This window comes from Haliotis rubra, unplaced genomic scaffold (assembly GCF_003918875.1).
Source record: "Haliotis rubra isolate DU_JTF1 unplaced genomic scaffold, ASM391887v1 Scf4, whole genome shotgun sequence".
In the NCBI taxonomy this organism is placed as follows: domain Eukaryota; kingdom Metazoa; phylum Mollusca; class Gastropoda; order Lepetellida; family Haliotidae; genus Haliotis; species Haliotis rubra.
In genome coordinates this window covers 6,806,255-6,878,343 of record NW_025767079.1, presented here as the reverse complement: position 1 = coordinate 6,878,343, position 72,089 = coordinate 6,806,255, and the positions used below count along the sequence as shown (strand labels likewise).

At 39.7% G+C, this 72,089-nt stretch overlaps 5 protein-coding genes across 5 annotated transcripts; 1 reads left to right on the top strand and 4 right to left on the bottom strand.

Moving 5' to 3' along the window:
• Positions 1-5,984: 5,984 nt before the first annotated feature.
• On the top strand, positions 5,985-13,256 carry LOC124287157 (neuronal acetylcholine receptor subunit alpha-5-like). Its single transcript, XM_046723640.1, has 3 exons — positions 5,985-6,734; positions 8,568-8,590; positions 12,125-13,256. The coding sequence occupies exons 1-3, from the start codon at positions 5,985-5,987 to the stop codon at positions 13,254-13,256; spliced, it is 1,905 nt and encodes a 634-aa protein (XP_046579596.1).
• A 7,022-nt stretch (positions 13,257-20,278) lies between these two features.
• LOC124287156 (solute carrier family 22 member 4-like) lies at positions 20,279-26,557 on the bottom strand. The gene is made up of 5 exons (XM_046723639.1): positions 26,397-26,557; positions 23,889-23,991; positions 22,801-22,883; positions 21,138-21,210; positions 20,279-20,563 (listed from the first exon to the last, which is right to left on the bottom strand). The coding sequence occupies exons 1-5, from the start codon at positions 26,555-26,557 to the stop codon at positions 20,279-20,281; spliced, it is 705 nt and encodes a 234-aa protein (XP_046579595.1).
• Positions 26,558-40,685: 14,128 nt separating this feature from the next.
• LOC124287155 (organic cation transporter protein-like) lies at positions 40,686-46,309 on the bottom strand. The gene is made up of 5 exons (XM_046723638.1): positions 46,139-46,309; positions 45,118-45,308; positions 44,226-44,459; positions 43,617-43,746; positions 40,686-40,886 (listed from the first exon to the last, which is right to left on the bottom strand). Exons 1-5 carry the CDS (start codon positions 46,307-46,309, stop codon positions 40,686-40,688), a joined length of 927 nt encoding a protein of 308 aa, XP_046579594.1.
• Positions 46,310-57,131: 10,822 nt separating this feature from the next.
• Positions 57,132-60,588, bottom strand: LOC124287055 (solute carrier family 22 member 5-like). The gene is made up of 3 exons (XM_046723524.1): positions 60,482-60,588; positions 58,366-58,438; positions 57,132-57,659 (listed from the first exon to the last, which is right to left on the bottom strand). The coding sequence occupies exons 1-3, from the start codon at positions 60,541-60,543 to the stop codon at positions 57,411-57,413; spliced, it is 384 nt and encodes a 127-aa protein (XP_046579480.1). The 5' UTR covers positions 60,544-60,588; the 3' UTR covers positions 57,132-57,410.
• A 1,502-nt stretch (positions 60,589-62,090) lies between these two features.
• Positions 62,091-65,525, bottom strand: LOC124287154 (organic cation transporter protein-like). The gene is made up of 4 exons (XM_046723637.1): positions 65,253-65,525; positions 63,099-63,520; positions 62,687-62,920; positions 62,091-62,229 (listed from the first exon to the last, which is right to left on the bottom strand). The coding sequence occupies exons 1-4, from the start codon at positions 65,523-65,525 to the stop codon at positions 62,091-62,093; spliced, it is 1,068 nt and encodes a 355-aa protein (XP_046579593.1).
• Positions 65,526-72,089: the final 6,564 nt, after the last annotated feature.

Genomic DNA, 72,089 nt, shown 5'->3' with positions numbered 1-72,089 from the left:
TGGCCTCATGTGCAGCCGTTCATTCAAGGACAGAGACGTAACTTCACGCTTCAGCAAGATAATGTCCGTCCACATGTCGCTCGTGTTGTGACAGATTTCCTGAGACAGCACAACATTCCGGTACTCCCAGCTGTTTATCCGGGCTTTTACCCTATTGAGCACGCTTGGGATGAAATGGAGCGACGTTTACGTCAATCCCAGAATCAACCATTGTCGTTAGCTGAATTGGGACAAACGTTGGTTCAGACATGGAACAACATTCCCAAAGCTGTCTTCAATCAGTCACTGTTGTCTATGCGTCGCCATTGTCAAGCCTGCATCAACGCCAATGGTGAACACACAAGGTACTGAAGATGTGAACTGATTTTTGACACCACATGTCTTCCAGGGCGTGTCACGAAGCCTAGTGTCAAAGCATACAGATTTCGATATTATCCTGTCAACAGTTAAACAGTGATTAAGGAAAACACCACAAATCATGTTTTTGTCCCATTGCATTAAAATGACCTGGCATCAAATAATGTACAGTTACTTATTCCGGTAGTATATGTTCCTTCGTGTTATCAGTATATTATGTTTGTATATGTATCCTCTTGGACTGACTGACTGAGTTTGGTTTTACGCCGCTTTTAGCAATATTCCAGCAACATCACGGCGGGGGACACCAGAAATAGGCTTCACACATTGTACCCATGTGGGGATTCGAACCCGGTTCTTCGGCGTGACGAGCCAACGCTTGGACCACTAGGCTACCCCACCACCCCGTATCCTCTTTGAAGTGATATAGGGTATATTATTTGATGGACTTGATCCAAGTAAGTGATAAAAACAGGTGGATAGTTGTCACTGCTAATTTCAGATTTCGAGAAATACTGGTTTTAACATTATTCCTGTGAATTTTAGTATTCCTCGATCCTGTTCATTTGCGCAAGATGGGGAGATAAGTACATGCCCTCAATTGAAGGAAAAGGAAGTTGAAACAATCAAAAGTGACGTCATTGTCGGGATTGTTTTATTACTTTGAATGGTTCTTTTCCACATGGAGGACATTGTAAATTACTGGAGGCTAAACTGCACTTTAATATGTTTCCACAGACACCACTAACTTCAAATAATACTGACTTTATATATTTCATTTGTGTAACTGTACACTATGTTCAGCACAATCTTATACAATATATACTAACCAGTCATTGTCAACTTATTTCCAGGGGAGGTAAGCAAGTTTTTCTTTTTTACCGATCCAGTTTTCTTTTGAAATAAACATATGTTTAAACCAAATACTGGAATCCCTAAATGTCTTACAAGGGCATCATCTCTTCAGATATACTGAAGTCCATTAGAAACACACCACCCTATTATCGTTGATCACGGAATATACATAACGAATTTTGAACCCACATTGTGGTTGAAGTAGTCTGACTATGACAGATAAACGTGATGTACACCGAAAAGCACGTGCATCCCTGTGTGGTCACGTCACCACCCAATTGCTGAAGATTCCTTTTTCACCTGCAGATCGCGTCAACAGAACCAGCATGATTTTCCTGCCAATTATATTACATATTGATTACATGTATATATCTACAAACCGAATAAAGAGCTGTTTGAAAAGATCAAATGGTTAGGCATTGCATACTTGGCAGGCATTGCTTAAAAGTTCACCGCCACATAAGTTCTGATTGCCTCCAGTGCTTGTACATATTCGCATGCCAGTCACGATGGAATCTAAACGATTGTCCTCCATGCAAATAACTAAATAATCTGAACATATGCACATACTTCAACATCTACCTTCACTGACTTCACACACTGGGTAACATCATTTTCAACATAAAACATTTTTTATTAAACATTGGCACAGTAAAGGAATTTACTTTGTACAGGACATATGTAGTCAAAGTGGTTTAATGACTTTTGCTGAACTGAAGAAAATGTATGATATTGGCGGCACTCTTTTAGGTTATCATAAATTACTATGTTGCATCCCTTCTAGTTAAACTGTATTAATGACCAATCATGTATCAATAATTCAAGTTTTGTGATCAGTAATAAGTTACTTGACATTCTCAAACCTGGTAAGGGTTCTAGATATGTCTATGATAAGATTATTGCTTGTGACGAGGTTCCACATGTGTGTAACAAATGGGTTGAAAACTTCATGGTGGTATTTCCTCCATGGAAAGATATATTTCTTCATTATAAATCTTGCACCAAGGATGTAAAACCTTTAGAGTTCCAATTTATATATTTACATCGCTTAACCTACACCAAGAAAGAACTAAAAAATATGAAACTAATGATTGAGGATATTTGCTCCTGTAGTAAAAATGATAGTGAAAGCTTATCACATATTTTTCTAGGATGTGAGCATGTTAAAGAATTCTGGTAGAGTGTGGAATTATACTTGAATTCTTTTTTCAAGGAAGAAATAATAGTTGACACTTGTGCTATTCTATTTGGTTTCCAAGCCAAATTTAAGTTAATTAACCACTTACTCTTGTTTTGTAAAAGACATGTATTCTTAAGTAGTCATAAAAGGACAACCCTTTCAGTTGATACAGTGATAAAAACCTTCAAACAGATATATTCTATTAAAACATTTATTGCCCGCAAGAAAAATAAAGGGGCGGCATTTGAAACAAATGGCTTCCTGTGTTACATATTTATGAAATCACTTGACTTCATGTTTTTCAAAAACACTATATCTCGCTTTGACTATTTGTACTTAAAGCTTTGCATCCATATGCTCTGGCGGTATAGCTGTTATTAATTTATTATGATTTGCATTACTTGTTTTCTGTGTCATTCGCTTTGTACTTTTTTGCCAGAACCATGTAATACTATACACATACTTCTACACAATTTGTAACGCCTACTGTGTCAAAACTATTGTATGAGAATACTGTCATTGACTGTTTCTCTGTATCTAAGACATATTGCTGATACTGTACTCATTTGTGCCTACTGTCTTTAAATACAACCATGCTTGTAACCTGATTAGCTGGAATAAAAAAATAAAAATAATCTGAACATATGCACATACTTCAACATCTGCCCTCACATACTTCACACACCGACCTATTCGTGCACACTGAAACACTCAACCATGATGAGCATTCGCACACACCGACAACATACGCAAAACAATTTGCTCATTCAGAATCATGTGTATACACTCAGCTTCCTGAACTCTATGTCTTCACACACACACATCAGCTGGAGGTACCAAACAGTCTCTTGCTGGCAAATGCAAACCATAACTGTACACATACATACATGGCTGCATTACCACATCGAACGACCTGCAAATAAGGAACTATCTTCACACACAGTCATCAGCACAAACATCAGACACCGACGATACACACAAAACAATCGCTGATCTATCTAGTACACACTAACCTTCACACACTTACCTCTCGGCACACACGTTTCTATGCTCTCTCACACACACACACACACACATCAATCAGCACACCCTGAGTACACACAATTCAATCAGCACACACTGAATGCACACACGTCAATCAGCACACACTGACTGCACACACGTCAATCAGCACACACTAACTGCAGACACGTCAATCAGCACACACTAACTGCAGACACGTCAATCAGCACACACTGACTGCAGACACGTCAATCAGCACACACTGACTGTAGACAGAGCTATCGGCTATTGGACTGCAATCACACAGACATTGGTGATCTTAATTGAACTCATGATTTGTGGTGTGTGCATCATCATGAGCATAGATATGTGTCATAGTGCTCTCATCCTGGTAACAATACAGGCAATGAAATATGAATTGTGGTATCATCTTATTTGAAATATATTGCATGATGATCCATGATAATAAAACCGTAGGAACAGAAGTACTAATTTGAAGTGTGACATTCTCGGGCGGTTATGACAGCAACACAACGCCTTTATATGTACAGGAGAATCTGTCAGAACATTGTAACCAGTCGGCATTCATCAACGACTGCCTCTCCACGATCTGGGTCTGGGGTCTATTTACCTCATCTATCAAGATCTTCCCAAATGTGTTTGATCAGAGTCATGTCTGGGGAACGGGAAGGCCAATCCCTGGCATCAACAACGATGATGATTAAGACGTCAGCAGTTCAGTATGTGGTGCAGCCATGTCATGTTGCCACACCAGGACCATGTAGCTGCACAACTGGCAGAAGAACTGGATCAGAAATTCAATTAAGTTTGACCGTTGGAACAATACCTCCCAAACCATTAAGCTTCACCCTCCAAAGCGTTCTTCCTTACCAACACAACACTCTGCGTGACGTCCCTCCTTCCTGCGCTAAACTCGTACCCTGCCATCGTCAAAGCGCAGTGTAAAACATGGATGTAGACAATCCCGTTTTACTGCCTTAGGCTAAATCTTGCTATAGTCCAGGACTGGAACTGCTGCGACGAATTGTCCATCTTTAAATTGACCAATCAATTTGCACAATCCCAGGGAATGGGCAGGGATTAAAAGATAATCCAAATGAAAGACATCATGATTAATGTTTAACACATCCAAACATTTAGGTAGTTAAAAGTTCAAATATAAATTATTTTTAAAGCTGAAATCAATGGTTAATCTTCTATTATTTTGTCATAGTCTTCTTTGAAAATAATTGAGAAGGTGTTTGTGTTCACCAAACTGTCAAATATTGTTTTTGCTCCATGGTCTGCCGTTATTGTAAAACAAATGACAAAAGTTAGAAAAATACACAGCACAACAGTACAATCAATCAGCTTGTGTATGTTATCATCCAATCCCAAGGAATGAGCAGTCGTTAACACTGCCCACTCCCTGGTATCAGCTGGACAATCAGCGAGATTAAGCATGCCATCGGCTATTCACGCTGATAGGGCAACATTCTTGGCCAAACCCAAGGAATGGTCAATTCCAGGAATTCGGCACGACATACATACGATTCTGAATGAGCAAATTGCTTTGTGTACCTGGCCGGTGTGTGCGAATGCTCATTATGTGCAGATGGTTGAGTGTTTCAGTGTGCACGAATGGGTCGGTGTGTGAAGTATGTGAAGGCAGATGTTGAAAGACAGCGTGTACATATGTTCAGCTTATTTAGTTATTTGTATGCAGGCAATCGTTTAGATTTCATCGTGACTGACATGCGAATCTGTACAAGCACTGAAGGCAATCAGAACTTATACGACGCTAAGTGGACGTTAAGCAATGTCTGCCAAGAATGTCTAATGATTTGATCTTTTCAAACAGCTCATTATTCAGTTTGTACATATTTAATCAGAATGTAATGCAGTTGACAGGCGAAGGAAAATCATGCTGGTTCTGTTGACAAGAAATCATTTCAGTGTTTGATTTTGGAACTCTTATGTGTATAATCCAAGTTCGATTTCTTCCAGCTTTCAGCAGAATGCATCTTTTCTTCAGGATGCTATTACCAAGCATTACTATTTTGCTAATGAGACTTACATTTACTTATTCAACCTATTGAATCCGTTACCGCAGTGTTTATTCTTTGTATTAGTGTTCTTTCTTTCTTCTAAAGCGTGTATTCATTATTGTTTACAATCATTATCCTATGTACTTGTAAATTGATTTGCTTAGTTGTTATGCAACGGCCAATTACGAGGTATATCATGTCAGGCCGTCACTATGTTGTGGACCAGCGAGGGCAATTCGGCAGTTATACGTAGAAGTTAAAAGAAGAAGCAACTCATTTACTCATAGCACGGGATGATGATGAGAGTGTCATGGTTGTTAGGTTTTCTTGCCATTTCGTCTTTTCTGTTGTTTTGTGCTGACTGTAAAACGGGGTCAAACGAGACACTTCTACGCGAAGCCCTTCTTAATGGATATGACGTCAACATCAGACCAGTTCGTGACAGACTGTCGAAAACAATTGTTCACATTTTAGTTGGTCTTTCGCACATTGGGCGACTTGATGAGAAGGCCCAAACACTGATTGTTATCGGTTATGTCAACATGGTTTGGAAGGATGATTTCGTTCAGTGGAATGACACAATAGGACCACCATCAATGAGGATTCCAGCTGGGATGATATGGACACCCGAAGTTGTTATCATCAACTCCTTGGATGACATGGAACCTCTTGGATCCAGTGACTCGAGGCTCCTGGTGACATATAATGGCTATGTGTACTGGGCAGTTGGCATATCGACATCAGTAACGTGTAACGTTGACGTCACTTCATTTCCTTTTGACTCTCAAACTTGTCACTTGGCATTTCTCAACTGGGGATTGATGGAGAGTGGTGCAGAGCTAACAAATAGAATAAGTGAAATTGATTTTAGTTTTTTCAAAAAGAAAGGAAGTAGTGAATGGAAGATCTTAGGTAGTTCGGTAGTCGCAACCATGCATCCGACTGCTTCTAACAGGACTGAGCCGATGGTGTTTGCCTACATTCGTCTAGAAAGACGGTACATGTTTCATGTTGTCACGAGCATCCTGCCTGTGGTTTGTCTTTCTATCCTGAACCTTGTGGTGTTCCGGACGCCACCAGAATGTGGTGAGAAGATGTCAATGTCACTTTCCATCTTGCTTTCCTATGGGATTTATGCTACCATTGCCTCCACGACACTCCCGTCCAACTCGGAATCCCCTTGTCTCTTCAGCATCTATTTAGCCATCCTCATCAGCATCAGTTCTGTCAGCGTCATCGCAACTCACGTTGTAGTCGTCCTGCATCACAAAGTCGGGTCATGTGAGTGGAAGGTATTCAGGCAATGGTCGTCTTGCTCTACAAAATCAAACAACACCGTCGGGCCTTACTGTGATGAGAGCGAACAACCAAAACGTGAGACGTCCCTACTTTGGAAGGACGTTGCAATAATTCTAGACCGAATTTTCTTCTCAGTGTTTCTTCTCGTGACACTCTTGGTGACAATGGCCGTGTTCATCATGATGGCAAAATATCGTAAATGAGATTGTAAGATTTCTAAAAACGTTTGCTGTGTGTGACTATCCTTTACTTGGATGTTTTTTTCTTGAATATTAGAAAGTGCCCATCCTTGTATGATTTTAGTGTTTTAAATTTACAGCATACATTGCCATTGCTCCGTCGCCGTTTTTGTTCTGTACTGTACAGCATGTAGAAGAACTATAACATGTATATATTCTGACGGAAATTTAAAACGTATATTTAAAACGTAAACCATTTTATTGAAAAATAAACCTAAATAAACATGTAGCAAAGCACTGCGCATGAAATGTGATGTCATGTAACGATTCCAGACTAAATGTTTGACTGCTCGGACAATTCCTTGCTCATGTTCAATCAGTTCCAGGACTGTACGGAACCGTCTGAGGGAGCGCAACACCCGGCCCCGACGACCTGCAAAACGCCCAATTGTGTTCCAACGTCACCGACGGGCACGTCTTGCATTATGGATACAGCATCTAAGGTATAAGTGACAAGAATGGGATAGTCTTGTGTTCACTGACGAGTACAGATTTTCTGGACAACCGCAGATGACATGACAAGGGTGTACAAACGGTGAGGTGAACGGTATAGTGACGAGCGCGTTGTTCAATGTCGATAGTTTGGTGGCGGAAGTGTTATGGTATGACCAGGCATCACATCTCATGGTCAGACACATCTTGTCATTGTCCATGGGACTCTGACATGTCAGCGATACAGGGATGAGATTATTGTCCCTCATATACAGTCGTGCATTTAAGGGCAGAGACGTATCTTCACGCTTCAGCAAGATAATGTCCGTCCACATGTCGCTCGTGTTGTGACAGATTTCCTAAGACAGTAGAACATTCAAGTACTCCCAGCTGTTTCTCCGGACCTGTCCCCTTTGAGCACGTTTGAAATGCAATGGAGCGATCTTTACGTCAAGACGACAATCAACCTTTGACGTTAGCTGAATTGGGTCAAGCCTTGGTTCAGACATGGGACACCATTCCCCAAAGTTTTCCTCTCGTCTATGCGTCGTCGTTGCCAAACCTGCATCAACGCCAATCGTGGACACACAAGATACTGAATTTGTGTGATTTTTGACAGCACATCTCTTCAAGGGTGTGTCACGATGCCTCGTGTCATATCATGAAGATTTCGATATTATCCTGTAAACAGTGATTAAAGAATTCACCACAAAACAGGTTATTATATTTAAAATATATATAAAATGACATAACATCAAATAATGCACAGTTACTTTATTCCAGCAGTATATGTTCCATCTTGTCTCAATATACCATGAAAATGGGTGTTCATGTCTGTATATGTATCCTCTTGGAAGTGTGATATATGATATATTATTTGGTGGCCTTGATCCGACTAAGTGATCAAAATAGGTGGATTGGTTTTAACATTATTCCTATGAATTGTAGTATTCCTCGATCCTGCTCATTTGCGCAAGATGGGGAGATAAGTACATCCCTTGAATTGAAGGAAAAGGAAGTTGAAACAATCAAAGGTCACGTCATTGACGGGGTTGTGTTATTACTTTGAATTGTCGTGTTCCACATGGAGGACATACTAACTTACTGGAGGCTAACTGCACTTTAATATGTCTTACAAGGACATTGTTTTCTCAGAAACCAGTTGGTTTGGAGAAGAGGTATGTTGGTAGAATATGTATGAGCGACTGAGTGAGTATTGTTTTACGCTGCTTTTAGCAACATTCCAGCAATATCAAGGCGGGAGACACCAGAAATGGGCTTCACACATTGTACCCATGTGGGAAATAGAACCCGGGCCTTCGGCTTGACGAGCGAACGCTTTAACCACTAGGCTACCCCACCGCCCTGGTAGGAGATGAAGCATGTCACCGTTGTTCCAAATCAGCTAAGGGATTTCAAAGAAACCACTTATTTGTGAAGTGAGAGTATAACATGGAATGCTTACTCATTGTCTCTTGTCATCTGTCAACATATCTTTCCACAGAAACCATGGGACTTTGATTAAAAATCCCAGCAGTACAAGCAGTTTTGGATTTTTGACAGATAGATGTTATGATGACCGAGATGGATTTGGCCCCCATTGCTGTATTTTGTAACGTATATTTAATCATGTCACGTGATAATGTGATGCCAATTGACTTATGATATGAAGCAAATTCGATTTATTTGAAGACAATTTGTCATTGCTTTAGCTTAAAAATCCTCGAAGGTAATCTTGTATATGCACTTTGTAACTTCACTAAAGCTCAAAACTCCCTCAAAACAGCAACTGCCCTTGAGTTTTTCAGGCAACGAAATGGCATACAATACAACGGTTACTACTCCCTTGTCATCCATGCTTGGTGGTTTAAACCATCACCTGTTTATTTGTCATTCACTCAGTAATGAGTTTATAACCGGTTTAATCAGTGGTAATATTACATGGCAATCTATTTGGCATTTCTGGGGTAATTTCTCAACCTTATAAATTCAGGTCTAATGAGGAAATGGATGACATGCTATGTAATATGCGCATCATTACAGGAACTGTCAGCTGAGTTCCAGAACAACATCGATCAAAGGATTAACAGATAATACGTGATTGATTAAGTATATCTTTTTTTCAGTACTTAATAAGGCCACATGCCTGCAGTACAATACAAAATATACAATCAGACATAGTATAAAAATATAGGTAAAATTGTAAAAGCTCACCCAGCTAAATTGCAGACTCTATATTAATCTGTACATGGAGGCATGCTAAATGGCCATAGATAAATCTTGCAGAACGTTACCATTTGCATTTCGTAACAATAAATAAAATTTAGTTACATTTGGGTATGTAAAGTAATAGGGTTTCAGATATCTTTCTCTAAGTTGTAAGTAAACAGGGCATATAAACAGAAATGATAGTCATCTTCAACTGAACTTAAGTTACAAACATTGCAAATTCTTTGGTCCCGACTAATGTTTAAATAACGTCTTGTATCAATTAACAGATCGTGAGAGGAACATGTAAAACGTGAAAGAGCTGTTCGGAACTTTTTAACAGTAATCTTATAAAGGTAATCTTCCTGAATTATTTGTGATTTAAATAGTTTGTAATAAAAACACTTCTTTGATAAAGCCAGTGAAGCAGTCCATGTCTGTATATACATATCTTTTAGCCTTTGTGTTAATGACAATACAAAATTTGATTTTGAATACACATTCTGATTTTGCCAAACCTTTCCATAACCACAACTGAAAAGTAACTTTCTAGCTCCAGTAACCCAGTGTCTCTTTCCATTTTTATCATAAAGTAGCATCATATTATAACATTGTTTGGTAGTCTGTATGAAGGCACATCAAGAAGTCTTAACCAGTATTTAATGACCTTAATATTTGAGTGTAGATAAAAAGGAAACCGACCACAGTCACCATATACCACCAGGCTAGATGTACTTATCTTCACACCTAAGAACCTTGTACAGGCATATAACTGAATTTTGTCTGTCACATAAAACTGCTGTGAACCCCACACTTCTGATCCATAATAATGAAATTGGGAGTATTTTAACATAAAATATTTTGAAAAATGATTGGTTTGAAACATTTCCCAACAAACGCAAGCGTTTGAAAATACTTACAAAAGCCTTTTTTGCTTGGATTGCTGCCTGATTTGATTGTTTCCTCCATAACAGATTCCTACTGAAGTACATGTTATGTAATATATGCAGCAGGACAGCAACTGTCAGCTGAGTTCCAGAAAAAAACATCGATATCGATCAAAGGATTAACCGATAATACGTGATTGATTAATCACTGTTATCTTACATACTGGAGGTGTGAAAGTGTAGTGTTTGTGTATGTAGATTTGATAACGAAGGTATAATAAAAACAATGAATACGGCCATATTCTGTCGTAAAGTGTCCATGCAAAAACAACATACTTTGTTCAAAGGATTAATCGACAATACGTAGATTGATTAGATCAATTCAGGATCATTGAGGATCAACACGTTAAGATCGGGCCAGAAGTGGTTTTCAGGAACCGATGTTGACGTAAGAGACGACTAGAAGGACTGGTTGGTTAGACTTGCTGACTTGGTTGACACATGTCATCGTATCCCTAGTACCTAGATCGATGTTCATGCTGTTGATCACAGGATTGTCTGGTCCAGACTAGATTATTTACAGGAATCCGCCATCTAGTTCGAATATTGCAGAGTGCGGCGTTAAACAACAAACCAACAACAGCAATCATTCCGGGTCGACAAATGCGTTTCAGGAAGACTGAAGTATTTATACGTTTCAAATCCCGTTTCGTTTAACGATTCCACGATACCATGTTCAGATACGTTCACGGGCCACTCCTCCAAGTTCATATGCACTTTACTCGAAATAACGTTATTATGCTGCACGTCTGTGGTTCCTCATTGTTCATTGTTTTCATGTGTGCATGTTGTATCAATAAATTGTAGGCATGGTTGTTGATAATGGAGTAATTAGCCAATAATAAATATCGTTGGTCCGGCTTGGCCCAGCCCGGCCTTGGTTTTAGGCAACTCAGATCAGGGGATTGATGGTTACGAGATGTTATGTTAGGAATATATCAATCGTGACACACTTTGAGAACGATAATAAATTATTCCTGTTACAGTCAGTCTGTGTCTCTGACTCAATGATGACCACACGTACACTCAGAAAGGTTTTATCCGCTGTATTCAGTGACTGCAATAACTGAAGTCAGGAACGTTTGAAAGCCAGTGTTTGACTTTGGAACCCATGCGCGTATATTGCTCTCGTTTGTACAGTTACTTCCTGTTTTCAAGCAAGACAGTGAGACTTTCAGGCTGTGGTTGTCAAACATACCAGTTGCTTATCAGACCAGCTGAGCAGTTGTACTGAGTCACTCTTTTAAACGCATTATCGCAGTGTTTGTTCTTTGTTAAGATTACATACAACCCACACGTTGAGAGCTGTCGAAGTATGTGCTTTGTTATTTGATTCGCATAAATGTCCCGCAGTGTTTTCCAATCCATTGGAGATATCAGTCCATCTCCGTTGTGTGTGTGTGCAATCGTTGCCATGGTAATACGGCAAAACACGTAACTCATGTGTGGAAGTTATTAGGATAAGCAACTCATTTATTCAGAGCACGGGATGATGAGAGTTTCATGGTTGTTAGGTTTCCTGGCCATTTCGTTTTATGTGTTTTGTGTTGACTGTAGAACGGGGTCAAACGAGACCCTTCTACGTGAAGCCCTTCTAAATGGATATGACGTCAACATCAGACCAGTTCGAAACAGCCTGTCGAAAACAACTGTTCACATTTTCGTTGGTCTTGCGCACATTGGGCAACTTGATGAGAAGGCCCAAACACTGACTGTTATCGGATATGTCAACATGATTTGGAAGGATGATTTTGTTCAGTGGAATGACACAATAGGACCACCATCAATGAGGATTCCAGCTGGGATGATATGGACACCCGAAGTTGTTATCATCAACTCCTTGGATGGCATGGAACCTCTTGGATCCAGTGACTCGAGGCTCATGGTGACATATAATGGCTATGTGTCCTGGACAGTTGGCATATCGAAGTCAGTAAGGTGTAACGTTGACGTCACTTCATTTCCTTTTGACTCTCAAACTTGTCACTTGGCATTTCTCAACTGGGGGTTCGTCGAGAGTGGTGCAGAACTAATAAATACAACAAATGAAATTGATTTTAAATTTTTCAAAAAGAAAGGAAGTAGTGAATGGAAGATCTTAGGTAGTTCGGTAGTCGCAACCATGCACCCAACTGCTGTAAATAGGACGGAGCCGATGGTGTTTGCCTACATTCGTCTAGAAAGACGGTACATGTTTCATGTTGTCACGAGCATCCTGCCTGTGGTTTGTCTTTCTATCCTGAACCTTGTGGTGTTCCGGACGCCACCAGAATGTGGTGAGAAGATGTCAATGTCAGTTTCCATCTTGCTTTCCTATGGGATTTATGCTACCATTGCCTCCACGACACTCCCGTCCAACTCGGAATTCCCTTGTCTCTTCAGCATCTATTTAGCCATCCTCATCAGCATCAGCTCTACCAGCGTCATCGCAACTCACATTGTAGTCGTCATGCATCACAAAGTCGGATCATGTGAGTGGAAGGTATTCAGGCAATGGTCGTCTTGCTCTACGAAGTCAACCAACACCATTGAGGCTTACTGTGATGAGAGCGAACAACCAAAACGTGAGACGTCCCTACTGTGGAAGGACGTGGCAATAATTCTAGACCGAATTTTCTTCTCAGTGTTTCTTCTGGTTACACTCCTGGTGACAATGGCCGTATTCATCATGATGGCAAAATATCGTTAATGATATTGTAAGATCTCTTATAAACGTTTACTGTGTGTGACTATCCTTTACTTATGGGATTTATACTACCATTGCCTCCATGACACTCCCGTCCAACTCGGAATTCCCTTGTCTCTTCAGCATCTATTTAGCCATCCTCATCAGCATCAGCTCTACCAGCGTCATCGCAACTCACGTTGTAGTAGTCCTGCATCACAAAGTCGGGTCATGTGAGTGGAAGGTATTCAGCCAATATTCGTCTTGCTCTACAAAACTAAGCAACACCGTGGAGAGGGAACACCCAGAAAGTGAGAATTTCCTTCTGTGGAAGGACGTTGCAATAATTCTCGACCAAATCTTTTTGTCAGCTTTTCTCCTGGTGACGCTCCTTGTGACAATGGCCGTGTTCATCATGATGAGAGAATATCGTTAATGCGATTGTATTATGTTTGACAAAACATTTCTGTGTCTAGCCATCCCTTATATGATTTGTTCAGTGGAACACCATCCAGTATCTTTGTCATACTCATGGTTCAAATATCCGGCAGATGTTGTGGTTAATACCCCAGTGGTAAGTGCTGATTTCACTCTTCACTCCACATCCCTGTGGATGTACATGAATATATACCATGTTCGTTGTTCTTATAGAAATACAAAGATGCTTCTTGTGTTATAAGAATGTATGAAACCCGCGTCTGAAGAAGGAAAAATAGGTAGAAATACTTTAGGAACTACGTCATGGTCAGATTCCGTGTTGTTTGACTGTTTCCTGTCTACCACCGCACTCAGCACCTTTCCATCTTTTTCACGGTGATCTGTAATTATCGAGTCTAGACCAGATAATCAAGTGCTTGACATAATGAACATCGCTATTCATCTCACGATTTGCTAATAGAATGGGGAGGGTATTTTGGCTTAATAGAAGAACAAAGGATATGTAAAATGTGTAATCTGAATGTAATTGAAGACGAGTACCATTTTCTTTGTATATGTCCAGCACATTATATGTTGAGAAATAAGTATATTGACAGCTACTACTTTATACATCCTGACATTTACAAATTCATATCTCTTTTAACAAATTCTAGTTAAGTGCATTTAGAAAGATTATCTATGTGTATCTATTACGCTACCACATACACAAGAAATACTTTACAAAAAATTCTATTAACTGATCATGTGTTCACGGTATTGGTACTATAGGCCCGAGGCCTCCTGAGAACGGAAATAAATTTGATTTTGATATTGATATTGATTTGTGACGAATTGCACCGATGCAGTGTGATGACTTTCTTGTGAACACATTATATCATCTTTAATTGACAGTGATTCATAAACACATGCATATGATATCGACAGAAACGTCCGATGGAATTTCTCTTAATCAGAGGTTTGGCATGTGGAAACTCTGCCGCGTGAACAAGGGCTTTCAAGAGCAAATTCCACTTGTATCACGACCTGGAAATAACAAGGAAAAACCATTCCACCCTTATACGAAATGCCTGTTAAAGGATCGTGTCCTATCCGACTATACCGTACGTGTATGGATCACTATCAAATCCCACACCCTCCTTGTTTACAGTTTGACGAGAGCAGAAATAATGACTTGTGTACATAATGAATATGATCAGCAGAGTTGGTTCAAATCACGTCCAGCGCTCAGTTCTTGCTCATTACTTGCGTCCTTATATTACAGTAAAATCGACATGATATTTCTTTAGCGTAATAAGCAAATAACAGCTACAACATAAATAAGCTTACAACAGCGCAATCCACTCGTCTTGTCTTATAAAGAGGCTCATTAGTTGCAATTTTATCCCACAAGAAAACAGTCCTCATTCCATTGTTTTCTTTTGGGTGAACATTTGTTGATAAAGCATTTGGGCATTATTGGTGATAAATGTAATACTCCGGTGATAACAAATCATTATGTAACACGTTGTTTGCACTTGTTGTTTACCCATTGATTATAACATGGTATTGCATTTGTATACCCATCTCCATACCAGTTAGGTAGAGTATCAGTCGCTTCCATTTCTCACCTATCTTTCGTCTAATTGCTAGTCTCCCAAGGTAGGATAAACGTAGTTACACAACAACGTATGCGGAAAACAGCTGGTTCTTGAAAAAGACCACATGATGAATATATATTATAACCTCGCATCGACGTTTTAGCAAACCTGACTAAAAATCAAGAACGGTTCGGCTAAAATTCAAGCCATCAGTCCGAGCTACTTGGAGAAAGAGCCTTATCTGTGGAATGCGACCCCTGTCACTCTTATATACGCGGACAATTTTGAAACATGTTACCACAAATGCATGTTTTCAGAGAACCCGTAGCTGGCGACTAGGCTTGCTATTAAACTTGAACCGGTGTTATTGCATTATACGTGCAGGGGCTTATGTAGCAAATGCTTTCCGTGGGAAGTGCATGTTAATTTTTGGAACCACTGATAATTGTAATCAGTATTGCATATGGATTCAGAAAAAACATGGTTCCATTTTTCTGATGATTATAAGTGTCATTCTGGGGTAAATGAACATCGGTACCCATACTCGAACTGCAACACTAATGTGAGAAAAACATATTTTTATATATTTTTATCACAACATAGGCATGTAGTATATCAAAATGTACCTTGTGATAAGTGTTTTACAACTACCATTATATATCATGGATCTTGATAATATATGTATGCATAATAATCACTATGGTCATAATTGCTTCTGCCAAAACCGAAGGTTTGTTGCAGAGGGTATGCATTCAACCCTGTGTGTGTGTGTGTGTGTGTGTGTGTGTGTGTGTATTTATGTGTTAGCATCTTTACTCAAAAACTACCGGATGGATTTTTCAATGAAACTTACTGGATCTCTTGGGTATGTCCCCAGGACAAATCAATTAGATGTTGAAGAAAGTACACTGTTCAAGAAAAGAAACGCAAAAGCAAAATATCATTGAAAAATTGGTCTTATTCAATTATGTAAATCAACGAAAGTAAACGGTACAGCATTGAAATTATGTAGAGCAATACATTGGTGTCTCGTGCACATTTCACAAGAATGATAGTCATCATAGTCATTACTGCTGTCCACGAGGTGACGTTGACGTTACTACCTTGCATGGCCACCTCTTACTGCTAGAACTGCACGACTCCTCAGATCGAATCAGTTGTTGGATGTTTCGTTGTGGAATCCTTCTCCATTCCTCCTGCAGCATGTTGAACAACAGTTACTGTTATAGCTTCGATAGCGGATTACGACGTTTACGTACACGTTTATCTATCTGATCCCACAGGTAATCTATTGGATTCAGATCCAGGGATCTGGAGGGCCAGAGGAGGACATTGATGTTGTTATTGTCCAGGTAGTCCACTGTAGCACGTGCTGTGTGAGGTCTGGCGTTGTCCTGTTGGTACAGCTCCCTTTGGCGGTCGAAAGGTGATGCACGTGAGGACAGCGAATCTGGTCGATATATCGAGCGGCCGTAAGATTGCCTTGGACGTACAACAATTCTGATCTGCAGATGTGTGAGATGGCTCCCCACATCATCACACCATCTCCACCAAATCTGTCCACTTGCCTGATGCAGTTGGATACAAAACGTTCATTGCGTGGTCTGTAGACACGTTGTCTTCCGTCACGTCGCTTGAGGGGATACCGCGATTCATCACTGAACCATGTGTGCCTCCAGTTTCCAAGGTTCCATGGCTGCACCGCGGTACACCACCTGACTCGCAGACGTTGATGTAATCGTGTTAGAGAGGGGGCAACGTTTGGACGCCTGGCACGCATACCTACCTCTCGGAGACGGTTTCTGATTGTCTGGTCGGACATTCTGCGGGCTCCAAGCCGTTCTTGTGCTGTGTCCCGGGCGGAACGATGGCAGGCACGTAGGTGGGCTACCCGGATGTAGCGATCTTGGGCTGGTGTGGTGACTCACGGTCTTCCTGGTCTTGGATGGTCATTTGTCGAAATGGAATGCACAAAGAGATCCCACAAACGAGATATTGCGCTGGGATCAATGCTGAAGGTCCTCGCCACGACACTCTTGGATTCGCCAGCTTGTAATCATTCAATGGCAATATTTCTGTGGGCACCGTTGAGACGTCCCATTTTCTCATCCAGTATTTGCAAGAGTCTTGGATGAATTTACGAGATGCATTTGGGTCTTTTATAGTCAGAGGTTGTACTCATGCTTTGCACACGAAAAGCAATAATGGCGGCTTTTGGTTGTGTTCCAGAACAGTCAAGCTCTTCATGACAATCGTGATCGATAAAACCATTCAAAACCGTTTATGGTTGCATTCGCTCTCGCATGTTCTTCTAAATCATACCAACAACAATATCCAACCCTAAAAACATGCTTAGTTTGACATATGCGTACAAACTTTCGATCATTATTTTCAAATTATATTTTGCGTCTCTTTTTTTTGAAGAGTGTATGTTAAAGTACATGTACACTGAGGTACTCTGAAAATAATCGCAATGTTAAATAAATGGAGAATATGAATGGTATCTCAGAAAGTTATTGATGGATTTGAATGAATCTTGGTTGTTATGTTAGGTATGACACAAATACTATCTGCGTACGGTTTGGTGAAAGTACATTAAAGTACAAGTACACAGTATTACTTTGAAAATGTAACAGTGAAATGAGATTGCTGTGCAAGGCGGAGGCATGTTCTCTAACGTGGGCCCTTCTACTTTCCAAATGAAGAAAAAATATGCGTAGAAGACATGCTTGTGTTTGTATGACAAATAATGTCGAAGTTTGTATTTCAACAGCATATTTTGTTCTTGCAGGTTAATGACGGATTGATTGACTATGCAAGTTACTTAACAATGTGAAAGTTAAAATAAATATACTAGTGCACATTATATATTACACTTGCATACCCCACTTGTAATGTGTAGTTATCTATTCGCTGTGATGTAATTTGTCACTCAAATGTATTAATACATTCAGTTTATACTGACTGCTGATTTGGCTTTATGTCATTTGCCATTTAATTACCCAGACACGAGTGTCAGTGTGTCAATTTTGACTGTACTGGTAGGCCTGATTCGACACTTGTGCACGCCTATATGATACTCACATTTACCTTACCTCGGTACTATTATTACTACATAAGTGTGTCATGGTAGTATATATTATGAAATGGGAGAATACATTAATTGAGTAAATGGTTTCCATTGATATAGGTCAATACTTACAATGGTGGTGTCCGATGAAGGAAAGAAAATATTTGATTAATTAATATGATTATGTCATATTATATGTCATATGATATTTCTATATCATACATCATATGCTGCCTTTTGATGTGCGACATGACTATGTTGTAATAGGTTTATGAAAACATGTTTTTCTCGAAATGGTATCGCAAGCAATCTTGGGAACTCATATTCAATCACCCCACAATGACACTTATAGCAAATATAAAAAATAAAACCATGTTTTTTCTGAATCCATACACAATAGTGATTACAATTTGTATTGGTTCCAAAATTAACATGTAATTCCCACGGAATTACACAAGCCCCTGCACTATATAAGTATTACCAGTTGTCTCTAAGAAATGCATTCAGAATTCCGATCCGAATGTTTTTACGGCGAAGTGACTTTCACGTACCAAATGGTTTACTTATGTAAATGCTGATCTGTGTTAATGCGCTGATGAAACCAAACTGCTCAAGCCTAATGGAATAGCATACGAACCACAATATAGTACTGTAGAAAACGGTATGAAAAACAACAAACTTCAACGGTTTTCAAATTCGTTTTGATGGCGATTTCATTAACCACACCCCTTGTAAAGATTAAGTTTAGTTTTAACGAGTACAATCACATATTCAATATTTAGTTGTGGATCGCTAATGTGTCGATCTAGCCTAGATCTACTCGGACTACTACTCGTGCCAGAAGTACAAAACAGCAAAAACCTGTCATTTTATGTTAACGTTAACTTATAAAACAGTTACAATCTGCAAGGGAACAATAACATGCAGGAATGGTGAACCTTTTAAAGAAGACAGTACACAATTACGAACAGTTTGTCAACATTTTGCTGAAACGGACTGTGACCTAGTTTTGGCTCGCGTCAGTGTCCCTATCAGGAACGAGTTAGTCCGAGTTCGAGTCGACGACAGTTTTCGTTCGCAGCCAAAACGTTGTCATTGTCATGGTCAAAAACAGGAACAAACCTGCCAAAAGTTTTGTTTTTCGATTGGGGGTTCAAAAAATCATCTTGCAGGAAGTCAATTATGACACTCTCAGGCATGTGGGGACTTTGGTTAGAAGCCGACTCGCACTTCCAGTCTATACCTTACGACTTCCATTTCACCATATTCAGTGTTTATCACATACACGTGGAAGGAATTTAGTGGTTGTATTATTCTCGTTACACGTCCAGTAATGTCTCCGTCCACCTCAACCAGGCCATTGACTTTGATTGGAGTTAACTGGGTAGCTATGTTTGTTTATAAAGAAGCAGACGATTTGATCACGTTCAGACAATTTTTATTACAAACCATGTTGTTAAGTAAACGACGCCATATTGTTAATGAAGTATGAAAGAAAGCATTAAATTAGCATCAAAATCGAAATCCCGTATGCTTCTTTAAATATTTTTTTGGTTCAATTTGAAAATCTCGAATCAGTGCGATTACAACACGATCAATTCGTCAATGAATCGATGAAATATTATTGATGAACGTAGTGATGTGAAAGTAGTTCCAGCATCCAATGAAAATGTACAAATATGCGATCGACCAATCAACGTCGAAAATCACTAAATTGCACATTGTGCAAATATCAAATATACATTAAACGGGACCTCCTTATAGAAGCGATTTCAGCTTTAAACTATGGATAATAAGTACGTTTATCATGGTTCTCGATTCCATATTGTTCAAGAATTCAGAATTCATATGTTGTTGAAACTTGTTATTGAAACAGTCAGTTGTCAATGAAGAACCCTAATAATGTTTTAATCATATGGCATTGAATATGTACACGAATAAAATACACATATGTTTCTGCTTTAGCTTGTTTGTGACGTTTTGAGCTTAGCTTTAGTCACCGCTTTGTTCCCATTCAAGGAAGCATCTTTGTCTGGAAGCAAGTCAGGCTGGTAGTCACAAGGACGTGATGGTTGTTCTTCCACTATGAGTAACTTCCCCCGCTCAGGCGTCTCTGATGTAAAGGTTTTCATGGTGTCTTCTAAAGCTTTTCCTTTTGTTTCGTCAAGTCCCAGTGTAGCAAGCACTGTGAGGAACACAATGATTCCCAGTGCAATGAATGGCACCATCAAATCCTTATTTCCACCCTGAAAATGATTTGGGAAAGGCATCTGTAAAATATACACGATGTTGCATTCATTTCAACAACTCAAAATATATGCATCTATAGTTACAGTGATTAAAAAGAAACAAACTCAGGACATATATGTAAAGATGTTAAAGCAAAGGACAGAGTTGATGTGTGAAGAATGTTCATAGGTGTGTCTATGCTACTAACAACCATATTCGGTTGGTGCATCTACGCAATCGACACTTAACTGCCTTATTGACAGCTCGATGTGTTCTTGGTTTGACGCCAATTAGTGGCAGAACCGTACGCAACAGGTTGACGGAGTCCCAAGTTTTGCTTCCACGTCATGACTGCTTTGCTGAACACAGTGTTTGCGTTGCAGAAGACTATATCTTTTATATGGTCTCTGACAATACTGAAAAAGTTACAACGTGCGACAAGAAATTAAATATGTCTACTTTTCTCTTGACGTTTCGGTTGTCCAGCACAGGGAATATGGAATTGAATTTCTTCAAAGTTCAGTATTCTCATTACAACACAGACACGATAATGTATGTACTCATGAAAATTGAACTCAACTAGCAACTCACCAGAGTCAGAACTTGACCTGCGAGTATACCACCAATTCGTGCACCGCAGTTCATAGCAGCGTATCCCAAATTCCTTTAAAAACGCATTAATAAAATATTAGTTGCTGAGATAAAAGTGTTATGTCTGTGAGGATACGATAGGTAAGCTGTGATAATATCAAAAGCAGAAAATCTTAGTATGGCAAATGTTTTGGTATACGCGGGTATCTCTGAGAGCAATAGTGGCGTGTGTTTGTCTGGTGTTTAAGGCTACACTCAGCAATATTCCAGCTATATGGCGGCGATCCGTAAATAATCGAGTCTGCACCAGACAATCCATTGATCAACATTATAAACATTGGATACGCAACTGGGATACGATAGCATGTGTCAACCAAGTCAGCGAGTTTGACCACCTGATCCTGTTAGTCGTCTCTTCCGACAAGCAAGGGTTGCTGTAGAGCAATTCTAACCCGGTTTGCAATAGCGGTGACTTTCTCAAGTGGGTGACGTGCCACGTCAGTGAGTGAGGGACAAAACATGGAACATACATTTGAAATATTCTCGTTTTGAGATTAATTGTGGCCACAAGTGATGGAAAGAAACCGATATAGTCCCTGTATTATAGCCTTAGGGAACAATAAAATACGTCTTCATTCAAATTTTGAGAGGCGGATGCTACTGTCAGAAAAGGCCACCCGCACACTTTACGCGAACGAGTGATTTCCAGTGGTCCGTTCAAATACTTATCAAGTATTATTTACCAGTTTGTCTTTAGACAATTTAATGGAATATGTTTCGGTAGATAATTAAGACCAATTCCCTGGCGGTGACGTTTCAAACGTTTCCATACATTGTAATTAAAACAGTTTGTGTTCTTTACAGTTTGGAGATTTCTGTCCCAGGAATGCTCCTCGTTTTGATTTAACCTGTCTTTGATTTCAAGCGGGACAGCATGGCATTATAACTAGCAAAGCAACAATTGTATTATGTCCAACATAATGGACATAAGTACCAATTTTCGAGGCTGACATTTTGGTTCCTGCAAGCGTTTCCTAACTATGTTAATGGTGCATTGTAACCTATTGTATGACGCTGTGGCACTTATATATCGCTGTGCGTGAGAAAATATTAATGTAAAATATTGCTGCTGTTAATTATATAAAACGTCCATAAAATAACCACCCTCGAATTTCTGAAAAGGACGCAAAGGTAAAACAGCTGTGAATAGAACATGAATGTATCGCTGAACATAAGTGATGGCACCAGGTGTTAACGGAACGCGTGAATTTGGTCCAGGACCACATCCAATACCTGATCACAGTTGGGTACTGTTCAACACACAAGGCCTGTATAACCAGCCAGCCTAGAAGACTTGTACACTTGGCCATCATTGCGCATGCGTTGATATAGTTCCCTTTATCTTCCTCCGGAGCTATGGGACAAAGCAGCAACTGATTCTTAAACAAGTCGTGTTTTCAGGTGCATAAATTAAAATAAAGTCCAGATATAAAGAACTATTAGTCCTTTATATATGTACCTGACGAAATTATGTGTATGTGTGTGTGTGTGTGTGTGTGTGTGTGTGTGTGTGTTCACTGCAGTGTTGCAGCACACCTACTCATTTGATCAACGGTAAGTTCTACTGTCTCTTCAAGAACATGTACTAAAGTCAAAGACTCACCTAACCGTGTCGATATCGCCAAACCAAAGCATCCCGCGGCTGTTAGAAGGAACGCTGCGGAACCACAGATACGTCTTCCAAATCTGAAAATGGATTCAGGAATATTTTTAAGTGTGGAATGGATCAGGAATAATATTATCTATTTGAACTTCTGGGAAATTAATTTTTCAACGTGAGCACAGATGACCAAGTTGTCGTCAAGCCTGTGCAGCTTTGTCCCTTAGGTTTTCCTGGAACCCCTTTGGAGGTATTAAGTGAAACGGAATGGACCAGTTTATTGAGCAAAAATGAAGGCCACCAGTGACCTTGTTAAGTATAGATTAGCGCCGACAACCAAATTCAGTTCTGCCAATTTTCATACGAAAACACAATGAAACCATTTTGCAGGATACAGTACATTTTAGAAAATGGCCAAGATGTTGACAAACTGGTTTGCACACATGTTATTTTCGTTTACTTTGACTTGTACCACATCTTCCCGAGTTGTTGTTTTCAGGTGAATAACTGACTTGTCTGCCCTTGTGTTTATGACGGTTTGCAACCGGTGGGGCAGGTGCGCTCACCTTTTCGCGAGCACCTGTTATTATTACTATTTGATGCTGCTTAACGAACAAATGAATCGTACAACAGTATCTGTTTTTGACAGATATTTCATTTGAATATGGAAATTGTTTTGTCGCTTTCATTTGTGCCAACATCTTAGTGCAGGAAAACTTCCTTAACTGTTAACTCGGTGGAATTTAATCAATTAATTAATGATCAATTGTGCCACTCATTGTCTGGTTCTTATGAAAAGAAACATATTTCCCTTCTCGTGGATATTTTCAGTAAAGATGGAACTATTCAGTCACACAGCAAAGGTTTTACAGGTATTCCTATACTGCCTGTTTTACTGCCGTGTATTCCGAAAACAATTTATAATCATTTAGAAATCAATGATGTTTGATCGGTTTGATAATAACATCAGTTTCGGGAATATCTCAGCTTTTTCAGTTGCAACACATTTCGGGAATAGACAGCAGAAAGCATGACACAAATTCCTAGATACTGACTCACAGAGAGGTGACGAGGACTATGCAAGGCGTTACTGGCAGCTCCGTCAGCGCCATAAGGAGCATGTTGAGGTAGAAATCACCTGACAGATTCTTCAAGCCAAAGCTTATGGCATAGTACACGACTGAACAAGAAAACCTGGAGAAGAATGAATTCCTAAAAAATAATGATATTATTTATAACGCGTCTTTTATAGGCTCGATATCTTGCTCTGATCATTATTATCCCGGATAACCAAAGCTGCCTGTTAAGCGCAAGAAGGTTAATAGTCTCACGACTTATTTCACCGGGTACCCATTTTTCGGTGGGTGAACAGAGGCAATTTTGAACAAACTCATTTGCCTAAAGTGAGACCACATGTATCACATGTGCTTTGTTGTGGGTCAGGACTGAAGTCCTGGAAACTCTCAGTAGTCAAGCAGCCAAACACGGTCACCAGTCCAGGGACTTTCCGTGCCCAACGTTGCTTTACTTCAACTGATTGTGACCTGAGCTCTACGCACAGGACCACACACCACCACATTCTTCTACTGTCTCGATTCAGGGATTTCCAAAGACAATAGGGGCTGTGGGGTAGCCTAGTGGTTAAAGCGTTCGCTCGTCACGCCTAAGGCCCGGGTTCGATTCCCGACATGGGTACTGTGTGTGAAGCCCATTTCTGGTGTCCCCAACCGTGATGTTGCTGGAATATTGCTAAAAGCGGCGTAAAACCATACTCACTCACTACAAAGACAATAGCCACTTCAATGAAACATCAACTATTTTTTCGACTGCCGTGTGACATCAGAGAATTACCTCCTTAATTTACATCCTTGCAAAAATCTCTCGTTCATGTCTTCTGGACATCATGATTCAGCCTTATGGCATATAATAAATATAATAATTCATTTATATAGCGACTAGAATCCAACTGCTCCATGGACACTGTAATCAGAATCTGATTATTATTACCCGGATAACCCAAGCTGCCTGTTAGGCGCTAGAAGGTTATAGTCACATGCCTTTATCCAACCGGCTACACATTTTCTGCTGGGTGAACAGTGGCAATTTTGGACAAACTCACTTGCCTAAGGTGAGATCACATGTATCACATGGCCTCGTTGTGGGGGCAGGACTGAAGTCCTAGAAACTCTCAGGAGTCAAGCTGCCAAACACGGTCACCCATCCAAGGATTATCCGAGCTCGACGTTGCTTAACTTTAACTGATTCGTGACCTGAGCCCCAAGCACAGGACCACACATCACCACATGTTGCATAATCATATCATATTGTACATTTATTGCTGTCCTGCGTGTATTTACTTTGACAATAGATTTACTTTGACAATAGATTTACTTCAAATAGTCATATTGTCCTGCAAAATGAAACACATGACTGCAATAACATGTCACATCTGACATACAGTGAAAACATCTCTTTTTTTCTCTTGTATCGATTAGCCGAACTCAAAAGAGTTCCTGTTTCCTGGTGATACAATGGAGATACACCCACCGAGTTTTCAAAGAATATCTGCGAAGTCACAAGTCACAATATATTAATATCATGAATATTATTTCAAGTACTGACACAAGCGAAGATACTACTTTATGTATTCGTAGTTCCAGCGTGTCACATTGTCGAATGATATATTATTACAACGAGGTTATTGTTGCAAAGGAATTCATGGGAATACAACCATGTATGCTGGAAAAAATATTTCGTGTAGGTACAAGTAAGAAATCAACCAATCCCAGCTAACAATTTCACGTTGTCACAACGTTATGCTTTCGTTGTTACAACGTTATTCTGTGGACTCCGATTTTTACGTTGTCACAACGTTGTGGCCTGACGTATACGTCATTTTTAGGTCACAAACTAACCGCAAGGTTAAGTTATTTGATGCTAACGTAATTTACGTTCTCTTAAGGTTCAGATCTATTTAACGTTAATAGTTGTCCTTGAAGTGAACAGTAAAAAAGAAACAAACCAGAAATTCACTTCAATGTTAATTCGTCAATTTGCATGTTGTTTTGGTCGTGTGTTTCTGAAACTGTAGCTGAATAGTGAAGAATCAGAAAGTGATTCTCAAAGTGAAAAGTTTTTCAGAAACTCTATCGTGACAGAAAGACAGTTATAAGAAACGTTGTTATTACGCAGTGACATAACGTTATAAAATGACGTAATACTAACGTTGTGACAACGTTGTGTCATGCCGTAACCAATCTACACGCTTCCCACAACGTTGCAAAAACGCCGTGTGTCAGCTGGGATATGTGTATTCCTTTTTACGACAAGCACGATCTCGAATTGTGTCACCTTTCTTTTACCGATTCTAATTTAATATATGTTGTGCCACACCAAGTGACGTGACGACATACTGAGGTGCGGTATTCACCTAAACATACAAATACTGGGTTAATTTTGTCAGGGGTATCAACTGCTGAGTCATCGTACACATTTTTAAACATTAGAAAATAGCTTTCTGGGATTACCTAAGTATCATTACAAAATGCATTCCCAGTGTATCAGGGAGACTATTATTCATAATCTACTGATCAACCTACCAGATATAACATGAAAATATTGTTTTCCGAGTTAGTTTCTTTGTCATCAGCAAATCTTTATATGAGTAGGAGTTGGCTTTGTCCCCCTCTGCCTTCTCCTCTTTGGCGATCAGATCCAGGATAGAAGTATCTGGAACTGGCTTCTTGTTGTAAGCCGCCATCTTGTGGATAAGACGCCTCGCCTCCTCAACGCGGCCTTTTACAGCCAGCCAACGGACGGATTCTGGCACAAAGCTTTGCAAAAATAGAAGCCAAGACTTTAGAAAAGATTTTGAGCTTAATCGTAAAAATGTATGAAGCTAATCCCAGTGTTGTACTTGAAAGATATTATCAAATTCCGCATAACTTGTGTCATGTGATCAAACATGGTGGTTTTTTATACTTTTGTTATGAAATGGTATTTGAATCAATCACGCATCCCGGTGTGTGTAAGCAGCATCTTAACATTAACATGATGCAAAATCACAGGACTTTTACGATATGTCTGAGAGACCGTCTTCTGGCCAATGTCTAAAGTTTTTACAAAATGGACAAAGGACAAAGATCAGTTTTGAAAGTTTTTGTACGATTTTGATTCTTGATTTGAATATAGCGGCGGTGGGGTAGCCTTGTGGTTAAGCTTTCGCTCGTCACGCTGAAGACCTGGGTTCGATTCCCCACATGGGTACAATGTACGAAGGCCATTTTTCGTTTCCTCTGCCGTAATATTGCTGGAATATTGCTGAAAGCGGTGTAAAACTAAACTCACTCAATGATTTAAGTATCATATTTTTTTATTACTTACAACCATGTAAAGAGGATGGGAACTGTCAAAACTGACATTGAGAGATGCAGCCATTTCCAGTGGTGTAGCCATTTCGCAATGAGGCTGAATATCATGATCGACACCGACCAAGATGGAAGGGACGAAATGAATGCTCGCCATTTCTTTCCAACAAACTCTATCTGGTAGAGGTATACTGTACTTAATATAAAGCTACAGGCAATGCCAAGAACCGCTCGTAAAACTGTAAACATGATCCAGGAAACAGAGAAGGCTGAAGCCGTATTCCCAATGAAGATGAGAAGAAGTCCACTGTAGAAAACCTTTTTCCGACCATATGCGTCTGCACAATAGCCAGCGATCATTGTACCAACCAGCACACCGACCATTTGGATGGAGATCATTGCGTTGCTGATCCAGCTCATCTGACAGACCAAGTTCCACTGAAATTAGGGGAAGGTGCAAAGGCATATGATACACGTGTGCTGTAATGATGCACTTAGTATGCAATTATTTTCCCGATGATGTTGGATTAAAATAATACAGATATCAGAGCTCCTGCATGACATATTTACATTTGGGCACGCTCGAAACATTCAGCTGTAGGTTCGAATCCCGATTCGCCCCAGTAATGATTTCAATTATCTTAGAACCATACTTATGCTCGTAGGTATCATCAAAGGTTTAAACGTGTGAGGCATCTTCGGGCTTTCCTCCTACATGCCGTGATATGACTGGAATACTGTTCAAAGTGGCATCAAAACAAACTCACTCGTTCATTCATTGCTGTGGGTTTCTCATGTTTTACTGGGAAAGTAAAAAAAAACAGTTTTCGCATATTTACCTCTGTGACAGCTGTCTCCATGGAATCACTGAACTTCCTTTCACATGATCCGTTCCAAAAACAATTTTGGTAACTTTCGTTCGCATAGCTCAGATTCGTCTGGCTGGATTGTAGATCTTGTGACGTACACCACCAGTCAGGTTCCACGCCAGCAAATGCCATCATCAACATGGTAGGACCAACTACCAGCATGGATAACGCCAATATCGGAACCAGAATCAGTTGGTAAGTACCAAATCCTCCAAGATCATCAATGAGTGTTTCCAAATGCATGACTTCCAAGTATTGAGTGAATGTTGCTCTACCTTTGTAGATGGATCTAGAAGCATCCGTGCATTAAAGGGAAGAATTGTTATTTCTTTACACATGTAATTGAGGCGCGTGAATCTTTACGTAGGGTTTGTTTTTTGGTGTTTTACGCCACACTCAGCAATATTCCAGGTATATGGCGGCGGTCTGTAAATAATCGAGTCTGGACCAGACAATCCAGTGATCAGCATCATGTGCATCGTTCTACGCAATTGGGAAACGATGACGTAAACCAAGTCAGCGAGCCTGACCACCCGATCTCGTTAGTCGTCTCTGTAGACCAATTGCAACCCGCATCACCACGGGTTTTTCCGTAAGTATTAATGATTTTGTCAAGACATCATTTCAGTTAAATAACGTAGATCTCGCAACGACTGAAATTGTCTGTTGTATAAGACTGGATTGACAACGATAGCCGAATAGAACCCTCACGTAAGATACGTCATGAGCGTATTTGTTTCGTATCATTTGTTTTAATAAATGTACGGATACTGCCATCATTAAAGTACATGTAATCAATACACACCACAATCGGTTCACCGACAGGAATATGTATAACTCTTCAAAAAAGAAACGCACAGGCTCAAAACAATGAAATGTATAATTAAATGTATTGAAGTGTACATAAGTCGAATAAGTTTGAGCGTAGGTGAAAGCAATTCGACACACGGATGAACATATGTATTGTTGTCATGGTCAGCATTAATTCAGTTCACTCACTGCACATGTGTGGACACATGGGGGCGTTCAGGTCAGTACCTGGTGACACCATCCCTTGCAGCCGTCACTGCTCGACACCGCCTTGATGGGATTGCACAAGTCGTCGGATTTTTGCTTGGGGAATTCTTCACCATTCCTCCTGCAACGCCTTGGCAAGTTCTGCAAGAAGACGATGGTGACGTTTAAGGACGCGTCGATCAAGTTCGTCACATAGAGGCTGGATTGGGTTCAGATTCGACGATTTGGAAGGCCAGGGAAGGATATTGACCTTCGCATTGGCGGGATGGACACCTGTTACACAAACTGTATGGCGTCGAATTGTCGTGTTGAAGCAGCTCCCTCTGGCGCTTAAACAGTGGGAGGAGGTTTGGCCGAAGGATTTGGTCGCTGTGGCGATTTGCTGTAACATTGCCTTAAACTACCACTAGCTCTAATCTACCCGTGTAGGGCATGTTCCCCCATACCATGACCCTTCCTCCACCAAATCTGTCCACCGGTTGAACGCAGTGCGGCGCTAAACGTTCGTGTCGACATTCGATAGACTCGTTGTCTCCCACCCCGTCGTTGCAGGACGAAACGCAATTCATCGCTTAACCCAACGCGTCGCCAGTTCCCCAGGTTCCAATTCTGTACCCTGTTGAACCATTGGACACGTCGTTCTCGGTTTGGTCGTGTCAGGACAGTTCCAACTTTTGGTCGATATGCTCGAATTCCCACTTCTCTCAGACGATTTCTGATGGTTTGCTTGGTAATTCTTCGAACACAGGGCACTTGTCCTGCAGTGTCCGTTGCTGTAGCCTGTCGGTGACGTAGGTGAAGCACCCGGAAGAATGGGTCCTGAGCAGGAGTGTCACTCTTGGTCTACTTCTTCTGGGACGATCATGGGTCGAATAAAGCGGGTATATGGATGCCATAATGGAGATATGGTGCTGTGGTGGACGTTGAAGTGTCTTGCACCGGCAGACTGGGACTCTCCTGCTTCCAAACGTCCGATGGTGATATTTCAGTAAGTTGCATTCAATCTTGGCATTTCTGTCTCTACTCATATTTCCGACACTTTGCACATGCAGTACGTGGAAAATGTTTTTCTGCATGCACTTTTCATGTATCGTTTTCATTTGAATGACAAACGTTTACAAAGACATTTCGTGATGCGTTTGCGCGCAATACAAACACGGCATGATCAACGGGATTCAAACATAGGAATCGTCTTAATGACGATTACTATCAACATATATCGAAATATCAACTGCTGAAAACGCCTGTGCGTTTCTTGTTTTTGAAGAGTGTACATGGCTACCCATTTCTGGTATTTTCACTGAATAATGTACTTGTTCATTCACTATTTCTCCCATGTATACGGTTCGGATGTTTCGACTTATTTTAAGTGACTCTCTGAAAAACATTCATGGGTAGTAGGGAATAATGATTCATGTAACAATAGCTTAAGGATTCATCTCTACTTGACAAGCAATCGAAAGTTTTCAAACAAAGTATTGTAAAAGGCAATCCGTACAATATTGGAACCTCCAATCATGAGGCGTATATTACTGTAACTGAGTTGTAATAAGCTGGTTTTCCAAGTCCTTTAGAAGAGAAAGATGCCTTAAGCTACTTACTACTCATAGTTTGTTGAACTGCCAGCTGCAAACTAGGTATTCAACGATCAAATCAGGGATGTTTAGTAAACACAATTATTGTATGTACTTACATTATCTCCCCAAATTGCAACCTGCATGTACTGGAAGGTTCGTTGATTGTACGTGGCACGTTGAAGGTTGGTTGAAGGTAGCTTTCGGTCAAACGGAATTAAGCGGAAGTTCTAACTACTGATACTGGAAAAAACTAGACACTTACTGGTGATCCGCGTACAATATATATAGCAATATACAGAGCAAGTAACAGCAGCTTGCAGTTTGCACACTCACGTTCCGACGTGTCTCAGATTGCTAATTAACCCATTCACCCACTTTCAGCTTGTACAGGACCTGCGACATTACCATGGTGTTCGCACTATGGTCTTGAAGGACAATTATTCAAGTATAAGACAAAATATTATGGATGTCAGCTTCTATATGCATCTCAAGAACCTCGACAGTTATTCAGTTTATGTAAATATCATAATCATCGAGGTAGTTGGAAGGCCCTTGTCACCTCTACACGCTGAACAGGCAGCGAAACGGACTGTCCATGAAGTGCTGCCCAGGCCAGAGACTCCGAGACACCCAAAGGGTTGTCTTCTCGGCAGCAAACCTGAAAACTCTCTGTACCCAACAGACATGGGGGTACCCAATCTAAGACGCCAATAATAGGTAGAAGTTGGGCACATTGGTACTTGCGTTGAAAGCATTGTGTTACCATAAATTTCATTTACGATGAAATCAGAAATAAATTATCATTTTGCCAGATTATTATATGCTGCCGTTGTGGCAACGCCGGACATAAACTGACAAGATGTTGAAACTGTAAATATTCAAAACGAGCTGAATTCGACGTTCTGGTGATTTCGACCATTTCCTTTCTCGCGCGAGTACGTGCGCGATCGGAGTTCACGAGCAGTTTCATCGGTAGGGCGGATGCCCAATTGCTGTCGAGAGAAAGTGATATACAAGCAAACAAACATCAATATTATTTACCCGAGATCATTAATACCACTTCAAATGCAAGATCAATTGCCTCTATAAAAAAATTGCAAGCGAAAATTCAGTAATATCAGCCGTCTGCTAGTGACAGGCAATATGTAAATAGGAAGCCATGTGAACTCTCCCTCGCAGTGCGGAGAGAAAAGTATGGCTCACCGTCGAAAACCCGTACAAAATCCCCGGATGTGGAGAGTGGCAACAGTATCACGGATACGATGTCATCAACGCTGTTTTTTGGAGGAAACACTTGATATTTGTGTGAAATAGAGGAATATATCTTTTATAACTCAAGGTAAGTAAAATAAAAACTTTAAATAATATTAAAGAAAAAAATACGTTTTTGTCTAACAGGGTAAGAGAAAGAACTTTGTTTCACTTTTCAGGCAGTCGACTTCACCCAAGGATGAACACTAAAGGGTTACTGTTGTTTTCAACACACTGCACATATACTCGATCCGTTAGTGGTTTAGCGTCTGCCTTGAAATATGAGCCTCTGCCGATTTGATCTGACACTCTGTCCTTTATTATGCCCTGCTTCATTGGCTAAAGAAAACAATGGAATGCTTCGTTTTATCATAAGTTTTAACAGAAGGATCACGAATATATGAGTGCAAAAGTGCCCAATAACATTCTGCCACGAGGAGCCTTGCCCTCGCATCTTAATTGATAAATGTAAGGGATCGCGGAAACAGGGTTTTGGGATCTATTCTCTGATATTCTGATTCTTCGTGTGAACATCATTTCATTGAATTTCTTGAAGAATGATGACAATTTTTATGGATATACAATTTCTTTTCATTGTGAAAGGCGACGTTACGACATAGATTCTAATGTCGTTGTCAAGTATAATTCTTCATCAGCTCAACGTGTAAAGTGCCCATCAAAGAAGTCATTGAATTTCTTGTTAAACAGCATTATTACAATACTATTTGCATTCATCCGATGTCTGTCCAATGGGTATTGGGGAGAGTGTTGTTTATGGGTTGTTCTTTGCATTGCCGTATATTTAACACAGCGATTGAAGCATGGCAATGGCTTTCCCTCTCAGGTACAATGACACAAGCAATACTTGATGCTCATTGAGGGGCGGTGGGATCGCCTAGTGGTTAAAGCGTTCGCTCGCCACGCCGAAGACCCGGGTTCGATTCCCCACATGAGTACAATGTGTCAAGCCCATTTCTGGGGTCCCCCGCTGTGATATTGCTGGAATATTGCTTAAAGCGGCTAAAACTCACCCATTCACTGATACTCCTTGTGGACTAGGAAAGAGGGTTTAATTAATCTCAAACTAACAGCATGACCGCATGGAGGGTGTTCAAAGTCGTATGTCAGTAGGACATGCCATTGTGCCACTGCTTGCCCATTTTCATCAACATACCTACAGAAATATGCTGCGTGTTTGTATGTTTGGTTCAAATGCATCTTATAAGCACGGAAGGAATTGTGATTAATATATGCAGATTTTTTTTATTGTGTTCTATAACTGGTAGTTAGACTACAACGTTCCAGTCTCCTCTAGCATCATGTATATTATGTGAATTTGGAAGAAAATTGTGTTTTCCTTTGTGTTTGCATTACAGCTTCTTTTAAATATCGGCACCCATGAAGGGCCACCTCGTGGTGGGTGCTGGGTCACGCTAAGCGCCCTTCGACCCCCCGTTGTGGACCCGGGGGGATATTTGGTCCACCAACCCATTTGCCGTGGGTTGCGCCCCTGTGTCGGTGGAGGAAGGGATTCTGGTGGTTGAGGGCACTGGTTCCAGGAACAGTGTTCCTCTGCCCAACGCACCACTTCGGCCCTGACTTCACCTAGACGGGTGGTTGAATGGGCCCGGTTCAACCAATCGGCTGGTCACGCCAGGCCCTGTGTATGGATTATATATATATATATCTATATGTCATTGCACACATTTGATTTGGAATTGTTTCAGTTTCGGACTTGGCATCATTGTTCATCTAAAACGTGTGTGATTTTGAAATATGTTATTATTAACTTTGCCTAGAGTCTTATGCCCAGAAGGCGGTGGCTCATGGGCCAATCTGGTAGATTAGTTATTTCTAACTCTTCTGCTTGAGTATATCATCCGAGTATCCTTGGTGCTGCAAGTCGGAGACCCACTTGTTTTTAGCATTGTCCTTGTGATACTCCGTGGAGGGTGGGGAGCTCGGATGTTGAACCATAATCTATTAGCTATGGCTTACGAAACTCCCCAGAAAAAAAACAAACGTCAGCTTGATACTGATCCTATTGACAACGAACTTAGACTGCCAAATTCAATCGATTACTGGCCACGTTTTCTTGTTCTTGAGACCGAAGATAAGACACCGCTGAAGTTAAACCCATTTGCTGTATCAAAGGGTATCCAAGGCATTGCCGGAGATGTGAAGACTATTAAACGATTACGTTCTGGTGCGCTGTTGATTGAGTGCGGCAAAAGGCACCAGTCAAACAACCTGTTGAAGATTGAAACTTTTGTCGGCATTCCAGTCACTGTCACGGCCCACAAAACACTTAACACAAGCAAAGGAATCGTCAGAGACCGTGATCGGTTGCTGGCTGACATGTCGGAACTAGATATTGTCTCCGAGATGAGAGATCAGGGTGTGTTGTATGTTAAGCGTTTTACAACCCGTAAAAATAATGAAACCATAAAAACCAACACCTATCTGTTTTCCTTTTCCTTACCTACTGCCCCCAAATCGCTGAAGGCAGGCTACTGTAACCTCACTGTTGACACTTACATTCCGAATCCCCTTAGGTGCTTCAAGTGCCAAAAGTTCGGTCATGGCGTGAATACTTGCACATTGTCTGTTGTGTGTGCTCACTGTGGTGGAAAGACACACACAACAGAAGATTGTGACAGTGATACAAAAAAATGTACTAACTGCTCAGGGGACCACCCATCATTCTCTAAAGACTGTCCTATTTGGAAAGAGCAAATGGCCATCAACAGAATTAAATTCACCCAAAATATTAGTTTTGCAGATGCAAAGAAGTTGGTCCAAGGCAAAGAACCAACACAAAGCTATGCTTCCATTGCCAGAACGTCAGAAGCAAACTCTACAGTCACCAAATTATCTGCAAGTTGTCAGACCAACTTAACATGGGTTACAACAGATTCTCCTCAAATTATTTCAACTGCCATATCTACTCAGACAGCTGAACCACTTCCTAGTACATCTGAAAGGCAGGCAGAGTCATCTTCAGATCACAAGTCACTCACTCAATCACGTTCACAATCTCAATCGTCATCTGATACTCAGCAAACTGCTAAAAGCAAACATAAACAGAAGCTTGATGCTTTCAAAAAACAAAGTGGCAGAGCCCCAAAAGGTTCGGAAAATAGAATTCAGTTATATAACAAATACGGATCACTTGAGGACATGGACGTGTCCGAAAACGTCCATTCTAGGGCACATAGCTTGTCGCCCTCGAAAACAGTGCGGGGTAGATCCCCAATTAATCCGCCTAAAAGATAGGTCTATCTACCAATATCGTGCAGTGGAACTGTAGGGGACTACGGACAAATTTTAATGAAATACAGCTAATTGTCCAAGATTTAACACCATCAGCGTTCTGTCTGCAAGAGACATATCTGAAACAGACAGATCATTTTAACTTACGTCAGTTTGAAGCCTATAATTATTTTTCCCCTCAAGGTGATAGAGCCACTGGAGGTTCTACTATCCTTATACGACAGAATGTTATTCACAGCCCTGTTACTCTTAACACTAATCTCCAAGCTGTTGCAGTGCGACTTACTCTGGGTGTAGCATTTACGTTGTGCTCTCTGTATATTCCACCTTCATCGACACTTCAGCTGACTGATCTTCAATCACTCTATGATCAACTCCCGAAACCATGTGTTATCATGGGTGACCTAAACTGTCATAACCCACTCTGGGGCAGTACTACCATTAATACTAAAGGTAAAATAATTGAAGACTTCATTTCCAATAATGACCTGTGCATATTTAATGATGATTCAAGCACCTATCTGCATCCTGCAACTGGCACTTATTCTTCTTTGGATTTATCTCTTGCAGATTCTAACCTCCTGAATGAATTTGATTGGTCTGTTCATAATGACCTTTGTGGAAGTGACCACTTCCCAACTATCCTTTCAGAAATAACTCCATCTGATTCTCCTTCGTACACAAGATGGAACTTTTCGAAGGCTAACTGGTCTTCATTTCAAACTAACTGTAAATCAAAACTGCGACCTGATTGTTTCAGTGATATAACTGATCCCATTCAAACTTTTTCTGATGTTTTAAATGAAATAGCTGATGAGTGTATACCAAAGTCCTCTACGACTCCACATGTACGAAAACCATGGTTTAATACAGATTGTAGACAAGCCAGAAAAGCGAGGAAAAAGGCAGAGCGTTATTTCCGCCATCATCCAACTGTCCATAACTTAAATAAATTTAAAATACTCAATGCAAAGGCGCGTCGTACCTTTAAACAAAACAAACGACAATCTTGGAGAAATTATGTCTCCAAAATTAATTCGCGCACGCCAATGTCTAAGGTTTGGAACATGGTTCAGCGAATAAAAGGCAAAGGTTCAAAATCAGCTGTACACCATCTTAAAGATGGTGATAACTTGATAACTGATAAATCTGACATTTCAAATAAAATTGGCGAAACCCTTGCCAAAAATTCATCATCGGCAAATTATGTCCCTGAGTTTCAGAGATATCAGAAACAACAGGAAAAGACAAAACTTAATTTCGAATCAAATAACGGTGAAGATTACAATGAAGTGTTTTCATTACATGAGCTACATACTGCTCTTGAGCAAGCTCATGACACTGCGGCGGGTGATGACAATATACATTACCAGCTACTGAAACACTTACCGGAACCATGTCTGATGACACTTTTAGATATATTTGACAAAATATGGACGTCTGGAGAATTTCCTCCTTCATGGCGTAATGCCATTGTAGTCCCAATACCAAAACCTGGCAAGGATCATACAGATCCGTCTAATTACAGACCGATCTCTCTAACTAGCTGTGTTTGTAAAACCATGGAACGTATGGTGAATAATAGATTAACTTGGTATCTTGAAACCAATAACCTTATAACCAATATTCAATGTGGTTTCAGGAAAAATCGTAGTACCATTGATCATTTGGTACGCTTAGAATCCTTTGTTAAGAATGCTATAGTAAGTAAACAACATGCTGTATCAATTTTCTTTGATCTTGAGAAAGCTTATGATACGACCTGGAAGCATGGCATTTTGAGGGATTTACATGACTTTGGTTTGAGAGGCCGTTTGCCTCTTTTTATATCACAGTTTTTAAAAGACAGACAATTTCAAGTCCGAGTGGGTTCAACCCTGTCTGATCATTACAATCAGGATCAGGGTGTCCCTCAAGGCAGTATTTTGTCTGTCACTTTATTTAGTATCAAGATCAACAGTTTATCCAAGGTTTTAAACGATTCCATCGATGGATCACTTTTTGTGGATGATTTTAATATTTCTTGTCGTGGTAAAAATATGCATACTATTGAACGGCAATTGCAGTTGTGTTTAAATAAAATAAATAAATGGTGTCTTGAAAACGGCTTTAAATTTTCTAAATCCAAAACTAATTGCATACATTTCTGCCGTAAATATAAGCCTCATAAGGACCCAGAACTATCTTTAAATGGCACTCCCATCAAAGTTGTAAAGGAGGCCAAATTCTTGGGCCTAATTTTCGATTCCCATTTAACATTCCTGCCACATATTAAATCCCTTAAGGCTAAATGCTTGAAGGCACTCGATTTGTTAAAGGTTGTCTCCAATTCAAAGTGGGGAGGGGATCAAACTACCCTCCTTCACTTATACCGATCATTGGTACGATCTAAACTTGATTATGGCTCCATCGTATATGGTGGAGCCTGTAAAAGCAACCTAAAACTACTTGATTCTGTCCACCACCAAGGCCTAAGACTTTGTCTTGGGTCCTTTAGAACCTCTCCTATTGATAGTCTATATGTTGAAGCAGATGAGCCTTCTCTTACACAACGTCGTATAAAATTATCTTTACAATACCTTACTAAACTATATACTAGCGAGTCTAACCCTGCATTTAACTGTGTTTTCAATCCCCTCTATGAGGATTTATACAACAAAAAACCTTCTCTTGTTCCGCCTCTTGGGCACAGAATTAAGCCCTTCATTTCTGCTGCCGGCATTGAGCTGGAAAATATAGCTCCTTCCCGTCTTCTTTCTTCTCCTCCTTGGCAGTTGGTTAGGCCCCAAGTTGACCTAACTTTGACCACATTTAAAAAATCAGAAACTAATGAATTACAGTATAAACAAGAATTTAGTCAGTTAAGAAATAAATATAATACATATAAATCCTTATTTACAGATGGATCCAAGGATGGTGGCGCGGTGGCTTGTGCCACTGTCATTGGATCCAGAACAATCTCCTCTCGTTTACCAGATAACAGCTCTATTTTTACAGCAGAAACAAACGCCATATTAACAGCTTTAAAATATATTACAAAACACCCTAAATATCAACAATATATCATCTTTTCTGACTCACTTTCTTGCCTTCAGGCTATTAAAAATCTTTCTTGTAAACATCCACTTTTATTGGAAATTATTGAATTGCATAATGAGCTTGCTACTGGCCAATGCGACATCGTCTTTTGTTGGTTACCAAGCCACGTTGGCATTTCTGGGAACACAATGGCTGATCTTGCTGCTAAGGCAGCACTCAACAAATCTGTGACACCACTTCTTATTCCATACTCTGATTACAAAGCTAGCATTAGAACTTACATCCGCGATCTAATGCAGAAGAAGTGGGACACCCAAGTGGGTATTAATAAATTACATGAAATAAAACCCTATATTGGTTACACCTACTTGGGTTGTCAGTCCAGATTTGAAGAGGTCATCATGCGACGATGTCGTATTGGCCACACTAGATACACTCATGCGTACCTATTGAAAGGTGAGGATCCTCCGTTTTGTATCCCCTGTGATGAGAGAACCACGGTCAAGCATGTCCTGCTTGACTGTGTTGAATTCGCCATCATAAGGGATAAATATTTTAATGTTAAAACTGTTAAGGATCCTTTTAGTACTGTTCATGTTCATTTAATTCTTGCTTTTTTAAAAGAAATTGATTTAATTAATGAATTTTGATAAATATGTTTATGTACAGTACACATCCCTGTGCACTTAAAAGAACCCACGAATCCGTTGGTATATGGCCAGATGGTGGCCACATGAATACGTGCAAACACCAAGTTGCGGGTACAGCAACGTGCAGTGAACTTGGACAAAGTACTGTGACTATGTGTCCCTGTCCACCCAGCTGTGAATGGGTACCTCGTTAGGATGAGAAGGCCACAATAACTCGGTGCGCCTAGTGGCTGCAAGAGTTGTATACTCCCCAGGGAGTTGAGATTGATAACACGATGTGCCGTTGAGACTGACATCCAATAATCGAGGGAAAAATACCAGCGCCTTGAGCAAGCACTAGTTGCCTGGATATGTGCGCTATATAAATATCATATAAAAATATCATATAATAATAATAAATTTCTGTACATATCTGTATTTTAATTATTGGTAGATTTGATTAGTAACTTAGATTGTTAGTGGCTGTACCCTCAAAGAGGGTTGAAGTATTGTAAAATTATTGTCCTCCTGAGAGGGTACGTAAGTCCCAAAACATTTCAAGTACATTTAAGTATACCAGGTGTTTTAATCGTAGTATTTTTGTCATTTTAATGTATGGCTAATTATCGGTATAAACGCCAATGGCTGAAGGGATGGTGTAAATCCAGCTAGGGTCCATGCAGGTAGCAAAGGTAATGTAAGTCCCCATGGGCCTTAGTATGGTGATCTACCTTCAGTTGTTGGCGATCTATAGCCCATTTTTTACATTGTATTGTCTTCTTTAATTGGAATATTTTAGCTTTGTTCGCTAGTTTTATATTCATATCTGTGATTATCTAGTATTTTTACTGTCCTTCGTTGGCAGATTTTTATAATATCTATATATATTCTATTTCAATGTCAAATGTTCTCGTCACGATATGGCTGAAATATTGCCGATGTGACGTTAAATTTTAACTCACTCACTCACTCTTTTAAATATCATAATAGATTGGGTGTTTAGATACACATTGTATTGCTTAAAGGCCTGAACTACTGCGTGATAAAGATTAAAGCAAAACGCTGACACGTTGATAGTGTGTATTGGCTTTCAGAAGTTATTCACATACAAACGCCAAGGTCTTTTGGGAATATTTGTACGAATCCTCATCAAGTATTGCTATCACATTTAATATAATAAAGAGTTCTTTGTCTGAAGTAAGGTATAACGGATGAAAATGATTCCTAAGAGTGCACAAATAACAATGGAAAGGTTGGAGAACATAAATGAAATGTCAGATCAACGTATGATGGAGGACAAAAATCGGTCATGGTACAGTCTCCAATATCGTCTTCAGACACTCATAGACTTTCGTGTATTAACACTTTATTCACTGAAAGCCCAGTGTGTTACCTGATTAAAGTATTTAAATTGTGTGGACGTTCGTGGTTTAATATTTCATTGTCCCATGCAAAGCTTTGCCCCTTTTCCTTAAATATCAGGGCCGGGTCCAGCTTTTTGAGAAAGGGGTGGTGGGTGGTGGTGCACACTATTGAGAAAGGAGGGGTGCACACTTCATTTTCACGAGAGTTCCAATGGTCATTTAATTAACTTTCAGGACAAAGGGGGGGGGGGGCGCACCCCCCCTTCGTGATCCGCCTATGAATATGTGGTGGTTGTCAAATAGTACCGTATGTTCTTTGCTGTTTCTGTCATGTCTTCTAAAGACCGTTTTACTTCATGCCTCGTTAAAGCCAGGGGTACAGTGACAAAGAGTAGTGTTTGAGGTGAAAAATAAATGTCAAGGGCTCATAGTGCTAGCCGAATGTCCTATCTCCTTCGCCAATGTTTTCCCATTCTCCCATATGGCTGAATCAGCAAGAAAGTCATTTTCCGTTGTCACATGACTCCCTAGATGTCCCTTTTTGGATTAGGTGTCCTTTTTCATTAGTGTCCCGTGTAGAAGATTGCAATGTGTCTTCCAAGGCTTTGCTACTTGTCTCTTCAAGTCCGAAGGTAGCAACACCAGCGAGGGAAACCAGGATTCCCAAAGCTATGAATGGCAGCATGAGGTCACTATTTATGCTCTGAAAAATTCAAAGGATGAATATGAGGAGCAAAGCTCAAAGAATATACATGTACAAATTTTGATTTGCCGTAATACGATGGTATTATTATGTAGCCTCTATATCAACGACAATGGTTCTCTCCAGAAGGAAGTGAGACATTTTGAGATTCAGCAAAGCATCTTTTATCTGATGTCATTAATACTAAGCATGCATAAATGTTATTACTTGATAATAGAAAAAACACAAGCATATGCATATTTAAATTATTTGCCATTTGCATAGACGTTACTTGAATACTGGAATCAGAAACATTAGAAGTCAGACATATATAAATATACATATATATACATATAAATATGCATATATATACATACATATATATAGAGAGAGAGAGACAGAGCTAGATAGATAGAGGCGGGGGGATTTGCCATTTGCGTAGAAATTACTGGCATACTGGAATCAGAAACATCAGAAGTCAGACATATAGTGCTAGTATATATACACACACACACACACACACACACACACACACACATTACAATATATATATATTCTCTAGCAAATGGCAAATCTTCCATGTCAGAGAGGCGGGGGTTGCCATTTGCATAGAAATTACTGGAATCAGAAACATTGGAAGTCAGACATATATGATAATTAAATATATATATATATATATATATATATATATATATATATATATATATATATGCTGAATGTCCGAATGACGCGTCTACTGATCCTGTTTTGACCTTGATGCTTGTTAATGGAAAAGAATATGCATGTAGATACAAGAGTAATAATTTGACCTGCAGATTTTCTACCGAAATAACCTCGGTACTCCTGACCCACCTGATCAACCGCAGGTTTTAATCAATAATCTAAGTGACCTGTATTTAGATACTCACGAGAGACAGAATTTGACCTGCAAGTATAGCACCTATTCTTCCACCCGAATTCTGAGCACCAAAGGCCAGGTTTCTTGATAAACAAAGATGAAATAAATAACTGTTACTCATATACATCAGATAGATGCACACAAATCGATTAACGTAACTGGCATTTAAACGTCATTACCTCTGTTTCGTGAATTAATTTATTGATAACAGATTTCTTTATTGTTTGTAACCTGTCAAGGTGAATGAGTGAGTGTGTTTTAACGCCGCTATGAACATTATTTCAAAAATACCATGACATGTCAGAAAACTTCATTACATGGTTAACACATTTCTGTTGCGTACATATCTCACTTTAACATGGATAAGTGGAGACGGGTCCTCTAAATATGTGTACGAATCATTCAAATAATACCCATGAAGATCTGATCTTCAGTAACCCATGCTTAAGGGTCTAACGGAATCGGGTGGTTAGGCTCGCTGACGTGGTTGACATATATCATCGTTTCCCGATTGCGTACATCGATGCTCATGCTGTTGATCACTGTATTGTCTGGTCCAGACTCGATTTTTTGCAGAACTCCGCCACATAGCTGGAAGAGTGGCGTCAAACAGCAACCAGCCAACCATTCAAAAAAAGCATTGGGTGCCTGTTACTTTCGTGTAGGACACATTGTTTACCTGATGACTGTCGGGAACTGTTCAGCGCCCAAAGTCAAGGCAACCAACCATCCAATGGAGATTGTAAATTTGGCAGTTAATGCGCATGCGTTGATGTAATTTCCTTTCTCCTCCTCGGGCGCTAAAGAGAAATGCATATGCATAAATATGTATAGGTAATTATGCATGGAGAAAATAACTTCTAAGATACAGATTGCTTTGATATTGCGCATCACTCTCTTGAAGAATACAGAATGGGGAACAGTCATTAGTCTTGTACTACTACATCTACTACTACAACTACTACTACCTAATCGTGTAGATGCAGCCAGTCCAAAGCAAAGAATAGCAGTTATGAAAAAACACGTTGCGATCCCAATCCGCCTTCGAAATCTGTAACAAAGAAATGAGTAAGAACGGTAACCATGAATGCCACTGTCAGAACACATAAACTACATTGTCGTGCACGTCCCCGTACATCCTTGTGCATTAACTGAACTAACACCATTGATAACTGCTTATGGTTTAACGCCACACTCACCAGTATTCCAGCTTTTTTACGTCGCTTTGTAAATAGTTGAATCTGGACAACTGAATCCGATGATTAATGTCATGAGCAATGATCTATGCAATTGGAATATGATGACATGAGCGTGATCACTTGATCCATGTAGTCGCCCAAGACATGACCTATTAAGACCAAAACTAACCCAAATCTCAATGGTTAATGAGTGAGTGAGTTTAGTTTTACGCCGCACTCAGCAATATTCCAGCTATATGGCGGCGGTCTGTAAATAACCGAGTCTGGACCAGACAATCCAGTGATCAACAGCACGAGCATCGATCTGCGCAATTGGGAACCGATGACATGAGTCAACCAAGTCAGCGAAACTGACCACCCGATCCCGTTAGTCGCCTCTTACGACAAGCATAGTCGCCTTTTATGGCAAGCACATGGGTTGCTGAAGACCTATGCTACCCCGGATCTTCACGGGTTCAACGGTTAATGAAGGTGATTTACAATGTTTATGATTTTTAAACTTATTTCTCTGGTCATATATTTTTACCAATATTATAAGGACATGGCAGCCATATCTCGTCCATTTCAAACTGCTCGGTTGATTGTACTTCTAATATTTGAAGAGTTATCGATAATATCTTATTGTCTCCTGGTAAAAGACTGGCACACTCACACCGACATGAGTAGGACACAAGGTGCTACTGGGAATTCAGTGAGCGTCATCAGTAGCAGGTTGAGGTAGAAGTCCCCTGAGAGATCCTTCAAGCCAAAGACAACAACATAGTATAATCCCGAGCAAGTGAGCCTGTGAAGAAACATAATTTTATGTGACCATAAAATGTCAATGACTTAAAATGACGTGTGTTGTTTTTTTAGCATAATTCCATTAAAACAGACGCGGACGTGGCATTGGTATCATCGAGAAGCCAGGGTTCCTGAAGTTCAAGAATAATGGTAAAAATAATTCAACAAGTGATTGGCCTTTACGAGCTACTTGCTTTCAGTACGGGGCATAGCCCATGTGCATAATTTGCCAGATGGCTTGGTTCAATATTTGAAATCTTTCTGTAGTACTACTCTGTTGCACTATTTAAATCACATATACAGTTCAATAGGTGTTAGTATTATCCATAGTGTTGACATACATGCATACATGGTGTAAAGGTGTATGTTTTTAATCATTTACAACAAAGAACACACAGAGATCTTCTCTGAAGGACAATCAGGACTATGGACCATGGGTTAATAGAACGTTGCGTTTCGAATACAGCAGGTCTCTCTTACCATAAGAAACAAGTAATTATTGTTTTCTTTCCTAAATCCTTTGTCTTAAACAGATCCAGATAAGTGTAGGACTTCGCTTTGTCCCCCTCCGCCTTCTCCTCTTGTGCAATCAGCTCCAAGATGGACGTGTCCGGCATTGGCTTCTTGTTGAGTTCCGCAATCTTTTGGATGACTATTTTCGCATCGTCCAGACGTCCTTTTACAACCAGCCAGCGGACAGATTCTGGCATCAAGCTAAAAACAGAACAGATGCTGAATCATATAATTCGAGATCGGATCCATAACGACGACGTATATTCTTATTACCAGATTGATTACAGAAAACAATGACAATCAGAATCCCCGTTTGGCACTTTAAGTTTAATTCGAGATTTTTAGATTAAACCATTAATTATGGAACGTTTACAGTCATCCAGCGAAAATATTCTGGCTAAGATTAAGCATTTGCTCTATTAAAAATTACTGGTGGCATAACCTCTGCTGGTGTATGTTAGGCATGAGTGATAATTACAAGTATCAAAAGACACCCTGTTAAGTATTTTGAGATGACCAAAATTGAAACATAATAATGTGGTCATCTTGGCACATATCTATTAAATAATATTCTGAATATAAAACGCACAGAGGTTAATGGTTGTTGTTTTTAATTAATATTACTTACAAACACGTAAATAGGTATGGAAATGTCAGAGCTGCCGTTGCTAGATGCAGCCATCTCCAGTTGTGGAGACATTTTGCAAGAAGCCACAATATTACCATCGCCAACTGCCAGTCCGGGATTGCCACAATAAAACCCCGCCACTTCGCTGTAACAAATTCCATCTGATAGAGGTATAGAGTTCCCAAGACAAGACCACATGCCATGCCAAGAAATGCTCTCAAAGCTGTAAACATGGTCCAAGAAACGGAAAATGCTGATACCACATTGCCAAGAAAGAGCAAAATTAATCCACTGTAGAAAACGATCTTCCGGCCATATTTGTCTGCACAGTGCCCAGCGATGATGCATCCGATCAGCACACCGATCATCTGAATGGATATTATTGCGTTGCTGACCCAACTCAGGTCGCAGACCAAATTCCACTGAAATCAGGAAAAGGTCGTCTCGTTAATCTGTGGATGTCAGATAGGCCACACAGCCTCGTTTATGTGCTGATGGAGGACGCATAACCAATCGCAATAAAAACTCAAATATTATGTGCGGATAAGTATCCATTTTGTTCACATGTATTTCCCTTTGAATTTCGCAAACATGTATTTAGGTACTGATGTGTTTATGGGCAGATGTTTCTTCACATATGGTTGATTCAGTTCAAAACTAACGTAGTATAAATGTTCCCATACAAATGGAAAGCTATACCAGGTGGTTTCAAAACTTCATATTGAAATGCAATCAATTAAAGACGTCTGGAAGTTGTACTTGATCTGTAGCATAATTTTAGAGTTATTGATAAAATCCGAATCATACTACGGACTGAAGTAAGTTGGTTACATGTCAAAATTTCATGGTATACATTTTACGGCTCTTCCCGTAAAAGGAAAAAAAGCTCTACCCGTTTGGAGTTGAATCCAGTTGTTGAAAGATGTGGTCGATTAAAGATTACAGACTCAACTTCATCAAACGTCTTCCAAACTTTACGTCTTATGGCCTAAGCTTTAGGTAAAGTGACATTCCTTGGTGGCAAGCTTAATTTAATCTGCTTTCTTTTAATATCCTTCATCTTTCTCGCAACAAACAGAGATAAATGCTACGACCGCAGACATCACTTGATTTTGCAATCATCACAGGTTTTTTTCACAAGAACTTTGAAGATTTAATTCACTGAGCTGATTCCGCTATTCAATCAATATTTCCAGTACCGAAAAGTACGGATATCGTACGTTAAAAACGTAATTTCGCATATCATAATTACCTCTGAGACGGCCGTAACCATGGCATGGCTGAACTTCCGGTCGCATGTTCCTTCCCAAGAGCAGTTCCGATAGCTTCCGCTCATATGACTCCTGTTCCATTGGCTGAGATTCATGTCATCCGATGTACACCACCAATCAGGTTCAACTCCAGCAAATGTCATCAGAAGCATAGTGGGAACAATTACTATCTTTGAGGAGGCGAGGGTCATAGTCAGAATGATTTGATAAACACCAAAGCCCCCGAGGCCTTCGATAAGGCCTTCCAAATTCATTATGTTAGATAAATACAGTCCTTGAAAATCCTCTTAATGGTGATAGATCAACACAGGGAAGAACGCTGCTTTGACAAACTACACACGGTTATTGTTGAGATCTGAAACAAAAACCCATTTACAAGACCTCTCAATAAATGTATATTTTTCACGAACCTTGTGGAATTAGTGTTGTTTTATTTACCGTCATTATCACTTGAATGTTAACCGTGAAGTGTAAAGTAAGTATTCGATAATGATCTGACCCGTAAAGATCCGAGTAAGAATTGGTCTTCAGCAACCCATGCTTGTTGTAAGTGGCGACACACGGGTGCTCATGCTCTACTTTACGATAGATGTTTTCAGCAACTAAATATTAAACCTTACAATGTCAAAGTATCCAGTCAAAGGCAAGAAGAAGACAGCCGTGTCGTCAATGCATACATGCACCTGTTGATAATTTAAATAATCTCAAATATCTGTGGAAACAGCAAGCACCATCCATTATTAGTCCATTAACCATCCGAATACATTATGAGACACGATGAATCAAACGCTGGGACAAACATCTCGTGTCCTTACGTATTTCAAAGTTTCAACAAGAAGTATTGAAATGTTACCTGTTACGACCTGGAAAGAACGCTACAGCCAAATACATCTTGTTGTTTTTAATCCGCACAAATTAAATGGAAATGTTTGTTAATCAGTATATATCCGTGTCAGAATATATGAACATTATATAGTTGACGACATACCTTTGGTAAAATAGTTCTGGAGGAGACGTATGTACACAGTAGCTCTAAAGTTACCGGAGGCTTCGCTCTAAAGCCAGCACCAAGGACAGCACTTAGTCAGGACAGATATATCACGGGGTGCTAACTATTCATAAGCTGAAATTGACTCACCGGCTGTTGCTTGTGTGATTAGTATGAATGTCGGCCGCAATTATATTTCAGAATAAATTTCAGTCACTGAAAATGTGTTACGGGTTAAAGGCTATATCATCGTCAATTTACGATATGGTCTGTTAAGTTCTGCCTGCATAATCGGGGCAGACCGGGATTAAAACCCATAATAACACGTTTGGGTTGTGCCCAAGGATCGCGGCTCTGCAAAACAAATATCGTTTCCTGAGACGACATTGCCATCTGTGCCAAAAAAGAGTGTTGAATAAATGTATGTATCTAGTTTAAAGGCACAATGTCACACATTTTCGACAATATTTTGGCCTATATTGCATATACTGGGGCATATGCACTCACGTTAGCTTCCTATTGATGCAATAAAAGATTTATTCTCCCTTACGACTTACCTAAAATCGATAATTGAAGCTTCGAGGCGAACAGCTTCCAAACAGAGAACACTTGCCACGTATGCAATGTAACAACTGCTCCGTGCATCGAAAACTCTTTGCCGAACTGGTCTTTATCACAAGTTGTGCTTAGGATATTCGAAAAGAGCGCTCCAAGGGACATACCTCTATGGGGTTCGCTTGAAATAATGTTTGGCTCGAGAATCGATTTAATGCAACGATGCATTAATCCATTCGAACTTTTTAATTTAAGATTGTTATCTACATAAGTAATTTATGGTAGCTTCCCGGAGGGCTGACAGTTAGTATTATTGAGAGAAATGCATTATTTATTTTTAGAGAAGTGTGCTGTGATTTAGTGCCTTTAAGTCGGTTACGTGTAATATCGTTCCGTGTTTCAAATGTACTTTTTCAAATTTATAAGGACGGTTGCCCATTCCTCATCAGAAATGGGCGTTATTCAAAATCTAATTACATATCTGGTGTCAAAATCCATAAAACTCCGCAGATGAATTTGTCTTTAGGATAAACGTTTTGGGTGTTTAAAATGCAGAGGTGATATGAATACTGTATATAGTTTTCACTTCTTACTTGTGTTATAGTGTATTTTATTTTGAACTTTATAAAGTGAGAACTAGTGTATTATATTTTGAACTTTACAAAGTGAGAACATAAATAAGCGGGAACCTGGAAAACATATTGCTTGTCAAATTCCAAGATTGTAAGAAGACATATCTTGTACTTGTAAATGTCAACAACTGAATTAATGTATCAAATACACACTGCTGTATCATTAATATTATATAATATGGAGCGATCACAGCTGCATGTATGCTCCCCAATACAACACTCACACATGCGTTATTCATGTTCATAGACACCTGAAGAGTAACGCAAGAGAAGCTGTGGGCGCGGTGCCCACGTAACAAATACTGTTCCGAAAAGATATAATTACAAATATGAAATCCAATCGCAACTCAAAGCCATTGTGGATATTGCTAAGTAAATTATCTATTAATGCCAACTGATGTAATACGTCTGAATTTTAAATATCAGATCATATGCGATGGCTCCCGATGACAAACTCTAATCAACGGCTTAAGCTTTTTACCCCTGCGATATGTATAATGTATATCATCTCCTGGAAGATGGATGCCACGTCACGATGGACTTACGTTGACAACCTTATTGAAGTTTGCGAGGTGATTAAACCCTTTTGGTTAACGCCTGTCAATGTTGGCGTTACAGGTTGTCGGTATATGTAAATTCCGTTAACAATCTTAATGTTAGATAAAAGTATCACTACCAGATTGTTATTGCCATTTTGGAAAAAGTTGTACAAAGGTTTTCACCACTGTATAAGTCCATAAAGAGCTCACTGGATTTGTTGAAGAACAAATAATGATTCTGGGTTTTTTTATACAATCGGTAAAAACTGTGGCAGGGGGCGTTATGAAGTTTTATGTCTGCATCACGACCGTCCTGTCGGGTGCCTTGAAAGCACATACGACGATTTGAATCTCGGAAACAAATAGGGAATCAGGAGGGAATCTTAACAGAAACTCTGTAGTTCTACAAAGTCTACAAACACTGCCACTTAGCAGTACACCCTAGTATTGGCGGGATTAAAATAATTCCCAAAATGAAATTAATTATCTTAAATTATATTAGTGTGTGTGTGTGTGTGAGAGAGAGAGAGAGAGAGAGAGAGAGAGAGAGAGAGAGAGAGAGAGAGAGAGAGAGAGAGAGAGAGAGAGAGAGAGAGAGAGAGAGAGAGAGAGAGAGAGAGAGAGAGAGAGTATGTGTGTGTGTGCGTACACCTAATGTACATGAGAGAAGTAGCCCTGAGGGTCATTACAAACACAAAATGATTTCCAGTAAATAAGTTTCATGTATTTGTATTCTTCGCTAAAGTTTCTGCCTAGGAATAAATCATTTGTTGTCCATATTGAATGCTGGAAAATACGATATCAATATATTGTCATCTGATTAATGAATGATATGGAACACACTGAATTTTATGAAGGTTTGTTTGTTATTCAACGCCCCACTCAATAGTATTCCAGCTATATGGCGACTGTCTGAAGAAAAATGAGTAAATCCACTGATCAACAGCATGAGCATCAATCTACGCAATTGCGATACAATGACATTTGTCAACCCCGACAGCGTGCCTCTTACGACAAGTATGGGCTGTTGAAAATCAATTCTAACCCGGATCTTCAAGAGTTAAGTTAAGGAACTTGGAACAACCGCCAGCTGTATTGTGCCTGAAGTGGAACTATGTTAAAAGTATCGCTCACCTGATGACTGTAGGGAACTATTCTTCAGCGCAATCTGCCATCTACACAAATTGTTAAGTTGGCAGTTAATGCGCATGCGTTAATGCAGTTTCTTTTCTCACCAGCTGGTGCTAATCATAAACAGATTAACACAAATATATCAAAATGGCATATTCCTTTTAACACAGACGTGTTTGTCCGATTCCGATAGATTGTTGTTGGCGATGGTGATATTTGAGGGAAGTCCTGCTCATTTTAATTTATTTCGATTGGAATATCCTCAAGTCATCTGTTTTTCGTGTTCATTTCTCGCGGTTATGAGCGAGATATTACGTCACCAGACAAGTTATTTTTAGCAGGAGGTCGACTGCTTCAGCTCTGACTAACAAAATGCTTCGTGTGAAATTTAGTAAGGTACATGATTGCAAACACATGTAAATGTTACGTTTTAGAACAGAGTTTACTAATGCATAAATTTTCATGTAATCAAAATGCTATATCTAAAATATCGTCAGCTCCACCTTTTCAGTATAGCGTCGTCTGCTTGTTTATGGTATGACGTATCATTATCACATGACATATCACGTGGCGTTGCCGTCGTAAAAAAATATATGGAAACTGGATAGGGTCATCTCTTATTACGATTTTCTAAAATACTCATTTAATTTTCGAAACTGCAATGAATAATTCTGTGTCATGGGCCCAGTGTACTCATCCTGCATACTGTAATTGGGTCCACCTCAAGCTGTGCACCTCCGTATGTGTAGTGAGATCTTCTGATGAGTTTTGGTGCCCTTGTCAGCGCGAACCGGAGGAGTGAAACATGCCTGGACATGTGATGTAACTAGCAAAGTCTTATCATGATTAACTTTGACATGAAATTATTACGACCATAGTTTCTAATAATTATTATTGGAACTATACTGAAAGCCATTAAAAACGCAATTGGTATATGTTGTCCTGAAACTTACAAAAGTTCTATTGAAGATTTTTTTCCTGCGATACAGAGGATGTAGGGATAAAAGGCTGTTATTCTGGCCCGTTTCGAGTTCCGGAGCATTCCTTTCACATGAACTTTGATACTTAAAACTGAACCTTTGACATTTCTCGTTAACACAACCACATTCATGAAACACGTTGTGCACATGCATTACCTGCACCCAGGCCCTGTAAAAGCACAAGGAATTGTGGAACTCAATCACTTTGAGAAAATGCCACACTTGACACAAGACAAAAGGAATCAGGTTATCGGTATGGTCAGCCAAGGTGCTTCAGATGTGATGATTGCCAGGCACTTTAATGTGCATCCATCCACTGTAAGTCGACTCAGACAACGTTTTCGGGCTACCGGAAGTGTTGCTGATCGTCCGCGACCTGGTGCACCACCTGTGATAACAGCTCGACAAAACCGCAATATCCGAGTTTCACACTTGCGAAATCGGTTCCAAACAGCTGATGATTAGGCAAGGAGGACAATTGGGACAAGTCAACGTCATTTCAGCGCCCAAAAGGTGCAAGGACACCTTGCTGCCTTCAACATCCGGTGTCGTCACCCGTACCGTGGTCCAACCTTATTGCATCGCCACAGACTTGACAGACAGCGTTGGGCAGCAAATGGGGCCAATCTTGGCAACAGGACATGGCCAGATGTCATTTTTTCAGATGAATCCAGGTTTAACTTATCCTTTGCAGATGGATGTCAACAGATTTATCGACGTAAAGGAGAAAGACTTGCGCCAACATGATCGTTTTGGAGGGGGTGGTGTCATAATCAGACCACAGACCATCAGAGGCTGCAGACCATCAAACAGCTGTTCCTGAGAAATGTGTGTCTTTCAATGCCCCAAAAACTGCGAGCATTACATGTCTTGCAGCGCACGGTGGACACACACGATATTGACTGCAAGTGACCCCTCCTTTGTGTGATGTCGTTGTTGCGTCACTGATGTTGTTGTTGACTGGACATTTCCAGATGAAATTATTCACAGATGTTCACTTAAAACATATCTGCCAGTTAGGTTGATATATGTTGAAATTAGTGTGAGTAAAGAAAGTATGAATGTCAAATTGCATTTTTAATGGCTTTCAGTATATTACAAATATTCTTTTTGGACTGGATGTTTATCAACTTTATATTATAACAAGAGTCATCGGAAGATGACATATCCCCCCGGCCCCACATCTTTGAAAGAACAAATCATCTGACAGTTACTTAAAGTCCAGCTTGATTTTAGACTAAGTGCAAATCGTTCCATGGAAATCATGGAAAAAATAAATGATAAATATCTGCAAATAGCAAAAGGCACCACTTCAAGATCTGCCTCACATATCTGCCAATTTTTGCTGAAACATATTAAGAAGTTTTTGAGTTGTGCTCCGGAAACGAACCTTACCCTGCCCTTTTGCAACTAAGTCTGAATCGTTTCCATGGAAACCAAGAAAAATAAAAATGCCCAAAATCTGCAAATAGCAAAAGGCACCACTTAAGGTTATGTTTGATATATCTACCAAGTTTTGTTGAAAAATATTGAACGGTTCTTGAGTTATGCTCCGGAAACGAAGCCCACCCCTCACTTTTGGGACTAAGTCCGAATCGTTTCCATGGAAACCGGGAAAAATAAAAATGCCCAAAATCTGCAAACAGCAAAAGGCTCCACTTAAGGTTCTGTTTGATATATCTACCAAGTCTTGTTGAAAAATATTGAACAGCTCTTGAGTTATGCTCCGGAAACGAAGCCCACCCCTCACTTTTGGGACTAAGTCCGAATCGTTTCCATGGAAACCGGGAAAAATAAAAATGACAATAATCTGCAAATAGCAAAAGGCACCACCATCCGTTATGTTTGACATATCTACCAATTTTTGTTGAAAAATATCGAACGGTCTTTGAGTTATGCTCCGGAAACGAAGCCCACCCCTCACTTTTGGGACTAAGTCCGAATCGTTTCCATGGAAACCGGGAAAAATAAAAATGCCCAAAATCTGCAAACAGCAAAAGGCTCCACTTAAGGTTATGTTTGACATATCTACCAATTTTTGTTGAAAAATAGCGAACGGTCTTTGAGTTATGCTCCGGAAACAAAATGATTACGGACGGACGGACGGACAGACGGACGAGGCGACGACTATATCCCACCGCATTACATGCCGGTGGGATAAAAATATCAGCATAGCACGAATACTGCTATTAGATTTCTGTTGTACGGAGAACCAATGAAGTGAACGAAAACAGACGACGTCACTTCCGCATTCACGATCTTTGCGTAGCGAAATATGAGGCCTGCTGTGCGGGTGAAACACGAGGTTAATCCGTCAGCTATCTGAATATCATAAATAAATAACAAACAAACGAGGTAGGTTAGTCTATTATCGATTTATTCATGCACTTTATGTTACGTTGGTCGACAATCCTTACATGACCGAAAACCGAATACACAAGGATACTTCCTCTTCTTGTCATCCATGTTTGGTTATCCCTGCGGCAAGTGTTTACCCCAACACGCTAGTAGAAAACCTCAATAGTAAATTGATGATAATATTCTACATGTGTGTGATACTGGTCTTGGTCCTACTGTTTCGGGTGACATTAACTGAAAAAATCCCAACACCATTGTTCTCCTAGTTGGCCAATCGATAAGACATGGAATCATTTTGCAAGAAGTTATGGTCAGTAAGCTCCTACCCACTCATGTGCTTCTGCGGGACTGTATTTACGGGGGTTCGCACTAAGTGAGTGAGTGAATACGTGAGTGAGTTTAGTTTTACGCCGCTTGTAGCAATAGTCCATCAATATCACGGCAGGGGACACCACAAAAGGGCTTCACATATTGTACCCATGTGGGGGAATCGAACCCGGGTCATCGGCGTGACGAGTGAACGCTTTAACCACTAGGCTACCCCACCACCCCTCACACTAAGTGAAAGTAACGAAGTTACCACAGTTTACTGGAATATTGAAATATTGCTGAGACCATAAATCATTCCTCAGTCCGGAACATTGAGTCAATGGAACACGATTTATGTTGTTCAAATAACAATTTATTATTTGAGTTGATAATCAGAAAATTCAAATCTCAACGACAGAAGCTTCTACTGACAGGGTAGTTCATTCTCAATCCTTTTTGGTAGGCGTTTTGGTATAATGTGCACAAATGTAGGTTACAAAATGGAGAACTGAGGCTGCTAACATTTCTAATTTACGTGTTGCAATATCATTACCAACGATAGCGTTCCAAGCTACATCAGGTAAATAGTGATAACATAGTGTTCTGTACGCCCAGAAGATAACGGTCGACCCATAACACTGATGATAACACTGTATATGTTTACTTGAAACTTACGCCAGCCAATCAGCACATGGATGGGTTGTGCAATACCGAGGTGTGCACGTCGTCACCGCTCAAACAACAAGGTTTCTCGGTTGGTATCGTTCAGTTCTTAAGATGGCCGAGTTTAAATGTCGCTCGTTGTTGCTGACGTGCGCCTCCCTGTTTTGTTTTTGTAACTGCCAGGACAATGGAGTGTCTGTAATTAACAGATTGGACCAGTTTGAGGAAGTGCTGCTTGATAACAAGGTTGATATTCTCCGTGTGGAACAAAAGGTGATCCATATGATAGATGTTGCAAAGTCATCATTGAGAGATGAATTAAAGGAAAGCATACTGGATCTCGTGAAAAATGCCATGTCCGAGATTCTGAAAGGAGAGTCTCTTCCTGACATGGTAAAGAGTGAGGTTGTCTCTGAAGTGCAGCATCTGAAACATGAATACCATAATATGAAGAGGCAGTTACACTATGTCTCTAAATCATTCAAAGAATTCCAAAACGAGACGAATGTAGTTAGCGAATCTGTCCTGGAGACGACACAGATTGGGAATCCAGAAAACTCGAGTGACATCTGTCTCAGAGATAAAGACAAACTGGAAATGGAGCTAAGGAAGTGTTCTATTTACTCAGCCGATCTCGAGACAAACATCAAGCAATTCATGGCACTGAATGAAACGTACCAGTCCCAAATATCAGAACTGAAAGCATCTGTCAGTGTGCCTGCTTGTACCGCCGCCACTGTCAATGTTACCTTATCCTCCAGTTCAGCTGCGCCGACGACGTCAGTGACGACACCCAAGCCAGAGGAGGAGAGAAGTAGGATCTTGATTGCTCCAATTTGGACAAGTTTCACCCATTATTTTCGTCAACTCAGCATCCAGAGTAACCATCTCAGTACCTATCAACATTTTGCTATGAAATATGTTAATTGCCTCGCCTACTTAACAAAGACGAACACTCTTCTGATTGGGTCAAACCAGCCTTACTCTATATTCGCCTCTACCCTGGATACAAATCAGGTGACAGAACTGAGAAGTAATATACGGACATTAGGCATGGCAGTGGATGAGGATCGGGACATTGTATTCATATCCAGACTAACTCCCCGACACTCAATCAGCCGCATGTCTACACAGGGCGAAGAACTCACTGTTATCACTGAGTTATACCTGTTCAGAAAATCTCCAAGGCAGATAACTCTTGACACAAAGAGAAGGCGGATATATGCGTGTGTTTATCATGCAGTGATCACAGTAACGTATGATGGTCAAGGTCTGAGAACATTAGATACGGGAGGTTTCTTGCATGCTGTATTTTTTGACCAGTCAGCTGGTGTGTTGTATTATAACAGCGACAGGAAACTGATGAAGATGACCGTGGGCGATGATATAAGCACAGAGGTGACCACACTGGACGCCAGGCCCATCAACATGTTGCTTTACAGAGGAGTCATCTACTACGCTGGAATTGATCCAACTCTTGTAGGTGCAGTTAATACGTCACGTTACACTGCATACACTCTGCAACCAATAAGCATGACACAGGTTGGTCAGATACACATTTGCTTAATTCCCTGAGTTCTATATTGGATTGTTCGAAACAACACGTTCAATTCTGATTGGCCAACCAGAGGTTTCAAACCAGAGTCAACACCACTAATTGAAACATGTGATTTGACGACCTTAGAAGGATGTTACAAACATATTTCTCTTTTAATCAATGTTGGTGGGCATTTTGAAATTATATGTACAATTATATGTTAAAGGAGAGGGTAAATTGAACGTGCTACAGCTAACTACAATCACAGCTACCAGCTGTAAAACAGACTGTATACGTCGCTCATTACAGACGTGGCTTTGTTAAGCAGAGACTGGAACTTTGACAAGGTGACCTACGCCTATCAGTGCACTTCACCAGCAGTTAAACAGACTGATACGTCTCCCAATACAGACACGGTTATGTTACTCCTGCATGGCAGTGCTACAAGGTGACCTCCTCCTATCAGTGCTATTATTAGATGAAATAACGGAGACTATGAACGTCAATCCTTTCAGCGACAATCGGCATCCCTAGACCTACTGCTCTATCTAATCGTCTGATGAAGATAACTCAATGATTGCCTGGGTCAAACTCATGGTCTTGTCCTGGCTTGTTTGCAACACAATTGATTGTCCAGATTGTTTTATTCTTACACCTTCTTTGCCCGATAACAAATAAGCTATACTCAAAGTAATGTCAAATGATAATACAGTTGTCCATCAGATTCAAGTTCAAGATAATTAATAAATCGTGTATCCAGAATATTTATTACGTGAGTGACTTTTATCTATTTCACCGGGCTGTATGTTTCGTACATTGTGGGAAAACTGGGCTAGAATAGGCCCTTATAACTGTCTTCCGAAATAATGAAATCAGCCTTGGTGACTGGCCTGATGATTTGCAGGCCGCTGTCATATATCCGCAACAAAATAACAAACTTGACAACCACATGTTTTTTTATAATAATTTTGAGGGGGTAATTCCGTTTTGTATCCAAGTCATACCGCTATTAATGACAAGTGGTTGGTTAACATGTTGTTTAACGCCGCACTCAGCAATATTCCAGCTATATACAATCGAATCTGGACAAGACAATCCAGTTATCAACATCATGAACATCGATCTACGCAAATGGGATACAATGACATGTGTCAACCAAGTCAGCCAGCCTGACTCCCTGACCCCGTTAGTCGCCTCTTACGACAAGCATGGGTTGCTGAAGACCAATTCTCACTCGGACCTTCGCGGGTAAGTAATGAATAATTAATGGCAAACAGTTTTGTGAACAGAAACAGTTTAATCAGTCTGTAACTACATCAGTTTTCTGTAATGCAGTCGATCAGGAATAATAGATTCAACAGAATTTACAATGTGTATTTAAGCCAGAACATCAGATCATGGTAATTCCGACAAAAGTTAAACAGAAAAATGGAAAAAGTCAGCTAAATTCACATCCAGATTATTTCTCGTTACAATATACCTAATCTGTATAATTAAATTCATCTCTGACCAACGTGTCACGTTTAGCTATAGCCACGATCTTCAAGTTTGTCAGGTGTTTCTACTTCACAGTTTGTTCGTCACTTTCATCTTTCCCTTTGTCACACGATTCCATGGCGCAGGACACGAGAGGCGTTCCAAGGTTGTCCGATTTGTGTTCACTCCAATCTGTATCAGATTTAGAAGTGAAGGTCATAGTGTCTTCCAATGCCCTCCCTCTGGTTTCCTCGAGACCAATGGTGGCAAGAATATTTAGAACCACCAGAATTCCCATAGCAATGAAGGGCAGCATGAGGTCCTTAGTTCCACCCTGTAGTGATCATTATTCCTTAAGCAAAACATCAATACCACCGAGTCATCACACAAAAGAGAACAACATGAATCACAAATGAAAGAATTTTGTTCGTTGTTTAACACCGCACTCAGCAATATTCCAGCTATATGACGACGGTCTGAAAATACACGAGACTGAGCCAGACCATCACGTGATTGACATCATGAGCATCGATCTATACAATTAGGAGGATACGATGACATGTGTCAACCCAGTCAGTGAACCTGTCCATCCGATCCCGTTTGTCTCCTCTTACGACAAACATGGGTTGGTGAAGACAATTCTAACCCGATCTTCACGAGTATTACACGAATTGAACCGTACACTTTCCACTGGTCCTGATTGCCCGATTCCGTTAGTTGCCTAATTCTACAATCTTGGAAATCGGAGATCAGTGAAAACCCGAATGTTAGCGAATCCCATTCTCTGATCCATGTGATGATGCATTAATAACATTGGACCAGTGATCATGATCCCTAGAACTCTAGGCAAAAGAGGAATAGGAGAGAGACTCTATCTTTCATATTTGCACCGTGCGCTTCCTGCCATTGGTATCTGCTGATAAATATATTTAATAGATATGGCAATGCGGTGCAAGAATCACACACAAACGCACACGCACATACACACACACATTCTGTATATATATATTGCTGTAAGTGATTTGTTACTAGAAACTGACCAGTGATAAGACTTGACTAGCGAGAATACCACCGATTCTTGCAGCAGCACTCTGGGCGGCGCACGCCAAGTTTCTGGGAAAATAAATACATGGCTTCATTACAATGTGACAAAACTAGACTTTTCTTTCCGCGTTAATGATGCTGACTATGCCAAGACGCAGCCTCTCTCTGCTGCAGATATTTTATCACATCATCATTATATATTTTTATCTAAATAGCAATTTTATTGATAGGATGAAAGAAGAAATTCAAGGTAAAACACTCGTATACGAAAAATCTATGATTAATATGTTCTATATTCAATCCAATTGGGTCCATGTCTCTGCTGGTGCCCGGGATTCACCATTGTATGCTACTGGATCAACTTATAAAGAAATGGTCGAAAAAGGAGACATAAAAGGTGACCCCCAATAAGATATATTTTCCACAGATTTTTCTTTATTTATAAGTATCGGAATCTCTGTAATTCAACAGTAATTTGAAATTATCTAGGTGGATTGTCCACTCCATTGACCACTTGATTGTCTGCTTTGTTTACAGAACGCCGTCGCATGGCAGGAGTAATGCTGTGTGGCGTTAGGCAAAAATACTTCCATGTTACGGGAAATTGTGTGAATGGTAGAGCAGGACATGCTTACCCTTTTCACGAACACCTGGAGTCATTACTGATTTTCAGTGATCCATTCATATAATTTTCACAGCTTTTTGTCCTTTTGCATCAAACGGAACTTGTTTCTGAGAAAAGTCATGATTGGGTTTCCTTTGGTACTGACGTCCTATATTGTATTCTCTAACGTGAAGGCTCTTCATCACAGTGTGCCTTTCCACACGTGTTTGATGGTCTTCTTGAGCGACATGATGAAAACAAGGCATTCTACAGTTTTCGTAAACGAGGCAAGGAAATTGGACACAATCTGATTTTGTAAATGGTCCTGTACTGCTGGACAATACAGAAAAGAGTGCCAACCAAGCGAAATGCCATATCGAACAGGCACAGACTCAGACTCAAAGAAGGTTTTTCAAAGGAAGACTCTCTGCAAGACCGCTGCACCGAGTTTACGTGCAGTGTGTTGACGAGAGGAGCAACCCTGGCGAGTCCTTCGCTTGGTTGAAGTCGGCTGGCCTGAAACGTAAAAACAGAAGACTTTCTGTTGGCTGCACAGGACCATTCACTGGCCACTCGGAACCGCTTTGGGATACGATATCAAGTGCCATTCAAGTCCGAGAGACTGACCAACCAATCATGTTAATCGCCTCTTACGACAAGCAGGGGTTGCTGAATCTTCAGAGGTTGATTTAAAGAAGTAGGAACAACCTGCTGTATTGCGTGTGGAGTGGTACAATGTAATATACTTTGCACGTATGGGTGATTTTCCAGATAGAAACGTTTGCTCATAATAGGCAAAGTAATGTTTAGATGGCTGATATTTGTGCTCGAGGTGGTCGTGTATGAATAGTAGACTTGCCTCGGAACATTTGATAACCAGAGTTGCCAAAGGAAAACATTGCACATGCACTATGCAGCCCAGGCTGTGATTCCCAAGCTGACATAAAATGTTAGTCCGAAATCTGTACGCCAAGAAATGCATTGTGAAACCATCAAGCAGTGTAGAAACCTTAATATATATGTATCGCTGTTGTGTTCTAAAATTAACTAAAAGTAAGAATATGGATGTCAGCTTCTCTATTTTGAGGAACATGACATTTGTAAGTGTCATAATGCTTATCACCTACACAACTTTTTATGAATGGATAAATTTATTTGTTTATTGTCGTAACCTTGTTTTTTTCTTTCACCTGATGAAGGAGCAGGAATAGATTCCGAAACGTCGTGTTCCTCAAAATGAGTTGACATTTTTTAAATTGTGCCTTTATGTGAATCACTTCTAAATGAAGTTCAGTAAGTGCTCTAACGATTTAAAAGATTAGAAATCCCAGATGGTCTCAGATGTGAAACAGATTACATCGGGATACATGATCAACTCAGTGAAGAAATTCAAAGGCAAATCAGACGTAACTAATGGAAAGAAACAGTGTCAATTTCAACTCCCACAACGGGGCAGCAATGGCTATGTAATCATCGATTCTCCTGGTGCACCTGGAGATGCTTCTTACCTGATGACTGTAGGGAACTGTTCCGCGGTCAAAGTCATAACAACCATCCATCCTATTATCATTGTAAATTTGGCTGCTATCGCGCATGCGTTGACGTAATTTCCCCTTTCATCAGCAGGTGCTAAACATACAGAAGCAGAACTGTATTCTATTATATTTTTAAAGATAGTAAAAGATAAAACAGTGTTAACTTCTTTGAGTGGCATTTTAGAAGTTGGGAAGTACAATATAGAACAAACTTTATGGATAACAACTTCTTTTTATTCGTGAGTGCGACGTTTCGATACAGATTCTTGTACCGTTGTCAAGCAGTGTTAACTAAAAACACACTTGCATCGACAAACAAAAACATCGACCTGCTAAACTGATTTCTCCTTCAACTTTTACAACATTATCTCTCCTTTCAGATCCAGTGTTGAAGAGCTCGCCGAAAGGGTTGACAAACATGTACAGGCTCGCCTCAACTGTCTTAATCGATGCTTACGAAGTCAACCACTGGATTTCCTTGTCTCGACTCGGTATTTAGTGATCGCGTCACATTGCTGGAATATTGATGAGTGCGATGTCCAAACACATTATCTTAAAAAACCAGTTAAGCAGACAGTACCCAGCCGTGTTGAAATTGCCAGTCCGAAACATAATGCAGCGGTCAGGGAGAATGACACCACAGATCCGGTTCGCCTTCCAAAACTGTAAATTGCAATTGAAATGAAAACATTAAGTGATTGAGATAGTGAGTGTGTGGGGTTAAACGACATCTTTAACATATATCAAGTCGTTTCAGCACAATGTTGGACGAAATATGTTTTTGTTCTTGTTGTTTAACGCCACACTCAGCAACATTCCAGCTGTATGGCGGCGGTCTGTAAATAATCGAGGCTGGACCAGACGATCCAGTGATTAATAGAATGAGCATCGATCTACACAATTGGGATACGATGGCATGTGTCAACCAAGCCCGCCAGCTCGACCACCCGATACCGTTAGTAGCCTCTTGTGAGAAGCACGGGTTCCTGAAGACCAATTCTAACCCGAGTCTGTATGAGTGTTGGACAAAAGACCAAAGTGTTACGTCTACGACGTTCACGAGGTTGATGAAACGCTAGTGCACGGCTATGAATCTAAAAACCTTGGATCATAATCGGGGAACTGGGATTTGAAGCTCAGGTTTCTGACTTTCTCAAGGGACGTAACTCTAAAGAGGGACCAGCGCCATAGACGAAAGGGCCACCCTTACTCCCGAGTGAGGTAGTTTCTTTTAGGGCTGCAATAGCTTGCAACAGAAACATATCACGTTGTTGAAGCTGGTCATCGCCTTGTCGCGAATAGCTGGAAATTTGCTGATGCGGCTTAAAGGAAAATGCGTTCACTCATTCGTCCATTCGTTACTGATCTGGGATTTTTTCTCACAGCTACCATTCAAATACAGGGTATATTTTTTGACAATTAAACAAAGACAAAACAATTGGTTAACACATTACTTCGATCAGTAAGTTTTCAAAACCTTTCCCTAAGAAGATGTATTTCTTTGAAAATGGAAAACTAATTCGTTAAATATGCATCACAGTATCACATAATGTGACACAGATCAGATTTCCATTTTGAAAACTCACAAGGACGTGATGAAGATGATACAGGGAGTCACAGGCAACTCTGTGAGAGCCATCAATAGCATGTTCAGGTAGAAATCACCGGACAGATTCTTCAGACCAAAGGCTATACCATAGTACACAACAGAACAGGAAAACCTATTGGGAGAAACAAAACCATTACACTATCGTAGCATTCAATTACAGATTGACTGTGTGTTGTTTTGGTTTATTGAGGTAAGAATCGGAAAACCAATGTTCAAACTGTATGAATCAGTGTATTGTTTTCATTCTTTTGATACCTCAGTGAAGCGAAAAGTGCACTCAGTCAGCCTTTATAATTATTGAATTCAACAACAATGTAAGAATATATATTTACTTTGTTGATGCAAACTAGTATGGAACAGTTGCAAAACTGAAATGTTAGAACCTCATAGTGAAGGCAATTTCTTTTTTTTAATAGAAATCAGAAGGTAAATATGATTAAAAAAGGTAAATATGATTGAAGAACCAGTCATACAACATTACAATATTTGCATGCAATACCGATTAATTGTATTACAAATCTTTCTGGAAAGTCACTCTGAAACATAGAGGATGAACACTTCAGTCTTACCAGATGAAACATGAAAAAAACGTTTTCTTGGAGAGTTTCTTTGTCCTCATAAGATCCAAATAAGAGTAGTTCCTTGTCTTTTCCCCCTCTGTCTTATCCTCCTTAGCTATCAGTTCTAAAATGGAAGTGTCTGGAATTGGCTTCTTGTTCAAGGCCGCCATTTTGTTGATGACACTTTTCGCAGCCTCCAAACGCCCTTTCACAGAAAGCCAACGAAGCGATTCTGGTACAACGCTAAAAGAGCAGTTAAAAACGGTCAAACACGTTTCCATCAACAACAGCTATTAATTGAAAACATTCCCAGATATATTCATCAATTAAATGGCAAAATGTGTTGTTACAAATATCTAATTCTCTTCATTATTGGGTACTTCAGACAAGACGCGTTTCGTTCTTTTATCCTAATACTTACAACCACGTGAAGAGGTAAGGAAATGTCAAGGCTGCCGTTGCTAGATGCAGCCATTTCCAGTTGTGAAGCCATTTAGCTAGAAGACTCAATATCAGCATCCCTAACGCCCAATCAGGCAGTGATGCAACAAAACCTCGCCATTTCTTTCCAACAAATTCTATCTGGTACAGGTATACAGTTGCCAGTATCAGACCACATCCTACACCAAGAAATGCCCTCACAACTGTAAACATGATCCAGGACACGGAAAAGGCTGACACGACATTTCCAAGGAAGAGTACAAATATTCCACCGTAGAAGACTTTCTTCCGTCCGTATTTATCTGCACAGTAGCCAGAGATTATTGCACCCAAGAGCAACCCAGCCATTTGAATAGATATTGTAGCATTGCTGACCCAACTCATTTCACAGACCAGATTCCACTACAACAAAGGAAACAGAAGCGTTATTAAGTTTAGTAACTTTTAAGATTAGGTAGGATTGATTGATGACGTTCTGTTTCCATCTTAATAATGATTTACACTTTGTGGAAAGTCCCAAACGATTCATTGTAGACTATGTTGGTGACTTGTATCTTGACATTGAAAGTAACCTCGGGCTCAGAGTTCTGTTGCCGTCTGTGTTTTCTCCAACAAACACAATCAAATAAAAAAGCAATATATTACATATCTATCAGTCACATCTGTATTTTTTCACTGTTTGAAATTGGTAGTTGATGTTTATTGACTATTCATGTTTTGACAAAAACACAGCATACTTTCAAGGCTTAAATCCCGAGGCAAAGAAGTCGCTGACTAGGTTTCCTTCACCTAAATCTTTTTCTGGAAATGTTAATTAAACATTTACGACCACGTGGATACCAGTCTGAGATAATATATTCATATGATCTATAGATATTTACAACAAGTTAAGGTATATAAGGTTATACTGACAATGCCAAAGAGGAAATCTCATGTGACATATATAATTGAGTATTCTCAGGGTAACATTTAATTGGTCTCAACTTAGCTTCTCTGAATATATGAAAGGTCTTTAATGGCTGTATTGTGGGTTAAAGATAATGGTTGCGACAGATGGTACGTTTGCTGGAGCCTGCTATATATATGTATACCCCTTTGTTGACAGAGCAGAAGAATCTAGTGCAAAAATCATAGAGGAATATTTTGTTAATGTTGTCAAATAACATGTATATTTCATCGAGTGGTCTGACAAAGTTGATAACTTGTGAACATATCAACGAGATGAAATATACATGCTATTTGACAACATTCACATAATGCTCTATTTATTATATTTTGATCCTTGTTTATATATGATTGAGACATCTTTTATCAGAAAGTAGTTCCAGGCAAAAATCATATTCTACTCAGTGAAATAACATGTTATTCTACTCAGTGAAAATACCATTTTTATTTTCACCAATATTTACAGTATTTCACCCTTAAGAATATAATAAAAATGGAGATGTCTTCAAGAAGTAAACTCCAACCAAAATCTCACAGTGCATATTTCTTCCCCAGTTAACAATTTAACCTTAAAACTATTTCATGTGTCACTTATGCCAATTCGTTCGACCCAAAATTAACGTAGTAAAGCATTAATGTGATTGCCAGTCTGCGAAATTACAAACTTGCCTTCTGAGTTAAGCAGATTTTGAATGACAGATGACTGGGACAAAACTGATTTATTCAAGTTCTTTTCTCACTTTTCTGCTGGAGCAATGACAACATTAAGAGCTGACTCAATCCACAAAGACACATTCAACAGGTGCAGCTTTTCTGTTTGTTTTCAGCCCAGCGTTCGACAGCATCCATACTGATTGTAAAATTGGTAGTATGCAGGTTATTACCAACAACCGAGTCATCTGTTTTCAAATGAACAATAGGTTGGTAGGAGTATGATAAGTCTTGGCAGCCAAATGTACTGAAATCGTCATCATGAACTGAAATATCTTCATTCTGCAAAACATTCCTGCAGCTGAACATCATTTAAGAGTTGGTGTTCGATAAGGAAACTGAAACTGATGAAATTTGTTAAACAGTAGGCCATTTCGGAAATCTCATTTTCTGAGAAGGTTACTTTAGTTTAAACCACCACTGCCTTGTACGCCAATTTCAAAATCATATAAACGAATCTGAAAGATAAGGAACATACCTCTGTCACTGCCGTATCCATGACGTCACTGAACTTCCTCTCACATGTCCCGTTCCAAAAACAGTTTTTATAACTTCCGTTCAGTGGACTCGTGTTCCATTGGCTGAGTTCATCATCACCAGAAGCACACCACCAGTCAGGTTCCACACCAGCAAATGACATCATTAGCATCGTTGGAACAACTATTACCTTAGAATACGCCAATGTTGGAATTAGGAGTCGTTGGTAAAGACCAAATCCACCAATGTCATCAATAAGACCTTCAAGGTGCATGGTGGTATTTGTTGTCTGTGACAATTGTTGTATCGATTGAATACGATGGATCTAAAATAGAAAAGGAAAATACCTCAGGCAAAACAATTCAGTTCATGGCAAGAGAATGGCATTGTAGTTGTCATAATCAAAACAAAATCAGATTTTTCGTGGTTCTCACTATTACAGTTTTGGTCAAAACCACCAGGCAATACACTGATTGTACACGATCCGTTTTGGGCGTTGCAGATGGCTTCAAAATGTACGAACGTCAGTAATGAAATCTTGTTTTATAGTAGTAATGGTGGTGGTAGTAGAAACCTTTTCAATCCTCCAATCTACTTGTGTCGATGTTAAATGGTGTGTAATTCGTTTTACCAAAATAGAAGTACTTGTGTCTTCTTCTTCAGCATGAACTTCTTGAACCAACGACAGTACATTCAGTTATTTTTCAAAAACTCTATTTAAACTGAGTCTTCGTGGCGGCCATAAATATACCCTGTTCCTATATAAATATAGAACAGAGAAAAACGTTTAGAAAAACAATTTTAATGCCGTGGTTTTCGTAAGCACATATCCAAACTGATAGAAAAAAACTGTTTTGCAATGCATATAATGTCATGTACCTCGTTCGGATACTAAATGGCTCGCAGATACTCACCTATTTCAAAAGAAAAAAATAGTTAAAAGTAGGTGGATGTCCGCAGGTGCTGCTCTCTTTAACAAAGTGGCTCAGATTTAGTTATGACTCAAATAAGTACGTGGCACAGGATATGCCAGGTCACGTTATGTCGTGACTATGATTCAAAATCTGTAATAATTACCTTCCTGAATATATCAAATGTATCAGTTGTATAATTAGTTGGAAGTATTTCGCAACTATTGCCTCGTTTGACTACGTATGTTCCTCTATAGTATGACCTAGGGGCTGTGGGGAAGCCTAGTGGTTAAGGCGTGAGCTCGTCATGCTGAAGACCAAGGTTCGATTCCCACATGGGCACAATGTTTGATGCCCATTTCACGTGTCCACTGCCGCGGAATATTGGTGGAAATATTGCTAAAAGCGGCGTAAAACTAAACTCACTCACTCACTCAAGTGTGATCTAAGTATGTCTTTGGACCTCCGAAGTCCCTTATCTGTGCAGGTTTGGAAACTACTTCAGATGTAACACGGCGTAGTCTTTTGTGCCACAGTCGCATGTTGGTATGTGGAATCCGAATATTATGTGTGTCTATATATATATAAAGAAAGTGATGAGAATACCGAGCGTACAGTAGTACATATATAAGAAGAAGTTTCTGAAATAATCACATGACACGGATCTTCTCCTCTGAAATGATCACACGACACGGATCTTCTCCTCGGAAATAATCACACGACACGGATCTTCTCCTCGGAAATGATCACACGACACGGATCTTCTCCTCGGAAATAATCACACGACACGGATCTTCTTCTCGGAAATAATCACACGACACGGATCTTCTCCTCGGAAATAATCACACGACACAGATCCGTGTCGTGTGATTATTTCAGAAACTTCTTCTTTTATATATGGACAAGGTTCCTGGTTCAACTTAACAGTTGTGGAAGTTACTTTTGTCGTTAAAACTGTACCATATTATATATCCCTAAATGAGTGAGTGAGTTTAGTTTTACGCCGCTTTTAGCAATATTCCAGCTATATCACGGCGGGGGACACCAGAAATGTATCCCTAAATGAAAGCTCAAGAAACCTCATTAGTAAGTCTTCCTTTTGAATATTAAATAGCCACAGTCAAATACATGAGCGACCAAATTAAGCACATGCACTGAAGATTGGAACTGGTTGTAATAAGTTCTTTTCGTGTGCGGATTTCAGAGGAATTCTTCTCAAAATGTTTTCCTGCTACTGCATTACAGAATCACCTGTTATACGCCCATAAAGTCTATCTTCCCCGTGGATAAGCAGGACACCTGTTCTCTTGCCATACGTAAATTCCAAACGAAATATGGCAAATGACAATTAGGTGACAGATTGTTATGGCTAGCAACCATTTTGTTCTTTGCATTCAAAGATATACTAATGAAAATCTTATGACAACTAAAACTTTTAAGATCAGTTTTAAGTCTTTTGAAATGATATTCCGAATGCCAATTATTTCATTATCATAATCGTGAGAAATCATATGTAACTGTTACTTATTGTTGCTTAACATTTCGTTAAAACCGTAATGGTGAAGTTTACATAGCTAAATATGTTATACATACTATTCTAAAGAATGAAGTGAAAGCCTTAACGACATGCACTATCCCAATCCGCGGAACGTGTTTGTCTGTAGCTGGTTTAGGCTCTTCACCATGCCAAGTGGTAATGAACATTTCCTAAAGGAAACAGGCATAATACAACTGTGACACTACAAATGAATTGCCAAAATTAAAATAGTATTGTCATGTTTCGTTATTGTCATATTTTTGGGGCGTGGTGGGCGAGCTGGCTAAGGCGCCAGGCTAGTGATCCAGTGAGTTTGAGGTGCCGGGATCGAGCCCACCTTTGACCGGGTGTAAAAACCTAAGTCAACTTTGCGTACAGAATCCCTCAGTGTTGTCAAAACCCCTAGTGTACAGTACACAACCCTGTGCACTTAAAAGAACCCACGAATCCGTTGTTATATGACCAGATGGTGGCCACATGAATACGTGCCAACTCTTAGTTTCGGGTACACTTGGACAAAGTACTGTGACTATGTGTCCCAGTCCACCCAACTGTGATTAGGTACCTCGTAAGGATAGGAAAGCCGCAATAACTCGGTGCGCATTGTGGCAGCAAGAGTTGGGAATTGAGATTGATAATAAGATGTGCCGTTGAGATTGACATAGAATGATCGAGGGAAAAAATACCAGCGCTTTGAGCAAGCACTAGTGCGTGGATATGTGCGGTATATAAATATCCAATAATAAATATTAAGAACGAAAGGAATGTACAGGACGAAACTGCAATGACCTCATGGTTTCCTCACACCCCACTTTTGGTTGTTTTGGTAAAAAATAAGACAAAGTTTGTTGGCGGACCCCACATATCGTTTCAGGACGTGTTTTAACTAACATACAATAGTGAGTGAGTTTAGTGCGCGCCGCTTTAAGCAATATCTCAGCAATATCACGCGGGGGACACTAGAAATGGGCTTCACACATGTAGGGGATCTAACCCGGGTCTTCGGCGTGACGAGCACACGATTTGATGACTCGGCTACCCCACCGCCCTGACACACCATAGGATACTGAAACAGACTATAGACTACCGGCTTGTCTGACTGCGCATAGAATGCGGGATGTTAACATTCACCGGGTGTGACCATGAATAGGGGGTCATGGTTTTGCTTCAAAATACGAAGTAGATAGGATGTGTTAAAGGTTCTAGATCCATTCTCTCTCTACGGGAAGTCTTTCAACCAATCAAGGTGGTGACATTTAATATTTTAGTGAACATGGTGATGACTCGTAATAATATAAGTCTTTGAATAGCGTTTATGAGTGATACACCTTGTCGCGTATTGGAATTGAAAAACTAAACTAACTAAAATTTAAGTTTCGAAATGTGCTTTTAAACGTGAATCTCCTTAACAAATGCAAATGGGGCAAGTAACTAAATATGACCTTAAAGTCTTGTATTTACAATAATCTATCTAGCTCTATTGTAGCTTAAATTATATTTTCAACTATCTAGCACTTTTGCATTTGCCAACAATGTGATGGGGCTGGATTGGTCACACCAAGCAACCAACATCGCCAGAGAGGCACTAACATGAAATCCTCAGGGGAAGAGAAGGAGAGGCAGGCCCATAATCACTTGGCGTCACGACCTTGATACTGATATATAGAAAAGTGGATTTACTTGGAACCAACTGGAGAGGAAAGCCCAGGAAAGGGAGATCTGTAGTGGGCTGCCTATGCCCTGCTTGGTGTGTTAGACCTAAGTAAATGTAAAGTAACATTTTTCTTATGTGGATGACTTCAACATGCCATTCAAAGACCTGATACGGCATCAATATGGAGGTCACACAGTACTATCCTTCAATAAGTTCAATCATTTGAAGGAGTAAAAATACACATGACCTCTTCTCGTCGTGTTCCTTATGCTAAAAAGTTGACAAAATCCTCCCTCTTCATTCTATAATATCTGGGACCTGATAGTAACCGTTCAAGGTTAATGTTTGGTCTAGGATACTATAATACCTAGAATTTGTTGTCGGAGGATTACTTTGGGAAAGCAACACCTTCAAAATAACCAAGAGAAGCATATATTAGTGGCCAGTCTTTATTCGGTGCATTTCATGATTTACAATATATATATTATATATTCAAATATTAGGATTATTACATAGGAAAATCGTGTGAATTAAGAATTACATAAACTTTACTGACGATGTATCAATAAACAATTGCAAAGGTTACACGAAAATAAAGACACTTTATGTTATATTGGAATGTTATACTCGTGATGTGGCGCAGCTGAGAAAAATGCGTAGAAGATAATAAGGTAACTCTTCATGTGTTATCAATGACAATATAATAATCCTTTCAGTTTATGGAGAACGTAATTTCTGGGTTGTACTTTACTACACTCCAACAGAATACAACTTAAACAGATTATTTAGGAATACACAAACAATATAATTATTCTGTCTGGTGGTTGAATAATATGACCACTTCTTATACATCTAGAATATCGTGAATTACTAAAGATCATATACAGAACGGCAAGTTATTGAAAGAGTACAACGTATACATAGATAAAGCTTAACCATACTGAGAACATATTAAGATATGCGCAACAGAATGAAAGGTCTATGTGCGCTCATTTATTTATTTATATATTTATTTATTTATTCATTGCGCTCAATGGAAGGAAGAGTAAACATATCATGATGAATGTACAAAGTGAATGATATATAATTTTGTAAAAACCAATCATTGTAAAACAGTATATGTCATATAAACAAATTAGTTTGGATCAAATCTGCCTGTTAAATTTATAAACGAGTGCACTGAAATTAAAGGTTCTTTGTTTACTATTGAGGAACAGTTTTGGTTTCCAAACAAAACTGATTTTAGGTCAAACCCTTTAGTATAAAAAATACATAAATTGACGTATATCGTTGTAAAGAGTACATGAAAAGAAATAATGAGCCCAGTCTTCATAGTTATGGCCACAAGAGCAAGATGATGTTGGAGATATAAATCTTTCATATTTGTGCGCATTAAGGTCACTACATTCAAGTCGGAGACGAGAACGTATGCTCTGACAAAATCTGCTACCGAAATTTAAGTAAAAATGATAGTAGATATTCGTTTAAAATTACATTTTTGAATTTCGGTAGGCACTATGATTCTCTATGTTTAGCTGGTAATGAATTCAATAATTTAATATCTAGAAGAAAGGACCTCGCATTATTTACAGATTTACAGTTTATAGTCTGAAGATTTCAATCATCGCGCAGATTATAACCAACGACATCTGATACTCTAGGCGGAACAAGGTTACTGAGATAACTTGGCGTAGTGTTATTAACCATTTTATGAAAGTATTTTCTACGACACAACGGGTGACAATTAGTTTCTATGTATATTTTATGATGGCTAGTACCACGAACAGTTTTTCGGTTTAAACGATATTTGAGACTTCTTAGACAGTTCACCACTGGTGCAACTTTTTTAGCACAGTCGTTAATGTGTTCATTCCATGAGCAATCATGCTGAAGTATAAGACCTAAATGTTTATGGCTTTGAACGGAATTAATGACATTACCATTCTTGGTTAGATTCGACATTGGAGATGGTTGCAAGTTACGAGTAATTAAAGAGTATTGACTGTGTCTTATTGGGGTTAAAAGATACTCATTTCTTTCTTTTTTTATTCCAGCAAATCAAGGTTAAAATATACTTGCCATTTTTCTGCCCATGTGTGTGCACTCATGAGTGTAGTTTCCTCACTTAATGTGTACATTGTTTCATCATTGATTGTCAAAGGTAGCATGGAGCATTTGAATTAAACACATATAATAGTTGTTTAGACATACACTTGATCCAAACTCGCAATAAAATATACAACACGTGCACAAGAACTACTTTGCATGCACGAGCCCGATTTGTAGATTTACTGAACTTATATAAAGTGATAACGTTACTATATTATACAGTATACTATTTTGATGTACATTAAACTGTTCGATTAGTGATACGTGGTCTGACCTAACTATAATACAAATATGTCCTGGTGTACTTAATCAATACTGCATAGTTTAAATGATTCTATTGGTAAAAACTAACAGTATGGAAAGCAATAGAAACATACAATGAATGACGTGAAATTGCCTTACCTTCAAATTACCATGAGAAGCATCTGTTAGATGCCAATCTCTATTCGGTGCATTTCATGAGTGAAATACCCTGAATAGAGGCCGTTATTTATACCACCGATGCTCTCAGAGTTCGTGATATGGTCGCACGTTGAAAGGTCACTTCTTTAAACAATATTTACAAATACCTCGCAGCTTTGAAAGACTTCATAATGGAGAAATGACTAAATTATCTAACAGGTTTCT

What these genes read in the sequence shown, in the direction of transcription:
- LOC124287155 (XM_046723638.1), bottom strand. Translation starts at nt 46,309, where the DNA reads ATGCTTCTGATGACATTTGCTGGAGTTGAACCTGATTGGTGGTGTACA. An exon ending in TGGTTACGGCCGTCTCAGAG is followed by an intron (nt 45,309 to 46,138) that starts GTAATTATGATA and finishes TCCTGATTTCAG; the next exon opens with TGGAATTTGGTCTGCGACCT. An exon ending in TTTTCCGTTTCTTGGACCAT is followed by an intron (nt 44,460 to 45,117) that starts GTTTACAGCTTT and finishes TTCTGTTTTTAG; the next exon opens with CTTGATGCCAGAATCTGTCC.
- LOC124287154 (XM_046723637.1), bottom strand. Translation starts at nt 65,525, where the DNA reads ATGCACCTTGAAGGTCTTATTGATGACATTGGTGGATTTGGTCTTTAC. An exon ending in TGGATACGGCAGTGACAGAG is followed by an intron (nt 63,521 to 65,252) that starts GTATGTTCCTTA and finishes CCTTTGTTGTAG; the next exon opens with TGGAATCTGGTCTGTGAAAT. An exon ending in TTTTTTTCATGTTTCATCTG is followed by an intron (nt 62,230 to 62,686) that starts GTAAGACTGAAG and finishes TTCTCCCAATAG; the next exon opens with GTTTTCCTGTTCTGTTGTGT.
- LOC124287055 (XM_046723524.1), bottom strand. Translation starts at nt 60,543, where the DNA reads ATGATAATAGGATGGATGGTTGTTATGACTTTGACCGCGGAACAGTTC. An exon ending in CAGTTCCCTACAGTCATCAG is followed by an intron (nt 58,439 to 60,481) that starts GTAAGAAGCATC and finishes TTATTTTCCCAG; the next exon opens with AAACTTGGCGTGCGCCGCCC. An exon ending in CTAGTCAAGTCTTATCACTG is followed by an intron (nt 57,660 to 58,365) that starts GTCAGTTTCTAG and finishes TGATCACTACAG; the next exon opens with GGTGGAACTAAGGACCTCAT.
- LOC124287156 (XM_046723639.1), bottom strand. Translation starts at nt 26,557, where the DNA reads ATGGCGGCTTACAACAAGAAGCCAGTTCCAGATACTTCTATCCTGGAT. An exon ending in TGGCGCTGACGGAGCTGCCA is followed by an intron (nt 22,884 to 23,888) that starts GTAACGCCTTGC and finishes ATCCATTTTCAG; the next exon opens with ATTTGGAAGACGTATCTGTG. An exon ending in GGCGATATCGACACGGTTAG is followed by an intron (nt 21,211 to 22,800) that starts GTGAGTCTTTGA and finishes GCGTTTTTAAAG; the next exon opens with GAATTTGGGATACGCTGCTA.
- LOC124287157 (XM_046723640.1), top strand. Translation starts at nt 5,985, where the DNA reads ATGGTTTGGAAGGATGATTTCGTTCAGTGGAATGACACAATAGGACCA. An exon ending in TCGGGTCATGTGAGTGGAAG is followed by an intron (nt 6,735 to 8,567) that starts GTATTCAGGCAA and finishes TTGTTTTCTCAG; the next exon opens with AAACCAGTTGGTTTGGAGAA. An exon ending in CCAGTTGGTTTGGAGAAGAG is followed by an intron (nt 8,591 to 12,124) that starts GTATGTTGGTAG and finishes TGTTGACTGTAG; the next exon opens with AACGGGGTCAAACGAGACCC.